This window comes from Alosa alosa, chromosome 20, assembly GCF_017589495.1.
Source record: "Alosa alosa isolate M-15738 ecotype Scorff River chromosome 20, AALO_Geno_1.1, whole genome shotgun sequence".
Lineage (NCBI taxonomy): Eukaryota > Metazoa > Chordata > Actinopteri > Clupeiformes > Clupeidae > Alosa > Alosa alosa.
This window is the reverse complement of record NC_063208.1, coordinates 13,239,768-13,311,856: the sequence shown is the minus strand read 5'-3', so window position 1 is coordinate 13,311,856 and position 72,089 is coordinate 13,239,768. Positions and strand designations below refer to the sequence as shown.

At 40.6% G+C, this 72,089-nt stretch overlaps 4 protein-coding genes across 5 annotated transcripts; 3 read left to right on the top strand and 1 right to left on the bottom strand.

The window, feature by feature from the left end:
• Positions 1-17,047: 17,047 nt before the first annotated feature.
• On the bottom strand, positions 17,048-19,063 carry LOC125285544. The gene is made up of 4 exons (XM_048230060.1): positions 18,597-19,063; positions 17,898-18,122; positions 17,645-17,812; positions 17,048-17,472 (listed from the first exon to the last, which is right to left on the bottom strand). The coding sequence occupies exons 1-4, from the start codon at positions 18,640-18,642 to the stop codon at positions 17,201-17,203; spliced, it is 711 nt and encodes a 236-aa protein (XP_048086017.1). The 5' UTR covers positions 18,643-19,063; the 3' UTR covers positions 17,048-17,200.
• An 11,443-nt stretch (positions 19,064-30,506) lies between these two features.
• Positions 30,507-39,152, top strand: LOC125285519 (CD209 antigen-like protein E). 2 transcript variants are annotated; one of them, XM_048230024.1, is made up of 6 exons: positions 30,507-30,637; positions 30,878-31,051; positions 35,063-35,137; positions 35,731-35,885; positions 37,726-37,841; positions 38,378-39,152. In XM_048230024.1, exons 1-6 carry the CDS (start codon positions 30,550-30,552, stop codon positions 38,541-38,543), a joined length of 774 nt encoding a protein of 257 aa, XP_048085981.1. In that variant the 5' UTR covers positions 30,507-30,549; the 3' UTR covers positions 38,544-39,152. The 2 variants fall into 2 exon arrangements, with proteins under 2 accessions (XP_048085981.1, XP_048085982.1); XM_048230025.1 differs by having other exon boundaries at positions 30,559-30,637; positions 30,864-31,051.
• A 17,445-nt stretch (positions 39,153-56,597) lies between these two features.
• On the top strand, positions 56,598-64,099 carry LOC125285393 (CD209 antigen-like protein C). The gene is made up of 8 exons (XM_048229817.1): positions 56,598-56,629; positions 56,783-56,831; positions 57,288-57,350; positions 57,826-57,978; positions 58,777-58,851; positions 62,823-62,977; positions 63,216-63,328; positions 63,822-64,099. The coding sequence occupies exons 2-8, from the start codon at positions 56,783-56,785 to the stop codon at positions 64,015-64,017; spliced, it is 804 nt and encodes a 267-aa protein (XP_048085774.1). The 5' UTR covers positions 56,598-56,629; the 3' UTR covers positions 64,018-64,099.
• A 2,848-nt stretch (positions 64,100-66,947) lies between these two features.
• On the top strand, positions 66,948-69,970 carry si:dkeyp-92c9.2 (uncharacterized protein LOC571482 homolog). Its single transcript, XM_048230080.1, has 2 exons — positions 66,948-67,604; positions 68,250-69,970. Exon 2 carries the CDS (start codon positions 68,430-68,432, stop codon positions 69,444-69,446), a length of 1,017 nt encoding a protein of 338 aa, XP_048086037.1. The 5' UTR covers positions 66,948-67,604; positions 68,250-68,429; the 3' UTR covers positions 69,447-69,970.
• Positions 69,971-72,089: the final 2,119 nt, after the last annotated feature.

The following is a 72,089-nucleotide window of genomic DNA, read 5'->3' as shown; positions in this document are numbered from 1 at the left end:
GGGTGGGGGGGGGGGTTCAGAGGCAGCTGTCAAGAAATGTTACAGCATGTTCTTTTCCACCCCAAAAACAACACAAACACCACAGAGCATAACACTGACAGACTCTGCCCCACACCACAGCCCCCACCTGCTCCTGATAGTGGGGCGAGTTAGGAACATATTAGGCTCTGATCTCTGACAAGGATCTGAATCAGGCCCAGGTCACTCAGAAGACAAACGCACCATGCTCTCCTCCACCACCCACCACCCACCACATCCACATCCAAAGCCAAAGCCAAAGCCGGAGTTTTTTTTTGTCCTTGGCTGTTCTTTCCATCCTGAATGGACTTAATCTCTCCACATGATGAGATCATTGACACTCAATTCAACACTTCAATCAGCAGCTGGGACAGAAACAGAGACTATCTGGGTCATTGGGTTTCGATTCTACCCTCTATTTGCACCCGAGGAACCCTGCACATGCCCGCAGACAAGTTCCCCACAAACATGTGTCATGCTCACTTCACACCTCACACTGTTTCACACTCTGTTGTATGTGATGAAACCATGAAACGCTCCACACTGTTGTGGTGATGATCTTCGGGCAGAGATTATATCTCATTGCCACTGTTATCACCTCACATTGCATTAGGAACCTTTCCACACGGCCTCGTCAGAGTTTGATTTTCAGTCATCTCATCCAAAGCAATGTTCTGAAGTAAAATATGAATTCATATCTCTGTGTCTTTTCCATGACTACCTTTTTTATTATTATTATTTATTCATTTTATTTGTTAGGGACCCATTTTGAACATAAATGTTGCAATTTGATGCGATGCCCCAGTGCTGTTGGCTACTATTTTTTTGAAGGGGCACTTATTTATCCAAATTCATATGTGAAACATAAGTAACTTTGCATCCACGTGCCATAGCATATATCTATAGACAATAGATTGATTAAGTAAGATAATGAAAAATTTATACATTTGTACTTGCACCTGTCACCTAAGGGCATGGATGGTCTTAAATGCATGGCCTGTGTCTTTAACAAGGTCAACCCTTGAATAGTTTTCATGAGATGTGCATTTGCATATGGAGGGAGATCGCTGTAGCGCTGACGTTAAGCCGATGGCAGACGTAAACTAGCCCGTCGCACGGAACACGGGCCTCTTGCGTAATCCCATCTCCGTGTGCAGGGTTGCCTTGCCTGCCGCGCCGCTGCAAGTGCAGGCAATCTAGAGCAGGTATGCAAGGTATGTGATCCAGCATTGCACCCACAGAGGTGAGCTGAATGACATTATCAGTGTCAGGGACGACGATGGATTTGTCTGGGATGTGATGGTGGTGGCGGTGGTGGGGGGGGTAAGGGTGGGGTGTCATGTCCTACCAGATTCATGAAAAGCCAAGAATGACAGCTGTGCAGGGATGACGCAAAAAGTCATTGCAGCGTTTCTCAGCATCCTAATTCAATAATAACAGCGTATTTCTGTCAAAACCTCAAAACATGGTGACTGAATACTTTCTCTGAGTGTTAAAAGGTGAGATGGCGAATCACAGATTGTGCAGCTGCATGAGCAAATATTTTTCAGCGCCTGGTTGCATAGGGGCACCTGGGGTTCAGTTGCGCACCACTCCGCGCTGCACCACTGCAGCTTCACACGCCACTGGGCAGGGGAAACATCCGGCATGGCACACGATACCGTTAGCGCGCGCTATAGCGCTTGCCGTTCGCCGTGACCAGATGCGGGAAGGGATTTTTACGAAAGTGTACAGTCACGAACAGCCCCCATGACTCAAGGGCACCTGATCGAGCTGTCAGTCGTTTGGGAAGTTGGTACAGAGCCCAGGAAGAAAATAGAGAGAGAAAACGGTGGAAGCTAACAAAAGTGCATTCCTTTAGCCTGATGAGCCAGACCCACATTAAAATGTAGGGTCTGGGGACTCACCGTTCACAGTGCTCAGTCCGAGGGGCGGGATAATCGGTTGTCTTTCAAATTCCCACTGCACGCAATAGGATAGCGCTACAACTCATCAGTCCCATGCGTTTAAACTTTTGCTAAGTTAAAAAAAGCTTAACTCATGTCACGCTGTTCGCCAACAGCAACATCCATCTTCTTTGTTTTCAAGTAGCTGGGAATTCACGCCGACGTTTCAACTCTGCCATCAATCATTATGTTAAGCCCGCCTAACGACCTATAAACGAGGTGATTGGCCCTATCGAAGTTTAATTTTTCCAGCTCGCAAGCCAACGGAGAGTTGCCAGACTAGCCTGGGCAGCAAATTTAATTTGCTGCCGCTAGAGTGCGTCTAGATTTCTAGGCTAGCATTCCTTAGAAGGTTACCTTGCAAAAACAAATCTTTATTTTCTGACTATGTTAGTGCTGTCAATTTCAGAGAGACTTGAAAAGACATACTTAGCAATAGCAGTACCAAAATAATTGTTTTGGATGGGTGGGTGCTAGTCTACGGAGCCCTCGAAGGGTTAGGGTGGGGATTTATTTAGGACAATACTTTTGCATTCCTTTGCAATACTTTTGCGTGTAGCACAGAAAAGGAAAACCTCATTTTTGGAGCAGATCCAACTCAAAGGGAACTTCTCAAAGGGAAGTATTTTCCGTATAGTAGGCTAGTCAACTCAATGTGCTTTATGTATTGTGAGGGAACACAAATATTTATTGTGAGGAAATGGAAAAGCATTGCAAGGGAACACAAAAGTATTGCAAGGGAATGCAAAAACATTGCAAGGGAACGCAAAAGTACTGCGAGGGAACGCAAAAACATTGCAAGAGAACGCAAAAGTATTGCTCTAAATAAATCCCCACCCTGACCCTTCCGTACTAGTCTGTTGGGAAGTTCAGAGCTGTCACAGGCAACATTGTAGGTCGGTGGGTGGGTGGGTTACCCTGGTTTTGCATTTTAGATAGTTAGCTTGAAATCAATGGTATAAAAGTAAACAGTCTCTGGGAATCTGCCATGCTTGGTAATGAAGCAATAATCATAAAACTCTAAATACTGTTTTCCAGTTCCAGGCCCAGGACATCAATGTCCTATTAATTCATTACATATAATGAACAAAATCATGTGGGGCAGCAGTATCAGACCCTTGCATTCTTATGTGTTGTTTTTACTCTTTTATAAATAAATGTTATTAACTTTATGTAGCACCCCTGTGGTTTTACTTACAGTGTTAAGATATCATATATACATTAGATACATTAAGAATAGATATTTAATATGTAATACTTTTACTTACAGTGATTTACTTCTATGTGCTGTGTAATACTTACCTTTTATATGCTGTCTATGATACATTAACATTGTCACAAATGATTCAATAGGGACTTTTATTTTGACGACTGATATCTTGTTGATGGGGTCACGAGCCTAGAGACATGGGGGAGACGTTAGAGCAGGGGTGGGCAAACTGCGGCCCGCCAAGCACTTTCATCCGGCCCGCCGAGCATTTCATTTAGTTATCAGGCTGCTCGCTATTTTTTTTCCTGCGATAGAGACGACGTTGGTTTAGGTTAGCTTCACTGCAAACTGCTTTTCACTCTCCTTAGATAACGTTTACAATGTCAATTTCAAAACATCATGTTAAATAGAGATAACATCATGTTAAACTAAGTTAACTCTTAGTTATCTCATTTGCAGCAGATCTAACGTGAACATTATGCAATCCATTTAATTGGGAACGCGTCTGCACTCACGAAAGGGAGAGAGAGCCGCAGGTTCCAGCTGGCTTGTGATTGTTGATAATTGATATCTCCTTCAGAAAGTTTTAAAAGGAAATCATGAAGGCAACAGTAGTTCCCACTACTGACCATTTAAAAACTGTGAGAGGGCCCAGCCGTAGGTACAGCACTAGCCATAGCGGAGCAGGCAGAAGATCATTGAGAAATAAACGTGAATTAAAGCGACTGTCTTAAAGCGACAGTGCACAATTTATACATTTGTTAAACAGCATAAAATTAGCAGTATTTTTAAGCAATTAATATTTTAAAACAAATACTTTTCATACTAAAAAGTGGGTTGTGCGGCCCGCCGGCCAATTTTCAAAACCCAATGTGGCCCTTGAGCCAAAAAGTTTGCCCACCCCTGAGTTAGAGCCTGCAGTTCTGAGGAGACGTGATTTAAGAAGGTGCTAATTAGTTTAGATATGTAGAAAGGATTTGGATAGTAGGCCTAATGAAAGTGTAAATATTGTATATATAGGTCTCCGTTTTTCTATAAAGTTCCTTTGAAGTGTTTTTGGACATATTCCTCTTTTTAAAGAGGATAGGGTTTTATTTTACTTGGGAGTTAAGTTTAGCAGTTCAGATTCGTTCAGATTCTCCGCTAGCTAACGTTTTACACTGCTACTACGTGGATCGCCCACCATCGCGAAGGAGGAACTTGAATGTGAACCCGACTTCAGTAAAGTAAACCGGATTGAAGGGAAGACGACGGGGAGGGACAGCGTTCAGACCGGTGCCTCTGTTGGAGGTGTTTGTGTTTGAGGAAGCATTGATTTGGGTAGGCTAGTCCTGGCTTACTGTATGGAAGCATATGGGTAGCTTTATTGAAATGAGAATGCAATCTGCAATATGCAATTCAAAAAGACATTACATTATGCAATTGACAATTCATTATGCAATTTAATATTGCAATTTGCAACAATATCCAACAAATTGTATTTTAATCTGCAAAGTGACAATGAAATCCTAAAATCAATTCCAATAATTTTGGTTAAAAAATAGAATAAACATGGATTGAATTGCATTCCATTTTGCCATGGTACTTCAGTCTCAAAATTCAAATGGCAATTCATTTTGCATTTCAATTTTCAATATTCAGTTTCATCATTTAACTGTCAATTTGTTTTGCAATTTAATATTTAAAGTGCAATGTAGGATTGCATTTTAAAAACATATTTGGCAAAACTGTCAATGCCAGCTTGAAAAGATTTTGGATTATTTTGGGCAAAACGTTTTGCCATCGTTTTGAGGCATTTTATTCAAATGGAAAAAATAAAAATTTCGTGATTGCATTGCACTTTAGTCACGCTCTTTGTGTTGCAAAATTCAAATGGCCATTCAATCTGCCAAACGCATTGCAATCTGTCAAGTCACTCGTCAAGGCGGGAACTAGTCTTCTTACCCAATTAGCGTTTGCAATGGAGGAGTTTGCCGTCTCTGGCCGACAGACCCGGCTGTAGAGTACAGTGACAGAGGGGACATTTGCGATTTTCAAGGGGGCACATTTTTTTTTATTGGGGGGGGTTGGCGGCACAAACATCATGTCACAGTTGATGAATAATGTTAACCGTGACCGCGAGTAGGCCTAGTGTCCGCGAGACCCAGCTGTGTTCTTACATTATTAAGGCTCTTATGTTGCTGCTGATAACTTTGCCAACCAGCGGCATCTTTAGTAGCACCCCCTCCCCCCAGCAATCAGTAGCCTACAAATAAGCATCGTATACAACAATTCAGCGAGATCGATTCGGCCAAACGTGGGCCCGGAGCGACCGCACCCCCCGGTCGCTTATGAGGCTAGCCAGACCATGGAGGGGAGTCTCCGTTGTGTGTGTGTGTGTGAGAGAGAGAGAGAGAGCAGGGCAAGGAAAGGCTGTGTGAGTTTTAGCCTAACTAACGACAATGGACGACAGAGTGGGCGATCTAGCCCTACTTGTCCTGTGAACGCCAAAGAGTTCCGCGAATAGAGGTAACCCTCTATTCCCTCCAGTGGAATCCACAGAAGGTCTCCCCACCGGCTAGCGCCCATTTGCTGTAAGGCCTCAGAAATCTTTGAACGGACCAGGTTGACATCAAATCGGACAAGTAGGGCTAGATAGCCCACTCTGTCGTCCATTTTCAGTAATCTGTCCGTTGAGTCAGACTCGTTGACACGGTGGTGTTCTACATAATCAGCCAGGGACCTTAGTGCGGCTGCAAACTCCTCCATTGCAAGCGCTAACTGGGTAAGACGTAAACACGTAAGTGACGTAGCCTAGTTCCCGTCTTGACGAGTGACTTGACAGATTGCAATGCGTTTGGCAGATTGAATGGCCATTTGAATTTTGCAACACAAAGAGCGTGACTAAAGTGCAATGCAATCACGGGGGGCGCTATTTCTTTTCCATTTGAATAAAATGCCTCAAAACGATTGCAAAACGTTTTGCCCAAAATAATCCAAAATCTTTTCAGGCTGGCATTGACAGTTTTGCCAAATATGTTTTTAAAATGCAATCCTACATTGCACTTTAAATATTAAATTGCAAAACGAATTGACAGTTAAATGATGAAACTGAATATTGAAAATTAAAATGCAAAATGAATTGCCATTTGAATTTTGAGACTGAAGTACCATGGCAAAATGGAATGCAATTCAATCCATGTTTATTCTATTTTTTAACCAAAATTATTGGAATTGATTTTAGGATTTCATTGTCACTTTGCAGATTAAAATACAATTTGTTGGATATTATTGCAAATTGCAATATTAAATTGCATAATGAATTGTCAATTGCTTAATGTAATGTCTTTTTGAATTGCATATTGCAGATTGCATTCTCATTTGAATAAAGCTACTCATATGCTTCCATATTACTGTCCGCACGCCAACAAATAGAGCATCACAGTCCCGCCCCTCCTCCGAGAGAGCTTAGTTTCCGGAAGTAAATTTCCCATTCATTTCTCCCATTGACGTTTTGGAAAAATCCATATCTGGGTCAATGACGGATAAGGTCAAATTTAAAATTCTAAAAATAAGAATTTCTGTTTCAATTGTTCAAACATTAAGAATGTTGGGTATATGAAAATCCATATTAAAATTTCAAGTAATGTGATTTTAGTGTTTTTCATGAGAATGAATTGGTTCTTGACCTTAAAAATGTCATGTGGTGCGACCATAGATTATCTTAAAATTAAATGTATTTCCTTAACATGCTTAAAAGTTTGTTTACAAGTTCTTAATAATATGAACTGTTTAGAAACAAAGTATTTACATTTCTTTACTTTTTGTGAATATTGGACTGATATTTTTGTTCTATACTGTCACCTTATAAAATATAATTAGAACCCTTATTTTTCCTGTAAGTTTTATAAAACTGATGGAAAAGTCTGAAAAATAGCATTGACTTAAACATACTATATGACTGATTAATAATTTAACCACAGAAATTTTATTTTTCATTTTGAATTTAACACAGTTATTTCTATTATTGGTTGCACCATATGATGAGTGGTCGCACCAAATGACCCAAGGATCTCATATTGTTAAAAATATAAGTAGAGAGATTAATAAACTGTTATATTTTCATTTCATGAGGGTAATATAGTGCTTGCAAAGCAAAAAAAAACAACAATTAAATAAAAAATAAAGGTTTTACACAAGTAAAAGATTTTTAAGTTGCTAATGATGTTGAACATGTCCATATATTGGTAAAGGTATAAAAAGATAAGCTTTGTGAGGGCATTTGAAATATAGAAGGTGATGAAAACAAACACACATAGAAAGAAACAAATAAGTGTAGACAGCTTAAGGGAGAAAAGGAGGTAAAGGTGTGTGAGTGATCGAGGGGATAAACAGAAGAAATTCAGGACGTAAAGTGAATGGGATTTAGCAGATGATTTTAAGAGATGGGGCAGGAGAAGATATTGAGATGGACAAAAGTGCATGGTTGGATGGAAAGGAAGAGATAATAAAAGATAAAGAAATTAAAAGATAGACAGACAGACAGACAGACTAACAATGGCAGAATGAAAGCTTTTTTGAGTAAAAGAGTGAGACATAGAAGTTAGGCTAACTACATGGGGAGGCTAGAAGACAGACAGATGATGGATAAAGAAAGATAGATAGTATTATAGATAGGTAGTGTGATAGATTGATAGTGTGATAGATAGCATGATTGTGTGATAGATAGTGATCTGTGATTGATAGTGTGTTAGTGGGATAGTTAAGCGTGATAGATATATTGTGATAGATACATGATGAAGAGAGTAATAGGCCTAGTGTTTAACAGATAGAGAGAGAGAGAGTGAGTGTGTGTCTGTGTGTGTGTGAGAGAGAGAGTTTTCACATACACACATACACAATGTGTGTGTGTGCGTGTGTGTGTGAGAGTGAGAGAGAGAGAGAAAGTGATACAGAAATGAAATGGGGAAGTTTTCCGAGCAAACAAACTTAAACAAAAAAAGATGATTAAACAAATTTGATGATGTTGCCCAATCATCACTAATAATATAACAAATAAAAACAATAAAATAATGTGAAACAAAACAAAAATAATGGTAATAAAATCCTAATATACAGTGTTAACGCCCCTCACCGCCACATACATAGTGATAGCCTATTTTTATGATGTTGATAATAAGTGAAATATATCTTTCTTGCTGAACAGAACACAGTGGGAGGGATAAATGATTAATAAATGTACATTTACCAAAGTAACCTTACATGTAAAATGATTTTTATTTACATTTTTGTCATTATAATGTACTAAGAGTAAATGTAAACGTTTTTTTTCTGAAATCTTTGAAAATGTACTCTGAATGTATAAAAATTGATTCCATATAACACTAAAATAAATTGCATAGGCATATAAATCCTAAATTAAATGTAAAACCACACAAAAAAAGCATTTTATAATAGTTAAGCACCACATGATGTTTGGTCGCACCACATGACATTTTCAACTTGAGATCAAATTTACAGGCACAAAATTTACCACCTACTCATAACAAACTTGATTCCTCTAAAAGGTCACTATTTCATTTCTAGTCAAAAAATAAATTTGAACAAATAAATTAATATTCATTGTATTGTTGAGGTCATACCACATGACGTCCAAATTTGGCAACTTCTTGCCAGCTGTTATTTAAGCTATGTTTTTCCAAATATAAGAGATAATTACAAACTTGTTTGCTGCCCCAATGGGTGCCTGGCACACTAGTTTATGAATGCAACTTAAGATCTTTGAATTCATTTTAAAATAAAAGTCTCAAAATGGCAGTTTCTTGATGGTTGCACCAGATGATATTTGATTAAGTTGACATCTTCGGACAAAGTTTGTTTGTATAATAGGATGGACATAAAAATAAAAAATGCTGTGTCATTTTCTACAGAGCTACAAAACACTTGCTAGATAGAGCAGAACGCACATTTGAATAGAATCAGTGTAATTTTAAAGAAGTTTCCCAAACAGCAGTCATGGTCAGACAGTCGCACCACATGATATTTTGATACTTCACATAAGAGAAAAAATAAAAATACCTAAAGATTTTTCAAAAGGTAAAGTGGTTGCAAATATGGGAGTGCTCCCACATATATATGGTGTCTGCAGGCATTCAAACCTTTTATAAACTTAAAAAATGCTGTTGGCCAGAAAATCTAGACATCACGTCATTGACCCATCTAAAGAGTTTTAGAGCATGTCTTAGGCTAATCCGCTACGGAGTAACTCATAAGCATACAACATATCATTTCGAGTGAAAAAAACAGAAGAGAAAGTCAAAAAGTCAAAGGTACAAGACTGTGTACATATTTTTCATTTCAGAGCGAAGGAACTACTCATCCCATAAACCACCGCCTCACTGAATAATATATAAGCAATGCACGAACCAGCCGAAATCATTTCCAACCCGGCGACAGCATCTTGAACCCTTTCCTCCAAACAGTGATTTTTATATAGTGAATGTGCAGTTAATAGCAGTTATTTCAGGAGTAATCGTGCAAATAATAGTGTTTTGGTATTGAATGTTATATTTACCATTGTGTATTTTATATCGTGTGTGTGTGTGTGTGAAAGCGGTTAATGTTAACGTTAGCAACATTGTGCAGTGCTTCGTATCTGACTGCCATCCTGATGCATGGACTGGTGCATGGTCTGCTCTTGGACCACCATATTCAGTTTGCTGTGAATTATTACACAAAATGTTCATTAAATGTACGAAGAAGTATTTCTAGGTTAATGATTAATGATATGACTCGTACAGTATGAAGGCTACAGTAGCCTAGCTAAAGTTAACTAGCATTACCAACCTCCCTGCAAAACTCACCACACAACTTTATAGGTCTTGTCCCTCATGCTGGCCCTTACAAAACCCAAAAGCTAACCCTCGGACACACAACAGTCAATAATGTGACTCGATTTAAAGTGGTTTTCGCCCCTTTGGACACTCTTGATTTCGTCCTTGAAACAGTGAAATATTTACGGGGGCATGGACGGTTTGCTAACCATTTTATTGCAGTGTCTAGCTGCTAGCCGGTGGTAGCATCCAGCTTGCATGTGCTATCAGCTAGCTAGCTAGTAGTGATGGCAGTCTGACACTGAAGCTTCGAAACGTGCTTCAAACCATTAACTACAATTCCATTTGAACCACTGCTCCGAAGGTTGCTTTGGTACGGAAAAATCACGTGACATATGATGTCCAAAGCAGAAACTGCTTCGTTCTCTGAATGAATCACCTGAGTGGTTCGCAGTGCCACCGCCTCGCGAACCAATCGTGCTGCCACTTTACTTTCACTAGTAAAGATCCTGTCCACTATCTAGCCGGGATAATTTAGATGCAGTCTTGGCTTTTCACCAGGAGAGGTCGCTGTTACTGAAGCTTCGAGTAATGAACCCATTTTCGAATCAACTGTTCAAAGTGGTTCAGTGCTTCATCAAAGCTTCATTTGCCCATCACTACTAGCTAGTTCAAAAGTTTAAGTACTTAAAGGAGAATTCCGGTGTGATATTGACCTAAAGTGTGTTGAAACATGATACCGAGTGTGAACGTATGTCTCATAGCCCATCTCGGCTTGTCCCCTGCACTCCAAAAATCTGGCTAGTTAGCCCGATGCTACCAATAGCTTTTTTCAATGGTGGTGCTTCGGCATCGGGCTAGCCATGCAAATAAATCATTGTTTTACACCATTTACGAGGCTCAATGTATCTCCACACTTCATTGGTAGACTTCCGAGGGCCCTGACATTTAAAAACGAGACATTGAGAACTTTGAAAAAGCACTGGTAGTTTACTTACAAGACGATTTATGCAGACAGTATCTTCACAAAGTTTAAGCGTTTGCAGCCATCTTGAATTTAGTCCGCGATAAATTCGGCGACGAGTAAGAATGAACAAGTATGATAAGAGATCAGATTCCAAAAATAATTCTGTGGAAATGCATGGATTCCAGTTGCTGCTACTGGAAGAAACTGTGATCCATGCATTTCCACTGAATTATTTTATCAAAGCTATTAAGGTGGTGTTTTTGTGTGAGACCAGGATATACATTTTTTACATACAGGTGTAATCTACAATTCAGTTAATAAGCTAATGGTAATTATTAAATGTTTGCACTTCAGTATTTAGAGATAATTCTTTGAGGTGTGACTCAAAGTTGGGGCTCATACTGTTAATATTTCTTATTGCAAGGGAGGTTTAATAATCCAACATTCCAAAGTAGCCATTTCCATAGGCTATCCCAGGCCTCTTTTGACACCCTTTGCGGGAGCGTAACCTTAGACATATCCTGCCTGGTACATCCCATTGCCTCCCTGTGGTTACGAATTGCTTGGGCCTGATAGTGGGCTACAATACATGGTTTTAATAGTCTGCTTAGTGGGAGTGTTACATTTAATTAAAATTAATTCACAGAATCTTGATGTTGCAACTGAACAAACTGAACCAATAGCCAAAAATAGCTCATAGCCAAAATTCTGATAGCATGATAGGTGTACAAAAGTTCAGTTCCATGTCAATACAAATCATATTTATTTTTTTAATGACAAAACCGTGTCCCACCAGCATCTCCAGGCTCTTTTGCAGAGGCCAAGACCTAATCTTTAAAGTTCACGGGGAGAGCCAGCGCAAGTCGAGCGCACATAATGAAACAAACACAGCGGTTTTGGCATCCTGGGGGAATGTGCTGGTGGTTGTTTGAGCAGCGCAGCCTGCATGTTTACTGCTGACGACCCATCAGCAGAAACTCTCCTCCTCTGCAGGCTGGCGGCAGTGACACGAGTGGTGTCGGTGTACTGTATGAAGGCATATTTACACTCACGGCGTGCATGCATGCGTGCGTGCTTCTGCAGGCCAAAGTTCAAACTCACCACTGCAGCTGGTCAGAACTAAAATGTTCCCTATGTAAGTAAGTCTTAGGCTTGTTCTAATTAGGCTATCATGGAATGATTATTAATGGACTGAGATATGAAAATGAAATGTGACACTGAAATATGTTAATAATTGGACCTCAGATAACTGAACCTGCCATGACTTTCAGTAGTATTTAATTGACTGAAGAGAAAAAAATGAATGTGAAAGTGAAAAAGTTAAAAGAAAACACACCTTGAATGTTTGCCTAAGTTCACCGAGTTTGAATGGAACGGCAATATCTGGTTCATGACACCACCTGTCCAGTGAATGCCAGGCTGCCATAGGTGGTCAGTCTGTGCTGTGGTTTGACTGTCTAATGGCTGGATTCCAGCTGTTTCATTTTCCTGTTTGACTTTCTACAAAGACGCGCCAGAACAGGAAGACAGATTGAATGTTTCCCTCAGGGACTGGTAGAGCTATGAATGTACACACACACACATACACACAAACACACACAAACACACACACTCACAAAGAGAGAGAGAAAACACAAAACAAATCTACACAAAAGCATATACAGTCACAGTCTCGCTGTCCCGCTTGCGCGCACACACACACACACACACACACACACACACACAGTCTCTCTCACACACACACACACACACACAGTCTCTCTCTCTCACACACACACACACACACACACAGAAACACTTTCTTCTTTCTCACTTCCCTATCTCTCTCAGTTCATGATATTAACAGAATATGCTTTGCAGGCATGACAGAACAGCTTTTTCCCCTGCTTTGCCAAAGTAGACATAAGTCAGAACATAAAATTGTTCTCTAGCTCTCTCTCTCTCTCTCTGCTCAGGGAAAGAGCGCTATGGCAGTCTTTGTCAAGAAAAAATGTGCCAAGTGGAAAGAAGGAATGTGGTTATGAAACAGGTAGCAGCGTGGCATCACTGGAGGACATTCAGAAACATATAGAGATATACAATGTATTCATGTATACGCACATGCATACAAACATGTACTCTCTGAATACACATGTGCACATACACTCAGAAATGTACACATACTCACTCATATCAATTAAACACTCCCATACACAAACACCTAAACACATACTAAATACATACTACCAACACATGCAAAACTATGAAGGTATATTGGGTGCAAAAGTGGCGAGCACATTTAATTGCAGATTTTGCATGTGCACACTAAAGTCATAAATGTGTAACAGTAAAGTTGAAGTTATACATTTCGCAGTTGGTGCGAAACACATTTGCACATCCGTGTTTCATAATCTGAGAACATGCACAACATTCATGCATGTTACTTACCTTATGAGCAGGCAATGGTAGTCTGAGCACGATTCAGGATCCAGATCCGGCCGCCTTGTTTTCTCGATCGATTCGCTCGACATGCAAAATCTGCAGTTAAATGTGCTCGCCACTTTTGCACCCAATATACCTTCATACAAAACACCCATATACAAACACACAAGCACACACACACTCTCTCACACACACACACAGACACACACAGCACATTCTCATCATCACTCAAAATCATCGACTCTTTAAAATAACATTTGTCTGGCAGCTTATTATTGCAACAGGCCTTCTTCATGGCTTATATTAACGCCAGTGAACAGCTATGACAACTTTATCTCTACCGCAACTTGCACATATGAGAGCCAAGATCAGACATAAATATCACACCCGCCGCGGTTTTGAAAAAAAAAAGATGCCACAAGAAGCTGTGTCTTATCAGAGGGGATGATCAGCTCTTTTCCTGGTAAACCGTGGCAGAGATCCAAAGCAAAACAGCTCACTGCTTCCACACTTCTCCAGTCGGGAGAAGGGAATTGTGGGATGGCATGGAGCCAGGTATTCGTGGCCTACCTGCCTATGTGCTACCTGTCTGGGGCTGTCAGTTAGTGTCACTGAAATCTGATACAGCTGCTTAAAGCCAAGGGGTTCCAAGACACAGGGAATAGTATCTATATCAAAGTTACTATAACAAGCAGTGTGTGTGTGTGTGTGTGTGTGTGTGTGTGTACACATGTCCATGTATGTGTGTGAGGAGGATCCCCTAGAGAGCTGTCAATCTGTCAACATTTACTCATATAACTTCTCATTATTTGGCCACAGCAACTATCCAGCTGCTGTCAAAGACCACACTCGTTTCTCTACCCAACTCTGCCATTTGTGTTCCAGGGCAGTAACATTCTTAAATGTTTTCAGAGGTCTTTAGTTTCCTGCTTACAAATACTGTAAGGGGTCATAATGTGTGTAACTTGATACAGAGATTCTACAGTTGTGATGTCTGTAATCTTCCTAAGTCAGCAACCTCTGCTGACTGTATTTGAAACTTACTCATGATATGAGGAGAACACATGACCTAAAGTCTTAAGGTTAACTAAAGATAATTACATATCTAGGCAAAATCAATTTGCTAATTCAACACCGTGGGTAAGTCCTTTCATGCATCATCAGCTTTCATATATTCTAGATTCATTAGATATAAATAGAATGAAACATTTCAAGCCATTTTTTTTGTTTTAATCTTGACGACTACGGCTTACAGCCCATGGAAACCAAAAATTAGTATCTCAAAATATTAAAATAAAGAGGTTATAATACAGAAATGTTGACCTTTTAAAAAGAAATAAAGTAATCTGACTAATCTGAAATAGTTCATTCATACACTCACTACTTGGTTGGGCTGCTTTTAGACAAATTACTACATTAATGTTGTGTGGTATGGAGGCAATCAGCTGTGGCATTGCTAAGGTGTTATCGAAGCCCAGGTCGCTTTGATAGCGGCCTTAAAGGCCCAAGCTGTTTTTTTACATGCGTTTTTTATTTATCTTTGCTATTTGGGCTTATTGGAACCTAATTAGAATAAAAACTAAGTTTCATCTTTTGATATGATGTACTTTTAGAGAAAAATGATGTCCACATATGTGGATTCATGGTCCGTTTCCATAAAACACAATGAAGTCACCTTTGTGTAATAGATTGAAAAACCCTTTATTTCAGCAGTTTTTTCCTGACTGTTTTTTAATGTATTAATAACACATACACACATATTTTTTGAACATGTTTTGAATATCAGAGAGTAAAAACAACATGGAAACATTGCATTTTTGCCCATTTTGAACAGTTACAAATACTGTTTGGATCATTTGTTATGCTGCAAAACAGTTGCAGGATGACATTGCATGTCTGTAACAAAATATAAAACATTCAAAGCATTTTACATTGTCACTCTTCCATTAGGCTACTAATGTGTTTTGAACATCATAGTGAAAAAAACGGAAAAAAAACATAGTCGGTGAGTTGCTCATGTGAAAAGTAACAATGTCACAAAATGTACACCAAGGAACATGTACACACCTTGAGAATCACTTCCATCACTTATGTGTGAAAGGCTGAGTAACAGTTGCGCTCAGTTTGCAAGCACAAGAACACTTTGCAGGTCATACAACTAGGGCTGTAGCTATCGATTCTTTTTGTAATCGATTAATCTAGCACTTTATCGATCGATTAATTGGATATTTTTTTTTTTGCATTTTTAAACAACCAAAACAAATAATGCATAACGAACATTACATGGCTGTAAAATGATCAAGCAATTGGCACAGAGGTATTAGTCTAACTCCAGCATTTGGCTCCAAAACTAAGCCCATTTATTGCAATTTACCCATTTAGTGTTAATAAGTGCCAATGCACATCTTGACTCCGCCATCGCGCCAGCTAAATTCAGAATGTAGGCCCCATCACGATTCACGCGCTAGTGGTGTGCTTCCTAAACAACGGTCCGTGTGGAACAATCAGATCCCTGCACGTAAGTGTGCGTCATAGGAATTTAACGAGGCTTCGAGCCAGGGTTTTTGCCTCGAGTAATTTTGTAATCGAGTTATTCGAGTAACTCGATGAATCGTTTCAGCCCTACATACAACACACTCGGGTTCTTCCAGTGCAGCCTAGTTGTCTGCAGCGCATTGCATTCTTCAGGCCGATCATCTCTGGGAGGTGGGCATTAGCCCTCCTGCGGACCGAGACGTGGGGCAATTCTGTCACATGACATTTCACTCCCTGGTTTGAATCTTCTTCTTCCTCTGACTGTGTCGAAAGGTCTGCATCTGCGCCGTGATGCTGGGCCAAGAGGGTCTTAGCCACTTCTGAAGGAACTGGATGGGTCTTGTCTTTGGTCCAGCACATATTGCATGGTCTTTGCGGTAGAGTAGCCAGCTGTTGGCTAAAGCCAGATCCGTGAAGTGCATTACCATCAGCATTGTCCACTTCTTAGTACGGGTGCTCATAAAATAGTAACTTATCATTCTATCAATCAAATCTACTCCACCCATCTTGATGTTGTACTCACGGACAATGCTGGGTTGCGAGACAGTGACATATTGTTTCACTTTCCTGTCCCAGAGCTGGCAGGTGTCTTCAGGCTGTCTACCATGAACAACAGACATCAGCAATACTGATTTGTTGTCGTACCACTTCACTACACACAACTTTCCATCTTCAGCGGAATCCTCTGATGAGGTACCTCTTCCTGCGTTTTCCATGGCTTTGTCACTGGGTAACTTGTGCGTCGCTCCGGCGAGTCGGTTCTTCATTATTGTACCAGTCATGTACAGCTCTTTCTCCATCATTTGTTGCGCACCTTTGATGGTGGTGAAGAACCAGTCACAATACACCTTTGTGCCACGATGCAGAGTTTGGCACAGACGATCGATGACTAAGCTTCCCAAACTCAGGCCCTCTGGTTCTTCGACCTTCTCAATCAGTGAACCTGAGCCTTGATAAAGCTCAAAGTCAAGCACAATGCCATCTGCTGTAGCACAAACAAAGTTCTTTATGCCAACTGGGTTTGGCTTCATTGGCAGATATTGTCCGCACGGGCAGACTCCTGTGAAAGGAATTATCTGCTCATCAATAGATGCGCAATGAGGTTGATTCAGAAAACAGCAGAATCCGATCGAGAAAAGGCCTCACCTTCCAGAATTTGTCCGACATTCTCAGGTCTTCTGGCACATCATGATCAACAACCACTTTTATTGCCCCCCTCAGTTTGAAGAATCTGGCACGTGTGAATTTGTCAGTGATGGCAGTGATTTTCAAGGCTTTGGACCAGTACATCCTAATGGTTGGGTATCGGATGCAGGACATCAAAATACAGGCACCAAAAAAAGTGGTAAACCTCATCTACCGTCATATTAAGTGGCTCCCCACTCTTAGACAGTGACATAATATTAGAGCATTCTGCAATAATCGTCATCAAATCTATATCTATGTACTGTTCAAAATAGTGTAGTGGGGTCCAGCCATGTCTGTCTAGATCAGTTTTGTCCTGATGCTGATACTCTGCCAGGTTTGGCGTCAATGGAGTAGCCTTCCAGCATATTCCACGTCCTGCACAACCAGAATCAGAATAAAAATAGTATTTATTGTAGGTAATTAAAAGTATTGTAGAAATTTTACCCATGTAAGCAATTGAGGTGTATTGGTGCATAAAATCTGTGTGGAAATGTATATGACATTTGAAGATTTACCCTCAAGGTGTGTCAAAAATAATAACAATTACCTTGTTCAGAGTCTCCCTTTTTCTTATTTTTTGTTTGGCTTGGTCTTGGTGTTGGCTCTTCCAAGTCATCTTCTGAGCTATCAGCCTCAATCTCTTGAGTTTGATGGGGACGTCTGAGAGTGCGGGATGAACCTGTGCCTGTACCTGTCTCTGTCCCTGTCCATGAACCTGTCAACAACAGTCCTACACATAGCCCTGAGGCCCTTACTGCATAAAATAAACAAATATCTACTCTGTCTTGGCTAACCATTACCTGCACCACGGAGACATTTGCGTCCTTTGCTGTGGTCAGTGGGCTCAGGAATGGGGTCCTCATCATCACTACTGTCACCCTCATTCTCACTGCTGCTTTCCTCCTGTGGTGATGGTTGGTAATTGCCATCCAGGATGGGATCATCGTTGTCAGACATGTCCAAATCTGAGTTGTCTCCATCAATTAACCCAAGTAGCTCCAATGCTCTTTCCACAGAAAAACGGTCTGGAAATAAAAACATGATAAAATCAAATACAAATTAATATAATTTATGTATGTAGGTTTGCATTATTTATTTGTTATTTATTCCAATAGGATAATATGCAAGCTAATTTACATGTGCACATTTTTACCAGCATGTTACATTTTTACTAACATGTTTAACATTTTTAACCCAACTAATATAAGTATGTATGTATGTAATTAGTGATTTAATTGTTATTTATTTCATTGGGACCATGTACAGCCTTTTAGCTGCATCAGAGTTAGCTTTTTCCTATTTTACATGTTTGCATGTTTACTAGCATATTAGCTGTTTCGAGGAGCATCAGTCCATATGTACGTGTTCTTCACGTTTAGCGACCTACAAAGTTGCTAGTTTTACACTTTTTTTTTTCAATTTGCATGTCATGACACATTTACAAGGCTTTTATAAATATCTAAATCAAAATAAGCCATGAAATATGATATAAATCTTACCTGGGATGGAGCTACCACTTGAATCTTCCCTTGTGCTTGCCGCCATTTTGAATTTTGACCGTAGTGTGTTAGAAACTTATGACACCACCAGATGACAGTGTAAGTACCCCCATACGTGTCCATAACATCCCCAATTCAACATAAGAGTTAAAAAGTGCTGTCCACGTATGTGACCGCTAAGCCCTAGGAGGTTGTCTGTATTATTGGGTCTGCTCTCTTTCATTTCCCTCTTGACAATACCCCATAGATTCATCATGGGGTTCAGGTCAGACAAGTTGTCTGGCCAATCAAGCACAGTAGTACCATGGTAAGCAAACCAGTTACTAGCAGTTTTGGCACTGTGGGGAGACGCCAAGTCTTGCTGGAAAAGGAAATCATCATCTCCATAAAGCTAGTCAGCAGATGTTAGCATGAAGTTCTCTGGAAGTTCTCTCTGAAGCCTTCTCTCTGAAGTACTTCCTGGTAGAAGACTGCATTGACAATGGACTTTGGACTCTGACTCTGGACAAAAACCGCATGATACTTAATGACAGAAGCGTTATGTCATAAACGTTTATGACTTGTTTATGACACGTTCATGACAGTGTCATGTCACTCTTATGTCAATACTGTCAAGTGTATCCCAAGCAGATTTTGGGACCTTGATTGGACCCATATATCCAATTTAAATGTAAAAAATTGTTCTTTATGTGAAAAGAGGAGTTTGGACCTCTCTCCTCAATCAGGAGTGGCTTGACACTACGCATGTCCCACTTGTAGCCCATTTACTGGAGACGTCTGTGCGTGGTGGCTCTTGGTGCAGACTCCAGCCACTCCTTGTGAAGTTCCTCCAAGTTCTTGAATCGACTTTGCTTGACAATTCTCTCAAGGCTGCTGTCGTCCTTTTCCCTTCTAGTCAACTTGAATGAATATGCCATTATGCTTCCATACAGAACTCTGTGAACACCCTGCCCACCAAAGATTCTAGAGCGGAGCTCTGTTCTAGAATCTTTGCTGCCCACATTCTGTGGCTTACCCTCCCTGTGGAGGGTGTTGGACAACATTGGGGCAGTCGTGGTCTACTGGTTAGCACTTCAGACTTGTAACCGGAGGGTTGCCGGTTCGAACCCCGACCAGTAGGCACGGCTGGAGTGCCCTTGAGCAAGGCACCTAACCCCTCACTGCTCCCCGAGTGCCGCTGTTTGTTGTTGCGCCGGGATTAGTGTGCGCTTCACCTCACTGTGTGTTCACTGTGTGCTGAGTGTGTTTCACTAATTCACGGATTGGGATAAATGCAGAGACCAAATTTCCCTCACGGGATCAAAAGAGTATATATACTTATACTTAGACTATCAACTCCGCAGTCTTTGCCATGATTGTGGTTGTGTTTACTGAACCAGACTAAGAGTTTAAAGGCTCAGGAAAGGAACATTTCTGTATTATAACATCTCTATTCTAATATTTTGAGATATAATTTTTGGTTTTTGTGAGCTGTAAACTATAATCATCCAGATTAAAACAAAAAATGGCTTGAAATAATTCACTTTATATTGAATGAATCTAGAATATATGAAAGATCCACTTCTTGAAATAAATGACGGGTGAGTTCATAACACATTCATAGCAGCTGTCATAAACTGCGCATAAAGCATTCATGACTGTTTCATGAGACATGACTCAACATTCATAACAAACCTTTCATGAATGTGGAAGACAGAAAGACAATTTTATGACAGCTGCCATGAATGTGTTATGAACTCACCCGTCAAGTACAGTGCTACCGAAAAAATGAACTTTTCCATGATATTCAAATTTTTTAGACCCACCTGTATAGCTCATGCATGACAACTTTGCAATCTTTGCAAATACTTTTAAATTAGGACCCCATATGTCATGATATGCTATTGTAATTCATTATGTTTAAAATGGCCAGAAATTGGAGAGTTGTCCTAGGGTTTGCAGAACTTCATCAAATCTTATATTTAATTATATTGTTCTATAGGATGATACTTGTTTTCATCCTGTGCCTAAACAATACTACATTATAATGATATACTAGTGTATAGAAGCCTCTTGATCATTGAATTTTACCTCCTGTTCAAACCACATCTGAACATTTTCAGCCGCCCATAGATCACATAAATAACATACACATTTTCTTCTAAAACTCTCAGAATGTCAGGAAAGCTGGCATCGAGTGTGATTTACTTCACTGGTTTGTACAGTGTCTGTATGTAAGCATCTGCTATATAAAAACAGGTCAGTAAATCACATTGGTCTTTTCTTCGTGGTGGTCTAACATGGCACAGGTAAGAGAATGTGTGATGGACAGAGAAAGAAAGAGAGAAAAAAAAAAGATGTAAGATATAAGGGTTCTCGCAAACGATGGGATGGGTACAGTAGAGATAGAGGGAGAGCTGGAATTGTATAAAAGAGGGAGAGAATGAGAGAGAAAGTAATTAACAGTTAAAAGAGTTAATTAACAAATGAACCATGTGCATGTAGTCTGACCAATCAAACAGACAGGCGCGTCTCGCCATGGCAACAGGCTAAGACTGGTTGCCGCTCAACACACAGGAAGTGCTGCAAGGACAACAGGAAGTGTCCAGGCTCGGCCGGCCAGGGCCGAAGAATTCCAGGAAGTTATTGTACTTTTGTGGAATGGGCTCTGGAATGGAATGTGTCTGCCTCTCTCTCTCTCTTTTTCTTTCTTTCTTTATTTCTCTCTCCATCTTTTTCTTTCTTTGTTCCTCTCTCACTCTTTCTCTCTCTCATAGAGTCTGGCAGTCATGCGGGCGGCCGATTAAGGCTTTTGAAGATAATGTAGCATTGCCGCCTTAATGCATCAGGGACACAGGAATGGAGGGGCAGCAAGCTACCTGCCCTCCTCATAACCTTCCACCGTTGCCACCATACACAACATGCACACACACACACACACACTCTCACCAACTCACATGGAGGCATACATTTTTTTTATTTTATGGGACAGAGCCACTGATTCTCCCTCACTCATTTTTTGATTTTTTCTTATCAATAAAAGCGCAGAAAAGCCCCCAAATATATTTAAACATATATAAAAAGAACACATAAACTGATGGGCCACTTGGTAGAGTTGGGTACAAAGTCATATGTGAACTGACCACTGTCACTGTCCACTCAATCAATAAAAGAAAAAAAGGAATGAAAGGAATAAAAAATGGCTTAATTGGGGAAAAAAAGGAAATGGCTGGTAGACCGCCTGCTGCAGTAAACTGTTACATCATGGGTTCAATTCTGACAGAGCACACAGAAGTTATTAAAAGGTGTATCTGCACTGTACTGTAAGTCACAGTAAGCATCTGCTAAATGATTAGCTTGAAGGGTGTAAACCCAGAATTATAAGTGAGGAAAACAGGCATGAATCTGACACAACTCCACTCCTCTCCAGGTAGCCTCATGGCTAATGATACCTGAGAAAGGCCTAATCTCCTTCTCGTGTCTTATGTGAAAGCTAAAGCTCCCTTTTGCACTTTTCCTCTGAGTGGATTGGGTTTCTTGTGGGCCTGCATTCTTGCGAGGCAGGAGCTTGTTTGATCTTCCATGACTGCCTGCCTAATTGGCCAGGGCCAGTGATCTCCCTCTCTCTCTCTCCATTAGCCAGCCAATCACTCGGATGTCCTGGATTGTTCATCCTGACAGTCGCTCTTCCTAACGCGTGGACAGAGCTCCCTCCAGACCTCTGGGGGTTGAGCGTGGGGGGTGGGGTGATGGTGGGGGTCGAGCGTAGAGGGGTGGGGTGATGGTGGGGGGCTGGGGTCAAGGGTCAGTACCACAGGCGGCTGCGGTCCAGTGGCAAACAAATTGTCCACAGATCGCTTCAGTTCTGTCACACTGCACCACACCACACACACACACACACACACACACACACACACACACACACCACCTGCCCTCGAAAGACCTCCAGTGAATTCCTCCAAAGCCCCTACACACCCAAAACAAACACAAACCTCACCTTTGGTGAGACTCATCACCCTTTGACAGCTTTTTTTTTCAAAGCCTGTGATCACTGATGTGAATGCAGCCATACGTAAGCCATACGTATTCTATCTCTCTACCTCTATATAAATAGTCTGACACAATATAAGGCACTCTTCCATGCACTATTTGTTGTAAAGAGGACAATATTTTGTCAAGTTGGATGTTCTTTGGAATCTGACGACTCCCCAGCCGCTGACAGACGCAGCATGTCTGTCGTCTGTGGTGTCTGTTTGTGTATTTTTTGTGTGGCAAATTGCATGTTGGCTGGCCCTGATGATGTGTTTGTCAATGGAGGGGTTAACAGCTCTGACCTCAGGGTCCTTTTATCGCTGTGACAACCAGGTATAGACAGGAGGGGGCAAAGAAAATTCTCTCAACTGGATATAAAAAAAAAACATTCCATGTAGTCTGGAGAAGGGATATGAGTCACAAAGAGCTCATTTTAATATATAATGTCACATCAGCCAGCGGCAGCGGCAAACATAGGACGCTAAAGACCATAATAAGTTTTATCTCGTTCCTAAGCAACACAAATGGTTTGTCAATTAGTTAATAAGTTAAATTAGTTAATAAGTTAATATAAACGCTCAGACCATAATACGTTTTATCTCGTTCCTAAGCAACACAAACGGTTTGTCAATTGCATACGCTCGCGTTACGCTTTGAAAGTTGAACCAAGTTCAACGCTCAGCTCGTTCAACGCTAGCGTTTTACCAGCGTTGCCACCGTTCCGCTGCCGGACCATAGAGAACAATTAGGAAACCTGCTGCTTGCCGCTGGCTAATGTGATCCCCGCCTAACAGTTTTTTGACCATAACATAACGTTTCCAAAATAATTTTGATGGCACATAACCTCATGACGAATGGTCTTCTCACCCTCTTTTTCTGCTGTCGGTGCATTCCCTCTATATTATATAGTTATGTTCATACTTTGTTACAAAAGACGCATATTTAGTTTGTTAATTCCAGCTGATCCACATCATTACATCAGGAGCTCTGAAGTGAGTATGAGCGTGTATGATTGGCTGTTCAGTTTAAACATCAATATCTTTGGGCCAGGATTGAGGACTGTACCTTTAAAGGTTAACCTTGAACAACCTCTGGGGTGATGAGCAGCCGCCATGAGACAAGAGGAAAGCGGCTGGGGCCAGATGCCAACTTAAGGTCGGCATGCCCGTCAAGCCCACGAAGTAGTGCCACATCCCAAGCCCCCGTAACCAGATCTCAAAAATAGCTCCGGTGCTGCTTGTTTATGCTGAAGACACATTTTAAATGAAAACAAACAAAGAGTATTATTTCTGAAATAAAAGAAAACAAATAGAGAGCAAATTGTTGGTTGGCTTATTTTACTGACAATCTTTTTTTGTGGTTGCATGGATAAACATTAGGCAATTCTGTGCTGTTGAAAAGTAATCACATGTAAATTATAGATTGCTTATATTTGGTCTGTCACCTAGAGGGAATCACAGAGTTAGTCATAACTTTGGCTTAATTCATAATAAATCAATTCACATTTTAATTCTGGAAAGTTGACTTCTTTAACCAGACACAACTGTGTAAGTTCTTACATTGCATTGTGCCATTCTGCATTGCATTCTGTCATTGTGAGTTTTGAGGAGATTGCTTTTTTGAAGGAGACTGTTTTGTCCCCCTAACGGTCTGTCGGTGTAATTCTCAGTCCAACCTGTTGGCTGATACCTAGAGAGTCTGCCAAGAAACAAATGTACAGTACTTATTTATAGGACCTCAAACATCATGATGAAACACAGGGCATGGTACCTCAATGACATTGCAATTTGTTGTTACAATTGAAATGAATGTTGAAAGTATATGCAATTATTTGGAAACACACAATGTACAGTTCATGACTTTGCACTTGAAGAAATTTTTGACCATTTCATGTAAAAATAAACTTTAAAGTGGAGAAGAAGACCAAGACAGGCCTTGAGTGGTTTTCTCTTGTGTGGTTTCATTTTCTGTAAGACATTGCATTCCACAATTCATTGCTGAGTTCAACAGTTCACAGTTCTCCTATGTTGTGATTAAAATAGGACCCTTGATGAAAGAAAGCCGATATTGAATGGTGGAACTTTAAGGTGTGGTTCACATGGAACAAAATAAGCGGTAGACTTTTCTCAGGGTGAAATGTGTGATTTCCACAAAAGAAGGTGCTTAATATGTAGTCGACTCACATATTGACTTTGAGCAGATTCTCAAATTGTATAAAATTACACATTTTCAAAAAAATGTTTATTGCTGCATTAGGCCTAGATCAGATAAATGCTGTTTTTGAGCTGCCTCTTGTAACACTGCACTTGCCCAGTATTTTGCCTGGGCTGCTAAGATATACATAGGACCCATGTTTGCAGAGCATGTGCCAACAGCTACATTAGAAGTTCTGCTTTAAGGCAGCTCTTTTCTCAAAATATCTCAGACTTGTTGATTTGCAATTTAAATTCAATCTCTTCAGATTCAGTTTTATATGTGATGCTGGTATGTAAAAGACATGTCTTTGCAATGGCATGAGGTGAACTCCAAATGGCATTTGTTTTCTCAATATGGATGCATGCTGCCATCTAGTGTTAGCTATAAATATTTTACAATTTTGGACCCTTTGGTAATGGGACATTTTGGTATTTTGGTATTTAAAATGAATAGCTTGTTTTCATATGACGAAGAAATTAACATGTACATAATGTAATTTTATTTATCTAAATTCCCACCAAATTCAAATAACATATGATATGGATGATGTCAGATCTGCTAATTCACATTTAACTGAAATGAGTCAGCAATTATGGAGCTGTGTAAACAGCAAAAATGGACCCTATATCCACATCATGCAGTCCTACTCAAAGTCACAGCTACCTAACAACTTCAGTAAATCATGATGAGGATAGCCAGTCTATTTCAAATCCAGAATACAGTGGCAGAACTACTGTAGTGCAAATTATGCACTTTTGCTGAGGAACTGAGCTCCTGAACTTACATGCAAACCCATTCTCATGCCTTGCCTCAATTAAGATACTCTGCACATATACTACTATTTTTTTATTGAAATGTACACACAGTTTCATGTCGTAGTGTACTCTTTATGGTCAAAATGTGTATTAGAAATGAGCGTACATTAAAGCATACAACAAAAAAGAAAAGAAATCATGGAATAGCTTTGTTTCGCTGCGGGATGTGGCAGCCGTTTTGGTTCAGGGTGTCACAGACCTAAAGAGCCCCAGACTATCACACTTCCTCTTCCATATTTAACAGTTGGTGTGACACACAGTGACAAATCATCCTTCCACCTGCTTGATGGCGTACAAAAGGCCAGCGAGATGAACCAAAAGTTTCACATTTTAATTAATCGGTCCAAAAGACCTTCTTCCAGTCTTTAGTCCACTAGCAGTGTTTCATGGTTCACACAAGCCTCTTTCTCTTATTTTGACATCTTATCAATGGCTCTCTTACTCCCCTCAACCTGTCAAACCTCCAGCTTGAAGTCGTCTCTTCACACTTGATACTGAGACTTGCTCACTTCGACCAGTGTTAAGCTGTGCTCAGGGGCGCTGCTAGATAATTTGGGCCCTATATGACAGACAATAATTCTGGCTAATAGCATTATTGGGGGGTGGGATCATCTAACCTTCTTTCCCCTATTTTCAATTCTTCTTTATATAAACAGTTTGGTTATTAATAACTATAATTTAGTATTGAATCTAAGACTTTAATATGTATTTTACATGTTATGGTTAATGTGCTACCTCTCTCTGAATGAAAAGTAAGTTTGAGAGGGATGTGTAGGTAGCCGGCTTGGAGGTATCAAGAGAGAGAGAGAACAGTTCAGACCAGTCACTTTTAATTCCACAATTCCTTTCTTTATTGAAGTAACATGCATGATTGTGTGTGTGTGTAGAGATGTACAGTATGTGTGTGGTTAAGTGTGTGGATAGGAACAGGAATGTGTGTGTGGTTTCTAAGAGGGAAAATGATATGGGATACATGGGATAGCTCTATAATGCCACACTACAAGGCCACAATTAATTTGAATGACAATCATTTACACAAGAACTTAGAATGCAGGAAATAAGCTAGGTAGCCCACAAAGTCAGTTCATAATTTTCTCTGCCCCGTAATTAATAAACTAACAATGAACTAGCATATGTACGACGGAGTATTAGGGCCACACATGAAGAAAAAAAATATTTTTTGCCATGGCGAGATTAAACTCGACATGTCGACTTTAAAGTCGCCATGTCGACATTAAACTCGACATTTTGAGAATAAAGTTGAAATATCATGTCAACTTTAATCTCGACGTGTCGACATTAAACTCAACATTTTGAGAATAAAGTTAGTTTGGAGAGAGAACGACCGGGACGATTGAAAGGGAGGACGAATGAAACATTGCAGTTTTTCTTGAGTGCAAATAATGATTAGACATAGGCCTAGGCCTACATCATGTGGATAAAACATAGAACATAATATCCGTTGCTCAGCCAAATGCTTTCCTGTTATCACGGAGTTACAGGCGATAAATGCGATGGTCAAAAGTAAACGTCATTAGCGGTTTATTTATTTATTGTAGGCCTATTGTTAAATAGTGTTTTTCATCTAAGGTTCAACTTCATGCTTATGCACTAGACTAGGTATACTAAGTGCTCCCCAATTCCAGACTTTCACATTGCATGTTTGTTTGTAATGGATGCAAACTGCTAAAAGTCTATGGAGGGACGAATGAAGCGGTCATCCCGACCAGGCAACCCCATGTATTCTAAGTAAATGAACACATATTCCCTCACGAGATCAAAAGAGTATAGGCCTATATACTTATACATATCTGTGTTTATAGCCTCCTAAATGTATCGCAGGTGAGACATGGAAAAGCAGTTTTAGAAAAAATAGTTTTGCCATGTTAACCTATGGAGAGTGACGGCCTTTGGGTCATGAGGGCAGTTATTTGGATGTGCGGTGGCCTTACCCACGTAAAACAGAGTGAAATAACATTTTGTAGCCTACTATAGAAACATTAGATCATTGGAAACATGTATTATTCTAGCTATATAATAGTGCATGGTATAACCGCGAGATACAGCGCTTCACGATGATGGCAATGAGAAGACGCAATCTGGGGATCAATAAAGTATCTATCTATCTATCTATCTATCTATCTATCTGAATATCTGCAGTCTAGCAATCTGACTATCTGAAATAAACCTACAATAACATGTAGGCTACATAGCTTAAACTGTAGGCTATGTTTAAACTTTATTTCGAGTTTAATGTCAGCATGTCGACTTTAAAGTTGACACGTCGAGATTAAAGTAGATAAGATATTTCAACTTTATTCTTGAAATGTTGAGTTTAATGTTGACATGGCGACTTTAAAGTCGATACTTTGAGATTAAAGTCGACATTACATTTCAACTTTATTCTCGAAATGTCGAGTTTAATGTCGACATGGTGAGTTTAATCTCGTCATGGCAAAAATATTTTTTCCTTCATGTGTGGCCCTAATACTCCGTACTCCGTATACTAAGTGCTCTCCCCAATCCTAGACTTTCACATTGCTTGTTTGTTTGTAATGGATGCAAAACAGCCTATTGCTGGAGGGACGAATGAAGCTGTCCTCCCGACCAGGCAACCATGTATTCTACATGCGCACGCACACATAGTGCATAAATAAAGTACATGCACACATAATTCCCTCACGGGATCAAAAGAGTATATATACTTAGGCCTATACATATCTGTGTTAGCCTATATTTATTGCAGGTGATACATGGAAAAGCAGTTTTAGAAAAATTAACCTATGGAGAGTGACAGCCTGTGGGTCATAAAGGGCAGTTATTTGGATGTGCGGTGGCCTTACGTAAAACAGACTGAAATAACATTTTGTATAGAAACATTATATCATTGGATACATGTATTATTCTAGCTATATAAATGGCATAGTGCATAGTATTCTATAACAGCGAGGTACAGCGCTTCACGATGACGGCTATGAGTAGCCTACCTAGTTAACAGACAAGACGCAATCTATCTGAAATAACACCTATTTGAAGCCTATTAGGCCTATTCATGTCACATATTGTGTGTTAGTGTAGGCTACATAGCTTAAACTGTAGGCTACTGTATTTCGAGTTTAATGTCGGCATGTCGACTTTAAAGTCGACACGTCGAGATTAAAGTTGACATGACATTTCAACTTTATTCTCGAAATGTCGAGTTTAATGTTGACATGTCGACTTTAAATTCAACATGTCGAGTTTAATCTCGCCATGGCAAAAATATTTTTTTTCCTTATGTGTGGCCCTAATACTCACCTGCAATACATATAGGAGGCTATAAACACAGATATGTATAAGTATATAGGCCTATACTCTTTTGATCCCGTGAGGGAATATGTGTGCATTTACTTAGAATACATGGGGTTGCCTGGTCGGGATGACAGCTTCATTCGTCCCTCCATAGACATTTAGCAGTTTCCATCCATTACAAACAAACATGCAATGTGAAAGTCTGGGATTGGGGAGCACTTAGTATACCTAGTCTAGTGCATAAGCATGAAGTTGAACCTTAGATGAAAAACACTATTTAATAATAGGCCTACAATAAAAAATAAACCGCTAATGACGTTTACTTTTGACCATCGCATTTATCGCCTGTAACTCTGTGATAACAGGAAAGCATTTGGCTGAGCAACGGATATTATGTTCTATGTTTTGTCCACATGATGTAGGCCTAGGCCTATGTCTAATCATTGTTGCACTCGAAGAAAACTGCAATGTTTCATTCGTCCTCCCTTTCAATCGTCCCGAGATTCGTTCTCTCTCCAAACTAACTTTATTCTCAAAATGTTGAGTTTAATGTCGACACGTCGAGATTAAAGTCGACATGATATTTCAACTTTATTCTCGAAATGTCGAGTTTAATGTCGACATGGCGACTTTATTTTTTTCTTCATGTGTGGCCCTAATACTCCGTCGTACTTAGTATGCCTAGTCTAGTGCAAGCATGAAGTTGAACCTTTAGATACAATAAATAAACCGCTAATTAAGTTTACTTTTGACCATCGCATTTATCGCCTGTAACTCCGTGATAAGGACCTAACAGGAAAGTATTTGGCTGAGCAATGGAGGTTAATATGTTCTATGTTTTGTCCACATGATATAGGCCTATGTCTAATCATTGTTGCACTTGAAGAAAACTGGAATGTTTCATTCGTCCTCCCTTTCAATCGTCCGGAGCGGTCGTTCTCTCTAACTTTATTCTCAAAACGTCGAGACATGATATTTCAACTTTATTCTCGAAATGTCGAGTTTAATGTCGACATGGCGACTTTAAAGTCGACACGTCGAGATTAAAGTCGACATTACATTTCAACTTTATTCTCGAAATGTTGAGTTTAATCTCGTCATGGCAAAAATATTTTTTTCTTCATGTGTGGCACTAATACTCCGTCGTAGGAAAGGGCCTGTGGGCACAGGTGTTGGCTAATAAAATCTGTGGCTGATTAGGGCTAATACTGCCTTCATGCCAGGCTGTAAACTCTGAGGATCTGACTTTAAAAATTCCCACCTCCAAAAAAAGTGTAAATAAGTGATTTGAATTGCTTACTATGGTTGAGTAAGAAGGAAAATGTCTCGGGCGAGTGTTTCTATATACCAGTAGTGTTAATTTAGTGATAAATGACCTAGTAGCCAAATGTGAGATTTGCCTTGTGTTGCTGCAAGAGAAGCCGCTATGATTGGAGACTATGATAGTGACTGTGCCCCACCCTGGCCACCCCAAACAAAATATTTTTAGCATAGTCACTGTCACAGGGTGATGTGTGAAGACTGTGTGAAAGACTTTAGTTTCGGTCTGAACTTCCTCATGATACTAAAAGTCTGCAGAGGCCATTTCTTACTCAGATCGCCTTAAATGACTGTCTATTTGTGAACGTTTTAACCGTGCCATGGATCAAATCTATGGGAATGTTGATGTCCCTGCAGTTGGGAATTACTCAGGGGAAGATCCATCTGATTATTATTCTAATATCCCTGGTAAGTCATGTCAGATTTGACCCTTACAACTATAGAGACATATTTCCTGTATTTGGTTATGGTTACTTAGCAGACAATTCTATCCAAAGCAACCTACATGATCATAACAGTACATGATAACAGTACATTTGTTATTTTCAGCATTTCATCTGGATTATATAATATATTCATTATAATATTCATTAGAGTAGAGTAGACTGATTGATTGAGTAATTGATTGATTTAGTTTATTTCCCTAAGAGTCTGGCTCCAGTTTGTCTAAGGCCACAGATCGTCCGTGCCCAGTGCCTCAACCCCATGGCAGTGGTGCTGAAGAGAAAGTGTCCACGTCCAGAGTGGTGCCGATGCTTCCACTGGCTCTTGGCCTCGGCCTGCTCCTCACCCTGCCTGCCCTTATTGCAGTGGCGCACCTCTGTGAGTTTCAAAGTTAAAAAGTGTCTTATTGATTATTATCATTATTAGAGTGCATGAAAATGCAATCTAGTGTTATCCGATTTCTTCTTATTATTCTTCTTCTAACGCTTTTTCCGCGTTTAATGCGGCTTCAACCGTTTAACTTAGAAACTTCATTCAAACTGCGTTACGTAGGTCTTACTTAGGACAGGTGTGGAATGTATTTTTCATATTTGTAACTTTTATACTTTTTGAACTATTAATTAAAAACTATTAAAATCTTCCCCATAGATTTAACATTGGCGATTATGGCATCACAATAGGAAACTTGGAATCCTATGCCAAGTGTTCCAGCCAGAGCCATATGGTTCCGGCCACCTCCAGCAACTGTCTGTCTCAGGCTTTAAGCATACAATCTGGCTCTCTTAAGACTACAAATCCTGTTCAACTGTTTCCTCTGCCCACAACTGTATTAAAATAAAAGTCTCCACTACAATAATTCCATATTAAATAATTTAACCATTTAAACTATCCAACTATTTAACTGTTCAACTATTCCAACTGTCAGTTATCATCATCTATGCCTCTAGCCTACTGTATTAAACCACCACCTACCTAGCAACCAATTTAGCAACCATTGAAATTAAGCATCTATGTCAGTTTCCATAGCAACCAAGATGATTATACTAGCAAACCACTGTAGTAACTCCTTTATTTCTGATAGTAGCCACCATGGACACCCTAGCAACAACCTAGCAACCACATTCACAGTTAAAACCTAGCAACCAACATCATTAACCTAGCAACCAGCATAGCAACCACCATAACTACTCTAGCAACAGTCAGTTGTCATTAACTTTGACTCCCGTCAACTGTTTCCTCTACCCACAACTGTTTCGAAATAAAACTCCTCACTACAATAATTCCTTTTTAAATCATTTAACCATTTTAACTATCCAACTATTTAACTGTTCAGCCATTCCAACTGTCCATCGTCATCAACTATGACTCCCGCCAACTGTTTTGTCTGCCCACAACTGTTTCAAAATAAAAGTACTCACTACAATAATTCGCTATAAAATAATTTAACTATTTAAACTACTCAATTATTTAACTGTTGGGCCATTCCAACTGTCAGTTGTCATCAACTATGACTCCCCGCCAGCTTTTTTCTCTATCTGACCTCCATCTTTTTACCTAGATTATATTTTAGACAATATTCAACAATATTTCATTCAGCAGCCATTTTTATATTTTTATGCACTCGTAATTCTCTGGAATTACATTCTCTAGTTATTATTATTATTTTATTTTTTTTGGATCTGTGGGGTGTACTACGAATCTCGATTAGTGGGTTAGCGAGGTATGTTGCGCTCAAAGCCAGGCTATGCTGTGACACGAAAGTGGATCTGTTTTAGTGTCGCTATATCACCATGGTATCTTATGCTGTCAACCAAACCTGGTCGGGAGGAGGTTATGTGCTAAATTATAGCTCAAATCGTGTAATCTACCGCACACTGACCAATCAATTGTCTTAAAAACGAAGTTGTCTCACGTGTAGGATTCTGTCATATATTTTACAGGTGGAGCTCCGCCTCTACTAACATTTTGGATCTCGAATGTGCTTTAATAGTGCTGTGCGTGCAAATATCCACCTATGGACGTGCATACCATACAACAACTGATGACAATTGATTTATTTGATGTTATAGGTTAGACACAAAAAATTACCGCAGTGTAGATTAAGCTATCGCTCATGAATGCGGAAGTAATTGTTTTTGAATAGAGGCGGTCTTGTGCGTCTCCACGTTTCAGGATTGGCCAACGTCATCCCAACACCGAGAACGCGCACAGATCTGAGCTGAAAGCCTAGTTTGACAAATATATCACATAACTGCAATCGTAGTATCACTTAACGTATACCCCTGAGTCAAGGCTTTGTCAAGCCTCGATATGTCTGCATAGCCTAGATATGTCTAACGTGCTTCGTAGTATACCCCACTGGTCTGTCTGTCTGTGTGTTTGTCGGTTGTTGTGTGAGGCGCAAAAATGTGTGTGTGTGTGTGTGTGTGTGTGTCAGTGGCAGCTGGTGGTTATGAAAAAAATATGATTGGTGTTGGTGGCAAATGTGAGGTTGTGATGGTGTTGGTTGCATATGTGAACAATAGAGTATGTAGGCCGCCTACCCAGACACATTTAAAGCAGCAGTATGTAGCATTTCAACTAGCAATGTTGTGCTATAAAAGCTGTTCTGACATTCTCAGGGTCTGATCTAAGGAGCTAGGCTAGCATGCAGTAGCCAGAAAAGTTATGGGGTTTAATTCTTGGCTTCCACCGTTGTGCACTTGAGCAAGGCACTTAAATACTGAATTGCTGAAGGGACAATGGACTTTGTAGTTAAGATTTGGATAATATTAATAAATGTAAATGTAAATAAATGTAAATTTAGGTCTGGGAGGTCAGGAAAGATATGTAGGCCTAATTATGAAATACGTTTTCCAGATGTGCAAATTTATGGAATGTCTGGAGGTTTTGCTCAATGTAATACATATATGCAGAAAAGTCTATAATACTAAAAATAGACACTTGTTTTATAAAACTAAAGTAGCCTAATGATTGATGAGTTTAAAAAAAGCAGTGGGATTTATTTTTTTGGACCATGTAACTGTACCATTTTGAAAAAGACCTTTATGTGGTTATTTGTAACATGCTATTGTTTTAAAGCCAAATCGCTATAAAGACAGGTTGTAATGGCTATCCAAGTGGAAATTTATACTCGAAAGGCAAATGTCACTCAAGATGTCATGCATCATGGAAGGAATGCATCATGGTCTGAAACAGTGTTCAAATTATACGGGGGTAAGCTACAGTTATTTTGACTGGTATCGTCACTCTCCATTTTATATAGGCTTACACATGATTTCACACTTGTGGTTCACAGTCAATTTTTCTTCGAAATATTTAACAAGTTAAAGACAAGTTAAAAGAAACTACTGTTAAAAGAAACTACTGTAATCATACTAGCAAGCACAATATACCTTGCACGTTATGGGAAGGGTTAAATTTGGGTAAACACTGTTTCAAGGTGTGCCCTGTGCGTAAAATTGCGCGCCACAGTCAAAATATTTTTTGGCATAGCAGTGCAATGCCAACATGGACATGCATAGACCAAAAGCACGGAAATGGCCAACATACTACTTAAATTTAAGACCCAGAATTGTTTACAGATGGGCCGCAGAAAGTCTCCCGTTTAATAGCCAAGTTCACCTAGCCTAATACAAGGCCTGCCTTTGGTTCATTTAATTCTTTTTTCTTGGATAGCTAAGCCTACCAAACATCAAGCAAATAAAAAAATGACTTGTTCACGGTTGGAAAAAAAATATCTTCACGTTGTTTTGGCTTGGCATTTCATGTAATGTAGCCTAGTGGATTGTGCACCTGGTGTTCTATCACAAACCGTTTGTGCAGCAATACGCTTTTAAGAAAGGCTGATCTCTAATAATGGCAATGAGGAAAGACATTTCAGGTCCAATTGATTATTATATGTTCACTTAGCGTTTCAAACAAAAGGTTGAGAACCATCTACATGCAAAATTGACAGGTAGGCCTATGTTAGTGACAGTGGGTGACTCTAGGGCTCTTTGCTGTTGTTACGGCCTGTATTGCTGTTGTTAAAACAGCCTGCAGCCTATTGCACAACATAGGCCTACCATCACGTTACATTTTGTACAAATAATTTAAAAGCCTACAGCGATAATGCCGGCGCTGTCGCGCTTGTCAATTGACAGCTGCATTAAATAGACCAACCTAGTGTATGCATTTTCTATATCAACAAAATGGCCACTGCGAACGTTATTACCTGATTATTACGTAGATCAAATATGTCTATGTGATCCAGTTGACATGACTGATATGTAAATCTAATGCTCTATGAATACTTATTCAGACACAAAATGTCTAAATATTATCAGAGTGTTTGTGATATTTAAAGTGCATGGATTTCTAACCTCCAACACGATTGATCTCTGACAGATGTCACTGGACAGGCTAAACTTAATCTGATAGAAAACCTGCACAGGAATTTGTCTGCAACTTTGAATATCACTGGTGAGTTTGACTGGATCCTATTACCTTTTTGTTGATATAGACTTCTATAGCTAAGTTTGAGCTGAAATGAAAATATTGTCCACCTCGGCAATATTGTTTTGACCAACTGCTGTTGTGTTTTTTTATAGATTTAATTGCAGGTGTAGAGGAACTGCTTGTCAAGAATGAAGCTTTGCTTACCCGTCAAATCTCTTTTGATGGAAAGCTTGAAATAGCAGTTGTGCATTTAAAATGTGAAACTTGATTAAGAAATTAAACCTGTAAACCCTCAACTGCCCCCCCGTAATTGTTCTTTTACTGACAACTGCTGTCAGATTGTACTTCCATTAAAATGCAAAGAACATGATGTTTTGCAAATTTGTAACAGTACTCAAAATGCTGAATCTGCCAGTAGTCTGCTAAAATATGCAATAGACTCTTTGATGAGAACCTATGAGTTACAATTGGTCAGTAGTTTTCAAAGAACTTTCAGTTAGTTACAAAAGATTGAAACCAACAGCACTATACATATGCACCTATTTACACCACAAAAGTATCAACAACGTGCTGTAGGCCTGTACAATACCCACAGGTCTGTGTCCTTGTGTGTGTAGCCTCCTCTGGTTGTAGGGTTTGTCCAGATGCATGGGCTCACCACAATGGAAAATGCTACTTCTTCTCTTCATCTGGAAAAAACTGGAAACAGAGTCAAGATCACTGCGTTACATTAGGGGGCCACCTGGTTATTGTGAACAATCAAGAGGAACAGGTAGAGTAACACCAACTCTTTTTAAAATGTTATACATTTATATGAAAACCATGGCTGTAATCATAATACACTTTGAGGGGGACATGCCCCCAAGTTGGTGACATTTCACCAGAGAGGGTTGAAACAGAGCAGTAATCAAGGATTTGTGATTTCACCATGTGATGGGTTTTCCCCAGATTCTATCACAAACGTTATGCTACAGTGGTATCACTCAATATAGTATGCTAAATAGTTACATAACTGACAGAGACAGTGCAGAGGTGAGATGAGACTTATCTTGCACAATAATCACCATCAGCCATCACTTCCTGTATGTGGAAGCTGTAGATTTGTTGGCTATGGCCTTGTGTAAAAAACTATAAAATTATACCTAAAAAGCAACTGTATGCCACAATTTGTCACTATTTGAGTTGTGCTTTAGAGACAACTGGTTTAGGTCTCATCTTCACGTTAATTTATATATCGTGTGGTCAAGAGAAGAACACATAAACACACTCGCCATTCTCACTAGGATGGCCAGGCCAAGTACGCCAAGTATTCACAACATGACAATACAAACCCCAAAAAGAGCAAGTGCCTGCTGTGCAGTTGTTGGTGTTTGCTACCCTGGAAATCCAGAGTTCTCGCGAGAGCACAATGGAATTGTCTCTGCGAGACACTCTGGCAAAGAGCAATGATGCACGTTACTTTTTCCCCTTGCATTCCGGGGAACCAGCTAAACTGATGAAGACAGCGCTGGAATGTTGGAGGACGGTACACATTGGTCGTAGTGTTATCAGATTGCGTCGAAGTCCGAAATCATTCAGAGTAAACATGGTCTAGTGTTATCCAATTGTGTGCAGTGAGATTTTTAAATGCATGCTTGTTGCCGCCCCTCGAGTTGGGCCTTTGCTTGCAATGCTTTGCATTGCTCTTTGCCAGACCCTTAATCTTTCTAGATTATCGGGGTCTGGATTTTCCAGGCTAGGTGATTGCAACATTTCTGCATAATATACATTTTGCATATCACGCTCACTGGTTTCACATTAATTCACTGCTTTTATTTAGCATACATTTATTGTGTAGCCTCTCTCACATTTTACAGTCTCTTGCTGCAATGGAAGAGGTTGGTGTTTCACATGACATTAGAGAGGTGTTAAAGAAAGAAACCACAGCGAGCTCTGCAGACAGAGTGTACAAGTAAAGAATGTTGTGTTCTTTACGTGGTTATGGGGCAGCCATGGCCTACTGGTTAGCGCTTCGGACTTGTAACCGGAGGGTTGCGGGTTCGAACTTTGGGCAGTAGGAACGGCTGAAGTGCCCTTGAGCAAGGCACCTAACCCCTCACTGCTCCCCGAGGGCCACTGTTGTAGCAGGCAGCTCACTGCGCTGGAATTAGTGTGTGCTTCACCTCACTGTGTGTTCATGCTGACTAATTCACGGATTGGGATAAATGCAGAGACCAAATTTCCCTCACGGGATCAAAAGAGTATATTTACTTATACTTAAAGACAACCAAATGTGCATGGTCAGCTCAGCTCTGCCTTTCCATTGTTTCCCAATGATGTTTATGTTTTAATTTAAATTTGCTTATTGCACAGGGGCGTAAAAGCACAAGATCCTGGGCCCTATGCATAGACAGTCCTGATGGGCCCCCATGTCCCCCCTTCATGCATATATTTTCCAGACTTTTCAAGGGCCCTTTCCCCCTTTGGGGCCCTGGTAATCAGTCCCACTTTTACCCCCAGTTCGATTGCCATGAATTGCCAAAGTCACAGCTGACCCTATTTATGTAATTTTCCTGTCAGCCATAGATACAGTACATGGTCAGTATTAGCCCATGACATCTCTCCCCTCTCAGACATTCCTGAGCAAAAAGGCTAAAGGAGAGTTCCACTGGATTGGACTGAGTGACCTGGAGACTGAGGGACAGTGGATATGGGTGGACAACACACCTCTCGATAAGACTGGACCTGTGTAAGACATACCTCATACGTTTTCAGTACCAATACATTATAGTGAACTGGTAGCATGTACTTGCAAATGTACATTTATCAAACACTCAAAAGAAAACTCCTCTGCATTTTAAGCAACACAATGTCGCTCTTTAACTTTAAAATAATTACTCCATAGTTACATTTTAATACAACGCCAAACACATTATATTGCACTATGTAACAGTGTAGGAACATGACCCTTTTAGTCATTTATAGATGCACTGGGTACCAACTTAGCACGAAATGGCATTGAAAATTGATGCCAAAAGGTATAAATACAGATTATTCCTTCTTATTACTTTTATTTGGCACATTCGGTACACACCTGTACCTAAAGGGTTCGGTACGAATATGTTTACCTTTACACCCCTAATACATACAGTATTTAGCAACAGATAACAATTTGTTTGTGCTACTGTACCTGGGCTTTAGATGTTGTTGGTGTGGTTTTGAGTTGTTAACTTGCCAGTGTTAAACCAAAACTCATTGCAGTTGCTTTGCATGATCTGTTTGCAGATTCTGGATGAAAAGGCCTGAAGGACAGGATGAGCCAGACAACTGGAAGGTGGAGGATCCTGCAGGGGAACACTGTGCTTGCCTTTCTGATGTACGAGGAGAATGGCACGATAACTCCTGTAGGAAAACCCACAAATTTGTGTGTGAGACCCTTGCCCCTAAATAAGACCCAGCAAGTGGTTTCAGGAAATGACACAGTACACAATGCAAAGACATGGTTGTGTGCTCATGCATGGATTTTATTGCATTGCATTTTGATCAGAAGCCGTTAGTATCATGCAGTGATCTTTAGGAGTGTTTTGCATTTCCCCTTTTTTATGTTGAAAGTCTTCATTTTTAAAAAATAGCTGATAGCTCTTAACAAACCCAAAGTCACAGCCTTAGTATAGGGAGCATGTATGACAATATGTTTATTTGTAAGCTCCATTGGATGAAGGCATCTGTCAAAGAAAGAAAGAAATATATATATATATAAAATGGCCCTTGAGCCGAAAACTTTGTGTTCACCCCTGGTCTAGCTTCTCTAGTGACAAACTTTTTGCTGTAAACAAAATCAACCAAAGTGTGCTCAGGTCACGTGAATGAACAAGCACCTTTGATCATCTGTTGACTGGATGATTTGATTGGCTAGCTGATTCCTTATATGGATGCTTAATTGTCAAATCCTCAAATTTTGTGGGCGGGATTAAATTGCTGCTGATGGCAGCCTCTCCTAACCTGACTCTCGCCAGATGACTTTTGTTCCGCCTAGCTCCACTCACATCCATCTGGGATCGCTTCCATTGAGAGTCATTTTGGCACCAGATTGTATGGTAGAGCCAATCAGGACGCAGGGCGGGATTTTCATAGATGTGACGTAGCGTTGAAGCGACTGAGACTGTTCTCAGCATCACGGGTTGGCTTCGATGTGAGTGGTTGAAGTAGCACGTCAATAGCTGACGGACAAGTGGCTTATCCAATCATATGCAAGGATTTTTGATAAGGCCCAGCCTTCTGAAACACCATTCCAATGGATCGATCCCAGATGAGTGGAGCAAGGCTGAACGAAATTCTTCTGGCGAGAGTCAAGTTAAGCCTCTCCAGCAATCGTACAACATCACCTAGCGGCCAAACTCAACCATCTTAAAGGAGAATTCTGGTGTGATATTGACCTAAAGTGTGTTGAAACATGATACCGAGTGTGAACGTATGTCTCATAACTCACCTCGGCTTGTCCCCTGCACTCAGAAATCTGGCGCTAGTTAGCCAATGCTACCAACAGTGTTTCGTTGCAGTGCCTCGAGCATCGGCCTAGCCATGCAAATAAATCACTGTTTTACACCATTTACGAGGCTCAAAGTAGCTCCATACTTCATTGGTAGACTTCCGAGGGCCTTGACATTTAAAACAAGACATGGAGAACTTTGAAAAAGCACTGGTAGTTTATTTACAAGACGATTTATACAGACAGTACCTTAAGGAATTTTACCGGTCGACGCCATCTTGAATTTAGTCACGATAAGTCGAGTGACGAGTACAAACGAACAGGTACTATTTTTATTCATTCCTCACTCTTTATGCATACATCCGCCAAACCCATATACAATCTTGTGAAATATTGAAATTACTGCATTCATGCGTGTCAAAATAGGAAGAATGTCTGCATACTGGCTCCAACCATAAGAATCTGTATTTTCTCTCTTTTTCATTATTTTTAAAAAGGAAACAATCATTCTCTATTATTGAGTTGTACATTATGCAAACCTTCCTTTTATGAGCTAGAATGCCTAATATAGGACATGCTGTGGGCATGGCTAAAACACTCCTGGCTTATTATTACTTTAATTGTATTTTTATCATTATTATTTTCAGTATTACATGTTTAAATATATCTAGATACTCAAAAGGCTCTGGCTACATGTCATAGTTTCTGTCATGAGATTTTGTCATGTGATCTTGTAATGTCATGACTTTTCTTAATAAAAAGTTGATCACAAAAAAAAACTGGCGAAAGGTCAAATTAATCACTGTGATGATGTGTGTGTATTCTTTATTTAATGCAGGTCAATTTCCTTTTAAAAAAAAAAAAAAAAACAAGGAAACAGATTTTGTTTATCGTTGTTTATCGTGCATTGCACAGCAAAACAGAAATGTAACATATATAATTTGTAAGAGCCATTTATAATCTTTAAACTGAAAGAATTGGTACTTTTCATTAGCTTTTTAGTTATTCTTGGTTATTTGAAATGTTTCTCAAATTGCTCTTTTCTCTTAGCCTGGCGGGCAATCCTATATCATTGAAATGTATAGTCTGGAATCGAACCATTTACCTCGCTTAATCCAAGGGGCGGGCAGATAATTGTCTTTCAAACTGCCTAGGCATGCAATAGGCCAGCTTTCGACCATATCCGTTATCCGGGTCGGCAAAGCGGCAAATACATCCTTCTTCGAAAGGAATTACTTGAGTGCATTGTGTTGCTCAACTTTCAAAGAAAAGCACAAGTCCAACTTCTCCAAAGTTGAAGCCAACGCCGATTTAAACAACCGCTCTTCGTTAGCCATAGCCACCTTCTGGACTGTCGTTATCCTGTTAAGCCCGCCTTAAGACTCTCTAACAAAATAGAGCGCTGTGATTGGATGAAGTCCACGGCGTCAGCCAATAGAAATTCCTATGGTTTGATACTAGACGTACAGGCTGAGCAAATTAATTTACCGCCGCTAGGGTGCGTCTAGATTTCTAGGCTACTTTTCTCTTGGAAATTCCAGGAATCTGGAGCATTGTTGTAATTCTACTGGGGTATAAAGGGTTACTAGAGTACCGAAGTGTGACGTCCCGTTTCCTGTACTGCAGTGTCACTGGACCTAAACAAACATTCAAAGTGGCATAGACAGCATTGCATTTAGACATGTGGCATCATTTCTACCTCCTAAATTGTTTTTTGTATACTATAGCCATTTAAACGTGTTTTACCTGCTAGGCAGGCTTGGCCACATAACATTGTGATGTCATCAATGTGAGCCTTCTGCTTCTCCCGTTGCCATTTTGAAATTTCCCTCCAGAAACAACCAGTGGATCACCAACTTGTATCTCAATACAGGTAGGTCCTTGCATATTTGTGTGTACAATAGTTAGTAAAATAATTCTGAGTGGAACATATGCACCTTAGATTTTTTATTTTTTTTTCCTTGTTTTAGCTGACTTGTTTAGCTGACTTGTCCATGTTTCTCTAATGTTAGCTGCCAGGCTAGGGACCATACATTTACTGTAATACATTAGCTTCCTAATAGGTAACTCAGTGGCTATGCATCTTTTAAATAACTTATTTCGAAGGGATACAGTAGTTGAAGTAGCTTTGAAGCTCATTTAGCAATCTTGGTGCTGCTGTTATTCTTGCAAATGTTAGGCTAGGCTAGGGAACGTACACTTGTGCTACCAAATTCGCTTGCTAATAAGTAGGCGCAGCATGCAACTATGTGAAGTGCCAAGCCGGTGTAATGTTAGTTCACTGGCTAAGGAGCACACTTTTGGACTACTAATGTAGCTTAATAGGCCAAAGCAGTCGTTTTTGTTTGTACATGGTCCTGGAGCAATGTTGCCATGTTGGTCCAAGACCGCCATTAGAGTGTTGTTCCAGGACCGCCTTTAGAATGTTGGTCCAGGACAGTCATTACAATGTTGGTCCAGGAGCCACATTGCCATGTTTGTCCAGGACCATCATTACAATGTTGGTCCAGGACCGTCATTACAATGTTGGTACAGGACCGCCTTTACAATCTTAATCCTGGACCAACATCGCCATGTTGATCCTGGACCAACATTGTAAAGACGGTCCTGGACCAACATGGTGATGTCACTCCTGGAAAATGTACAACAAACAAAAGTAACTGCTTTAGCCTATTACCAAGAAGGGACCCAATAGATGAAATAGCTTTGAAGCTCATTTAGCAATCTTGTTGCCATGGTAATTTGTGCAAATGTTAGCTGCTAGGCTAGGTAAAATACAACAAAATAGCTTGCTAATAGGCAATACAAATCTGTCAGTTGTAGTTAGACTGTTTTTTTTCCCTTGCTACAATTCTGAGAACTTGCCATGTTTAAACCTTTATACAATTAGCTGCAAAATGTTTTTATTCCAGAAGTTTTTCCAGGTCCATCATAAGGAAGTTGGTTCAGGTCCATCACAGTGAAGCTAGTTCAGGTCCATCATAAGAAAGGTAGTCCAGGTCCATCACAGTGAAGCTGGTCCAGGTCCATCACAGTGAAGCTGGTCCAGGTCCATCACAGTGAAGCTGGTCCAGGTCTATCGCAGGGAAGTTGGTCCAGGCTCATCATAAGAAAGTTGGTCCAGGTCCATCACAGGGAAGCCTGCCCAGGTCCATCACAGTGAAGCTGTTCCAGGTCTATCGCAGGGAAGTTGGTCCAGGCTCATCATAAGAAAGTTGGTCCAGGTCCATCACAGGGAAGCTGGCCCAGGTCCATCATAAGAAATAGCACTCTGCAGTCTGCACACACTGCTCTGGTCTGGACCCAAATGAATGGTCCACAGCCTTGTGCAATGGCAGGAACGTCTGCTACACAAGCGACCATCACTGTTTCAATTAAATTTTCTCCTCATTAATCTGTTTATACTATAATTTAAGGGGGTGGGACATGGAAAAGCAGTGTACGAAAGATGTTTAGTAGGGGATTGACTTTTGCCATGTTAAATGTTGGAAAAATATATTGAATTATTTTTTAAGTGTCAAAAATATATATTTTTGTAATATTTATCAATATATAATTTCTCAATATATATGTATTTTTTTTCTTGTATATATTGTATTTTCTATTATATTTTCTATTCAATTTTTTTTATTATCTACAAGAAGCCATGCAACATCACTATGAAAACAGACTGGCCATCTGCACCAACACCGCAACATTTCCAGAGGGAAATTATCCATGTGGACACTGTGCACAGGACAATTTCACACACAAATGTCACTCCTTCAATCACCCTATAACAGAAAAAAAAACTAAGGGTTAGCAGCACTACTAATTAGGTATATTTGATCAAATATCCCTGTAGGAAAAAGCATATGTAAAAAAACACGCAGGGCTCTTAAGACAATGATGTGAACACAGAAGCAACATCAGAAACAATGATAATAAGAGTCCCCTGGCTGTTCATTTTAACAAATTTGGACACCCACTCTCAACTCTGAGGTTCATAGGGACAGAACAACAACAACCACCGAAGAGGAGGGGACATAGACAGTCAGCTTTTAAAAAGAGAGGCTTTTTAGATCTACCACCTGGGAACTTTGACCCTAAGAGGGCTTAATGAAGATTTCATAATCAGACCTTTTCTGTAATATGAACTTGTAATATAGACTGTGAACAGAAAGTCTAATGAATGATTAAACTCTATTTTTTTTTCAAATCTGTACTATACACGAGTGATCTGTTTTGGTCTTATATGAAGTTCTACTAATGTTTCTTATAATGTTCTTATGCATTTGTTTGGCATTAGTCACGCCACAAGCTTGCCTGCCATACCTGTAAGGGTTAATGAGTCACTGAGCTGGCTCCCCCCATAGGTGATTTAGACCATTGGTTCCCAAAGACTGGGTTTTATTTGGGTCGCCAGCACAATTTATGTTGTGTAATAGGCCTACCATTTAGCCAGGAAAGCAGTTTTCTATTAGGATCTAGTTTGTTAACTACAGTCACGGCCCTACAGTATGTGCAATTTTGCATTTAGAATAGCTCTGAAACTGGGGGGGGCGAACACGTTGCGGAGGGGACAGCGTGGACATCTCACTCACAAAATGAAACATTTCTGTGGGGCGCATGCCATGGACCTCGCAGTTGCAAAATGCAAGGGACATGAATCAGCCTTTTTGAACAAACATTAACGGACACCATCTCTTTAGCTTGACCGATTAAAATCTAGTTACCCAATAAAAAAAAATAAAAAGGTTAGCTTCAATGTTACTGTTATTTCCCAGTAATGTCCCTGAGGTCAATACACAGGGACAGTTTTTTTTTTTTTTTTTAAACTTGCATAAAACACCGTCCTGCGGTTTATACACAGTACAGCTAATACACAGGAAATTACTGTCTATGTACTTTTCATAAAACAAATAAAAAAACATAGGGGATCATACGTCCCCGTCTGGTCCTACGGTCATTAGGTTGCAGAATTATATTTGAATTATATTTATTAGCAGCTTTTGTAGTTCCTTTTTGGTCTTTTTGTTTTTAGTTTCATCAATGTCCTCATCAGTGTTTACGCCGTAAAGTTATATTCTCCATTCTAGAGGTTGAATTTGGTTAAGATAATGTTCAGTAATAATTCATTCTGTAATAATTTAGCAATAATGTTTGCATACTGAACTTGAATCTTAACAGATAATATGTACATTTTATAAAACAAATAAAAGTATAGAGGGATCATACGTTCCCATCTGGTCCTACAAGTCATTAGGTAGCAGAATTATATTTGAGAAATGAATAGAGGAGAAACAGTGAAGATCACCAAAAGTCTGGCTTCTGGTTTTATTGACTGTTGGTGATGGTCCTTGTCCTTGTCAGACGTCTGCTGCTGTGTCCTACCACACAAAACCTCCTCCCAGGGATGGAGCCATTGTGAATTTGTAGGGCACTCCAGAAACAGGCCTCCCGTTCCTCCTCCTCTTTCCTGTCTCCAGCGTCTGGCCTCCATGCTCTCGGTTTCTCTTCTTTTTCATTTGTCCTTCCGAAATTAAACAAATTGGAGGAGCATTTTATTAAAATGAACTGCTGAACCATTTTTATGTTTTATATAGGGCTGTCAAAATAACTGATTAATTTCGATGAAATAATTTGAGAAAAAATAACTGATTAAAAAAATTAGTGCAGATTAATCGATTCCGTATGACCTTTGACCCCGAGCCGTTCTAGTCAGTAAAAAGTAGACTGTAAAATAAAGGCGAGAGAAGGAAATGTGCTGCCTGGATCATTGATTGGAACATTTACTTTTAAAAAAATGGCCTGATGGTGTTGATAAAAATAAAGTGTTGAAAAAAAGTCATCTGCAATGTCTGCAGCAAGGAATTTGCATATCACCGGAGTTCATCAACTCTATAGTCGCACATCAATGCAAAGAAATAAGTGTTGACATTGAGGGGAGTGTTAATTTATTTTCATTGTGTCCCCTAGGTTATATCTGTGCCCTGAAATGCCTTGTATGTGAAAAAAAAAAAAAACCGAAGCACTGTTGAATTTATTTCCTCAGCATATTAGGTCATATCATAGATTATTATGGCCATTATTTAAACAGTGAAAATAATAATGAGTTTTTGAACTTTAATGTCACTAATGCTGATTATTTAATGATTCTTTTGAATTTAAATATTTAAAATACTTTCACAGCAAAAATTATATATGCGATTAATTTAGATCAATTAATCACAGAGTATGTAATTAATTAGATAATTTTTTTTAATCGATTGACAGCCCTAGTTTTATATGTTAGCTCACTTTTTACATAGCCCACTTATTGCTCAAGTTGGGTTTTGGTGATGCAAGGCTACTTCTTACACCCAATGTGAGCAGATATATTCTACTTACCCAGAGTCGAGTCCACTTTAAACAGGAGACTGTCGAGCACGGCATCTTCTCGTTCATATCTCTGAGACTTCCAACTGTTTATCCAAGAATGTGTCCAGATCATCTAGGACATCTTCTGGGATATCCATGGGCATAGTGATTAGTGATTTCTCTTCGTAAACTTGGTTGTCCAGGTCAATTTTGCCGTGCTCAATATCCTTCAGCTCATTTATTAGGAACCTTTGTAGTTCAATTTTTCTCTTCATTTTGTTTTTCCTTTGTAGTTTCATCCATGTCCTCATTACTGTAAATTCTCAAAGCCTCCAGTTCATTCAGAGCAGATAGGACATGTTCGGGGATATCCATGGGCATAGTGAACCCGTTTTCGTAAGCCCTGTTGTCCAGTCTTTTTTTGTCATGCTCAATCTTCTTCAGCTCCTTTATGAGGAGCTTTTGTAATTCCTTTTTGATCTTTTTGTTTTTCTTTTTAGTCTCATCCACATGCCCATCAATGTTCACTCCCAAAGCTTCCAGTTCTCTTTTTAGCTCCACCAGTCCGTATTTTTTGACGCATTTCTTAATTTTTTTGCCTTCATCCTGCCGTGCTGCCAGGCAGCAGGCTAAGAACCAGCAGAACCGCATTTAAATAAGATTGCCAGAAATCACAGTTTGAACATCAAATTATCCACAAATCTGAAACCAGCCAACTACACACTCAACTCAAGCAAAAGTAAACACAAATTCCAGTTTGGCCTATGCTATGTTCTATGGCATCATTTTGTTGCCTAGCCACCTTTGTGATCCCATACGGAATGGTTTGATGCAAGATTATTGTCACCAGTTAAATGCATCATTCAATGGAATCTTTATAATCATTGTCTCTGTTGACTCTTTTCATTATGTAGTTAGACTGGAGCAGTGTAAGACATACCTCATACGTTTTCAGTACCAACACATTATAGTGAACTGGTAGCATGCTCTCGCAAATGTACTTTATCAAACACTCAAAAGAACACTCCTCTGCATTTATTTACATTAAAGCCACACAATGTCCTTTTACTTTAATAATAACTCCAGGCTTCATTTTAATGCTACACTGACTTATAAAATGGAGAATGGCATCTCTGTCAATGGCAAATGCACTTAATATTGCACTATGTAACAACATTGTTCCGTGTTGGAACATGACCCTTTTAGTAATTTATAGATGCACTGGGTACCACCTTCGCACTAAATGGCAAAGGGTATAAAGACCATTCATCCATCTTGGTATTTTTCACAGCGGAAATCACCCAAGCTATGCTCTAGTTCTCTAGTCCTGGACAGAGCAGCCCATTTAATGGGAAAAAAGCTTTTATATTACAACATAGCCAATTATACCTCTTAGGGGTGTAACACAAAAATCAGTTCAATCTGTAGGCTACCTCGGTTTTGAATCATGGTTCATTTACTTTTCTGTAAAAATGTTCTACCAGTCTGTTGTTGCCAGCGTCCTCTTCTATGCAGTGGTATGCTGGGGAGGAAGCACAAAGATGAAGGATACTGGGCGACTTGACAGGCTGGTAAGGAAAGCTGGCTCTGTAGTGGGAGCTGAACTGGAGTGCATCACTTCACTATCTGACAAAAGGACCCTGAACAAACTGATCAACATCTTTGACAATGAGTGTCACCCACTCCACAGCACTATTGTTAAGCAGAAGAGCCTGATCAGCTGGAGACTTCGCTCACTGCCTTGCACAACTGACAGACTGAGAAAGTCATTTGTCCCCAGGGCCATTGAACTGTTCAATGCCTCACTTAAGGGAAGAGGAGAGATAGACTTCTCTGCATAGTCTGTCTGCCTCTTCACCCCCTCCATATTTGGTACTGTCTGTCTACTAGCCACTTTTACCACTGTCTTTATGCCTCACCATTAGACAGACAGACAGACAGACAGACAGACACATAGACACATAGACACATAGACTTTACTTTCTTTCTGCATTGTTGCACTGTTGGACTTACTCATTTGCACCATCACCATTGCACTACCACCATGACACTCATTCACACAGAGCACCTTACTATGCACAGAGAATCACAGGCTCAGTCCCTGCCTCAGTCATTACAAGTGCCTCTGATTGATTATCACCTCTATGTGGATACTGTTTTTAGAATTGATTTAGATTAAGTGTTAGTATAATTTGTATTTTAGTATATTTAGCATATTCTTCATCTTCTACTGTCCTTATTGCTTAGTTGTGTTTTTATATTATATACTTTAATTACTCTTTCTGCTGTTAAAGAATGTGTTTGTGTTGTATGTATGCTGCTGAGACCTTGAATTTCCCCTGGGTGGGTATCTATCTATCTATCTATCTGGTAAGCTTTAGGCTTTCAGGTCACTGACAACATTGCTGATGCGTAACAGGGATAGTTGAAATAATGAAAAGGTGTGTCTAATGTTATTTGATGTTATTTGACTAAACTGGTCTACCACTTAATGTGTGGGAACTCAAATTCAAAACAAGGTCTACACACTTAAAAGCCTAATGCCGTTTACTGTAAAGACTGCATTCGGTACACATCTGTATTGAACCTAACATCCCGTACCTAAAGGATTCGGTATACGAATATATGTACCTTTACACCCCTAATATAATACCTATCCAACGACAGATACCAATTTGTTTGTGCCACCTGGGCTTTAGGTGGTGTTAGTGAGGGTTCATTACAGTTGTTTTACATGATCTGTTTACAGATTCTGGCTAAAAAGGTCTGAAGGAAAGGATGAGCCAGACAACTGGAAGGTGGAGGATGCTGCAGGGGAACACTGTGCTTGCCTTTCTGATGTACGAGGAGAATGGAATGATAACTCCTGTAGGAAAACCCACAAATTTGTGTGCGAGACCCTTGCCCCTAAATAAGGCCCAGCAAGTAGTTTCAGGAAATGACACAGTACACAATGCAAAGACATGGATGTGTGCTCATGCATGGATTTTATTGCATTGCATTCTGATCAAAAGCCATTGATCAAAAGTGTCCTGCAGCGCTGCAGGGACCTTCAGCAGTGTTTCGCAAGTCTTAAGAGTCTTGGTTGTAGATTATATGAGCAACATAATTACTATCTGAATTATTTGGATACTTATGGGCAATGTTGAGATCATCCAATCAGAGTGCTAGCAATGAATCACATGACCATCTGTGAGCTTCTGAAATTTTCAACAAAGATGGCAGCGTCACAATAGTGAAACGAGGGAAAAGGCTCTACAGGATTAGCCTGGGTTTTTCCATGCTGCCTTACGCATGCGATTTTATTCACGCTGCTAGGCAGCCTTGATTCTTCGTTTTCACCTCAACGAAGGAACCAATCACAGAACAGAGTGGGGACAGCAAGACGATGACGACACACCGAAGCAGTTATGAGCTATACATTCGTGACCCACGTTTCAAATACGAGAAAATGTACATGTAGTTCCCAGACCCCATCTCAATGAGATGAGGTTTGGTGTTAGCCAGGCTACTACAGGATGGGAAAAATATTAAAAAAAAATCAAAGTTAAAACCCCCTTGATTTTTATATAACTAATAGAAGAAATATTAGAATGGTCATCATTAAATTATTTAATGCAATTCTGACAGATAACTTCCCTGACACCTGGAACCAAGGCCTAATTACCCCAATATATACAAATCGAAATAAATTTGATCCCAACAAATATAGAAGCATGTGTTAATCGCAGTCTTGGGAAATTATTTTGCTCAATCCTAAACAAAAGTATCCAAAACTTTATAAAACTACACAACACCTTATAAAACAGCCAAATTGGATTTATACCAAAATTTATTTATACCAAGATCAAATTTATTTCCATCACTCTACAAACAATTGTCCAGCAACACGCAAAAAAATGTCGTCATGTACATAGTCAATACATATTTTAAGCAGCAACTGGAATCCATGCATTTCCACGGAATTCTTTTTGGAATCTGATCCCTCATCATACCTGTTCATTCTTACTCGTCGCTCGACTTAACGTGACTAAATTCAAGATGGCGGCGAACAGTAAACTTCCTGAAGGTACTGTCTGTATAAATCGTCTTGTAAATAAACTACCAGTGCTTTTTCAAAGTTCTCAATGTCTCCAGAGCCCGTCTACGGAGAGCCTCCCCACTCTCTGTTAATCCAATACATACCGAATTTGGCTGCAGTTCACCAGAGTTCACCTAGATGGCGATCGCGGGAGAGTCCAAAATACATGGGGTCCTATGGAGCTATGTACATGGCTAAATGTATTGTTTACCTATTTAATGACTGAAACCCTCAGATTTTTTTTTTTTTTTCGTAAAATAGATATGGATTATCAATCAAAAATGAAATAATCCAGGAGTCATGTCCTTTCGTTTTCTTACAGGTTGGGTCGTTGTTGCCCATAACACGCTAGCATTGTGCTAATGAATGACGTCATTGACACATTTGAAAGGCTTTTTAGAACAATTAAGTGACTTTAAAAAATATAATCCTCAACCAAGTGTATTTTCTTTGCCTCCCCTTTCGAATACAATATTCAAATTACTTGAAAAAAATTAAATCCCGAGAAAAGTGGCTTTTAAGGGGTACAGCTCCATAGACCTCCATTCATTCTGGACTCGCCTGCGAGCGCCCTCATGTGGAACCACAGAAGGAACTGCAACCAGTTCAGAAACTGGAAATTTTCCGAGAGTGGAAGTTCTCTCCTTATTAGACATTCTCTGATGTCTCGTTTTAAATGTCAGGGCCCTCGGAAGTCTACCAATGAAGTGTGGAGCTACTTTGAGCCTCGTAAATGGTGTAAAACAGTGATTTATTTGCAAGTTCACACTCGGTATCATGTTTCAACACACTTCAGGTCAATCACACACCGAACTTCTCCTTTATAATTTACCATATTCCATGTCTATTGTTAGTATTACTATTGATTGCTAATTATTTTATTTTGATGCAAGTTTCTCCATTAGCCTACTGCTTTGGCAACATTGTAAAACTTACAATCATGCCAATAAAACTCATTGAATTGAAATTTAATTGAATTGAAAAGAGAGCCTTCTTATATCTTTTTACTCCGCTAAGTATTTAGAACATCTATTTTTATGTGCTGAGGTTGTTAAGACATAATTTTTTTCCCCCAGTAAACTAAGCCACCACTGCTCTATTGAGATTGAATGGTATTTAGCTAACTAGCGGTGGTTTTCCTAACAGTTACATATTTTCACATAGCAAAACTATTCAGAGAACATTTATAAGAAAAAGGACATGTAACATGTCGATACATGGAATCAGTCAACCAGAAAACATCAAAACTCTGAGGCCGTCAGCATATATCTCCACAGAACAGTCACATGCTGATGTGTGAAGATTGTGTGAAAGATTTCCTTTTTTCTTTTAACTTCCTCATGATGCTAAATGTCTGCAGAGTCATTTCTTACTCAGAGTTTGATCGCATTAGATGACTGTCCATTGGTGAACATTTTAACAGCGCAATTATGGATCATATCTATGGGAATGTTGATGTCCCTGTAGTTGGGAATGACTCGGGGAAAATCCATCTGATTATTATTCTAATATGCCTGGTAAGTTATGTCAAATGACCCTATTTGAGAGAAATATTTGCTGTATTGTAGTTATGGTTATGGTTACTTAGCAGACATTTCTATCCAAAGCAACCTACATAAGTACAGTAAACAGTAACGGTACATTTGTCATTTTCAGCATTTCATTTGGATTAAACAAATCTTTATTAGAGTAGAGGCATGTTTACTACTTACAATGGGTGACTGACTGACTGATTATCTACAGCCTATGACGCAAATTGAATCGACATGTCCGCTTGTCTGCTTTAGTTGACTAGATTTTAATCAGTCAAGTTGAAGAGCTGGTGTCCATTAATGTTCGTGCAAATAGCCGGATTCATGTCCCTTACATTATGCAACTGCGAGGTCCTTGGCAGGCGCCCCACAGTTTCTCAGGCTTTAAGCATACAATCTCATTGTCTTAAGACTACAGATCCTGTTCCACTGCTTCCTCCGCCACAACTATTTCAAAATAAAAGTCCTCACCACAATAATATCCACCCATTTAACTGTTCAGCCATTCCAACTATATTAAACCACCACCTACCTAGCAAACATAGCAACCACCTCAAGTACCCTAACAACAGCCTAGGAACCATGTCAAATACCCTAGCAACCACTTCCACAGGTACAACCTAGCAACCAATGAGTTTAAACTAGCAACCAGCATAGCAACCACCACAACTAACCTAGCAACAGCCTAGCAACCACCTTAAGTACCCTAGCAACAGCCTAGCAACCACTTCCACAGTTACAACCTAGCAACCAATAAAGCAACCAATGAGTTTAACCTAGCAACCAGCATAGCAACCACCACAACTAACATAGCAACAGCCTAGCAACCACCTCAAGTACCATAGCAACAGCATAGCAAACACAATAACTACCCTAGCAACAGCCTAGCAACCACCTTAAGTACCCTAGCAACCACTTCCACAGTTACAACCTAGCAATCAATAAAGCAACCAATGAGTTTAACCTAGCAACCAGCATAGCAACCACCACAACTAACCTAGCAACCACCTTAAGTACCCAAGCAACAGCCTAGCAACCACTTCCACAGTTATAACCTAGCAACCAATAAAGCAACCAATGAGTTTAACCTAGCAACCAGCATAGCAACCACCACAACTAACATAGCAACAGCCTAGCAACCACCTCAAGTACCATAGCAACAGCATAGCAAACACAATAACTACCCTAGCAACAGCCTAGCAACCACCTTAAGTACCCTAGCAACAGCCTAGCAACCACTTCCACAGTTACAACCTAGCAATCAATAAAGCAACCAATGAGTTTAACCTAGCAACCAGCATAGCAACCACCACAACTAACATAGCAACAGCCTAGCAACCACCTCAAGTACCATAGCAACAGCATAGCAAACACAATAACTACCCTAGCAACAGCCTAGCAACCACCTCAAGTACCATAGCAACAGCCTAGCAACCATGTCAAATACCCTAGCAACAGCCTAGCAACCAACACAATGTCAACCACCATAGCAACCAACAGGATTACCCAAGCAACCAGCATAGCAACCACTTAATTTGGCATTACAACCAACATATGTAGCCTAGCAACACTATTGCAACTATATCTGCATTATTTGTTTTTACTCTGTATGATATTTTACATCATATTTTTTGCATTTTCATGCACTGCATTTCCTTCAGGAAATGCTTTTCTAGTTAATAATAATAATAATAATAATATTATTATTAGCTATTCGCCACGCAGCGAAGCAGTGGTCATAGGTTTAGTCAGAGGTTTTTTTCAAGTTTAGTCGAATTCCGTTCATGGGGGGCCATACAATAAATTCATTTATGTGTAAATTTAGTGACTTACACTACGCATACACACACACACACACACACACACACACACCTCATGAACACACGTAATCACACACATAAAATCACACACAGCACTTTGACCAGTTCACCTGCAACCCAAGCCGATTAAGATGGTCGAGTATGGCTGCTAGGTGATGTTGTAAGATTGCTGGAGAAATAAAAGAGGAGTAGTTCATTGCCACATGCCCTTACCTAGACCAGGGCCCTGTGGATATGGCCATCATGTGGATGTGTATGTGAACTTGACTGAAAGAGAACACTATACCTACATACTTACACCAACAAAGTATCAACAACGTGCTGTACACCTGTACAATACCCACAGGTCTGTGTCCTTGTGTGTGTAGCCTCCTCTGGTTGTAGGGTTTGTCCAGATGCATGGGCTCACCACAGTGGAAAATTCTACTTCTCTTCATCTGGAAAAAACTGGAAACAGAGTCAAGATTACGGTCTTACATTAGGGGGCCACCTGGTTATTGTGAACAATCAAGAGGAACAGGTAAAGTAAACACAAACCTAATTGAATTGCATGCTTTACTGTAGTGAAGAGAAGTTTCTGTCTCAATGTGCCAGATGCAATACCACACAGTCACAAGGTTTATTTTAGTCAATTTGATTTATAAGATTCCAAAACTCCAAAGATGCTGGGTAGGCAATATTTTTATTTAGGAAAAGAACAAATGTGGCTGAAAAACAGCTTGTGGAGGTAGTTTGTTAGTTAAACTGAATTTGCAGTGGGCAGTTCATAGAACTGTGTTCGAGATGTAGCAGTTGAGTCACAAAAATAGAATTTTGGCCCACTGGCATAAAGAACAGCATTCTGGTCAGTAACCTGACAGCATTAACAGTCCAATATCTGCGGATATTTTTTGATGTTTGTTGTTGCCCGCATCAAGGGCTTGGGTATGTCTGTGCTTATTATAAATGGCCACAGCAATGAAGAGGAATGACCAAAGAATTTTGTAGACAAATCAATGAGTATTGAGGGGGATAGGTCTGGGACACTAGACCCCACTGTTGAGCCTTCTGGAGGTGTCGTAGGTCAGAGTCAATGAAACAGGGATGAAGGAAGGTGCCTGCTTGATAACCTTCAGTGAACCCCCGCCCCAGAACCCCATCTTGGTTGATGAAGTTGTTTATTTACCACAAAGGTTGTTTTGTTGATCGTTTTGTTTTTGTTGTTAAATGGGCTTGATTGTTGATTGGTCACTATGGAAAATCCATTATATAGCACAAGGAATTTAACACCTCTCCTGTGAATATCTGACATTTGAAGTTGGTGCATGTTTTTTCCCCCTAAAAATCATTGTTGTCAAACCCTTTTCATGTATTATGTCTTCCATTACAATTTTCTGTCTCAAAGTGCCATTGAGGATTACTACTGGATTGGACTGAGTGACCTGGAGACAGAGGGGCAGTGGATTTGGGTGGACGGCACACCTCTAAATAAGACTGGAGCAGTGTAAGGCTCCCCTCACATCAACTCAAACATCAATGTCAGGGCCGGTGAGGCCAGGTAAGGGACTGTGGAACCAAAAGCAGACTCAGAAGCTGATTAAAGGTTAATTAGGTTTTAATGTTGAAGAACACAAAAATAGGCAGCCAGGCAAAACCACTTGGTAGGCAGAGTCAACTTAGTAGGCGAAAAAAGCACAGGCAGCAGTACAGGCAGGGCTCAAGCAGATCTCCAGAGTGGCAAAAACAGGCAGAGTTCGGTACACAGGTAGGCCGCAGGCAGTTAAGCAAAGGGGCTAGGCAAGACTCACGTGTCAGAACAGGCAGAGGTCGGTAACAAGGAGCAAGCAAAGTCCAGGCAAAGGTTTCCAAAAAGGTTCAGGCAAAATCACAAAGTCCAAAAACAATCCTTGGTCAAAAAACAGTAAATCCAGCAAGAACATGAGAAACCGCAAGAATCCACACTGAAAGACGTGACTATCTGTCAAAGAGTGTTCCACATGGCATGGCTTAAAAGCCATGGCTGACGAGGAGAGTGGCAGCAGGTGTAGCAGAGCAAACACAGGTGATTGGACGCCTCCCTTGTCAGTCAACCAAAAGCCAAGGCAGAAGGAAAACTCGAACCGGAGCAGCAAAGGCATCTCAAGTCACAGGCTTGGAAATGAGGCTTCTGGATCGGGTTGTGACAGCCAAATCCTTTCACTGCAGCCTTGTAGATTATGATTCAGTTCTGTTTTTGTATTCCCCTTGTCTCCCACATTCATTTTTTCCTTACGCATCGGTTACTCACACATGAACTTGTAGAGAAGGACTCTGATTAAGACACAGTTGTGTCAAAACATAAGTAAATTGCTGTGCACCAGAATAAAAGAAATTTAAGCCATCTCTGTGTGCTCCGGTAAACCTTCTCCTTCTCCACATGACTGGTCCTCTCCCATAAAGCATCAGATGTGATTTCAGAAGCACGGTGGAACAACTTATTTGTTGACAGATTCTGGCTCAAAAGACCCAATGGGAAGGATGAACCAGACAACTGGAAGGGGGATGAGCACTGTGGCCTTTTATACAAAGGAGGAGATTGGCGTGACGTCTCCTGCAAGAATCCTCGGAGATTTGTCTGTGAGGCGATAGCCACTAACTGGGTTGGACTGTATTGAATATTAAGCAATTTAGCAGCTAAATGTAAATGATTATGAAGGAGGTTGTTTCACACTTCAAACTTTTACTTCAAATATGAGCTGCACATCCACAAGTGAATACTACTGTATATTACACTGTCTGAGTACACCTGCCATACAGTATCCGCACAAGCACATTTTAAGTACCTGTATGAAATGAAAATACTTTATTTCATAATTTTGCTTTATTTGCACAGGTGTTGCTATGATTTACTACATGATTACCACAACTAAACTTTTTTAAATTAAATTAAACTATATTAAATTAAATTAAACTATATGTGCCTGCTTAAAATAATGTGTCAAACTGGAAGTGTGATCTTGAATACAGTAAAATCTCTGTAAGCTATAATAAAACTGCAAATGTTTCCACCAAGTGTCCCTTTTTTTTGTTTTTATCTTTTGTTTAGTTTTGTCCGATGTTGTTTTTAGCATTTGTTACACCATTGATGTAAATAAATACACAAAGTAGATGTACATGGGATCTATCAAATTGCCTTATCCTTGTGAGGATATGACCACAGGAAGTTGCTGGGTGTATCTGCCATTTAACACACATCCTAACGGGAGTGAGCCAGAGAGACTCGGAAGCTGGCTTGGACAACTCCTACTGTTTGCACAGGCAAGAAAAAACTGACACTTGAGATTATGTTTCGTTCTTATGCAGCTCAAACATCAGTTATTTGTCCCATTAGAAGACTGAGTTGAACTGAGGCTAAGAACAGTTTGCAAAATGGAGAACATCTATGATAATGATGATCTCTTTCTTCCTCAGATGAGTTTGTCTGGAACGAAACCAGAGGAGAAACGGCGTCCATCAATAGGTAAGCTTTCTTCAAGAAAAATTCTAATAACAAATCTCTCATAACACCACGTAAGTTGTTTGACAAAAATAGTTGTAAGTGTACTAAGCACTATAGAGAAGAAATGGTACAAAGAAGAAATTGAACAAAATGTGTTTCTTTTACACATCTCTTCCACTCCAGTTGTTTACTTTATTTAATTGTTACTGGTCTGTATCCACTCATTTGAAACCAGTCTACATGGAACTGAAGTTGAAGTTGATGCATATTTGGCCCATGGCTCATCATGAACTTGATCCCAACATTTTCCTTAACTTAACTGGTCGTCTTGTGGGTTAGGCGAGCGAATGTAACCGCTGGGCCTATAACCCCTGGGAATCTACTTTAGGCACACCACCCCTCTTTGTTTGTTTGTGTGTGTGTGTGTGTGTGTGTGTGTGTGTGTGTGTGTGTGTCTGTATGCTTCTTTCCCTCCAGATGAATCCATTTACCTGACTCCTGATTTTTCAAAGACAAACAAGCCCTTAAGCATCCCTGCAGGTTTGACATCTTTTGAGATATCCTCGTGTTCACTTCCCCATTGTAATGATTCCATGAGTCCTAAGTTACTCCATACACTGGACAGTTTAAAACCACATTTGGACTAGACCAGACCCAGAAGGCCAAGATTAGGTCAGATCAGGGTCAAAGCTAGACCCAATCACTCCCAGTGAGCTGACATCAGGGTTGTTTATTTTTCCTGTTTGTTTGTTTGTTTGTTTGCGTCTGTCTCTCTGTAAGTTGGATTACATAAAAAACAGGGACCCATTTCTCAATGGATGCCAGCTCAATGGATTTAGTTTCACTTTCATTATAGCATTCTGAGATAAAACATTTGGCCTTGGCAGAGATCTGTCCTGCTAATTAATGATATTGTCATTATTGTATTGTATTAATTACTGTATACTCTAATTATATTATCACTGATTTAATGCATAGCGCTAACAATCATTTTTGGGTTGTCCTTCTCTCCTAGGTCACCCTACGGCTCTGGGTTCCTCATATCTTGGTTCTCTGGACAAGGCAGTTAGAACGTATCAGAACCCTATGGCATTAAAGGTTCTTCTTGGCATAACTGCCTTGTGCTTGGGTTTAACCCTGGCTGGTCTTGGTACTTTGGGACATTACTGTGAGTGCTTCTCTTTCTGTTACGAACAGTGTCCTATCCTCACTCCTTAAACTGAGATGTAGGCCTAAATGTAGACACAGACGGAGAGACTCGGACACATAGCTACATACACATGCCTATGCAATGTATACATACACATAGGATGAACATAGATATCAAAACCAACACTTTAACTCGACAAAAGACAAATATAGACATAATCAGCTAAACTATAGGCTTAGGCCTAGTTTATGTTTCCTTTGCAGACATGTACTTATCATTAAAAATTACTTTTAAACAGTTTTAATGCTAATGTAAAGTCAGATAGCCTAAAAAATACTGATATTAGTAGTAGACTAAATACAAAAAAATAACAAAATAGTAACAATAACCATTAACCACAACATTGTACAGATTAATTTTGATTAGTTAAATACTTTTGAAGATCCCAAAATCTATCACTAGAATGAAGAGCAGTAAGGATATTACTCCATCAATGAGGGATCACAGACGATTACAGTCTTGATTGTGACCACAACAGATACACCAGCCTACACCAGTTTAGAAAAGGGCTATACATGGCACTTTATATCTTTTTGCATGTAAGCAAAACTGTTTTTGCAAAAAAATGCAATATTTATGTTTTATCAGGAAGTGAATGATTTGTGATGCCCATCAAAGATACCAACATTTTAAATTGGTCCATGTACATGTAAAACACAACTTTGTTTATTTGCATCAAATTCATTATATTAATCATATTAATATAATGTAAATCCGCAATGATAGCATAATTCAGTCTATGGCTTCCCTTACCAGACTTGGAGAAACAGAGCCAGTTTGACCTGCTGAAGGCACAGCATGCAAACATCTCAAAGCAACTTGACGTCATAAGTAAGTCACACCCCAGCACTTACTCATAGACCACAAATGACAATTATAGTATGTGTGTGTGTGTGTGTGTGTGTGTGTGTGTGTGTGTGTGTGTGTGCATGCGTGTGTGTGTGTGTGTGTGTGTGTGTGTGTGTGTGTGTGTGTGTGTGTGTGTGTGTGTGTGTGTGGAGGGCATGGGGGGTCATTATCATTTGCCAAGATATCCAGACCACCAGAATGCAACAATTTGGCACTTTTTGAAGTATATGTTTATAGATTAGTTAATGTACTCTTTTTGAAGTATGTGTTTATAGATTAGTTAATGTACTCTTTTTGTTTGTTTATTTGTTTGTTTGTTTGTTTGTTTGCTTATTTGAAGGACAGATAAACACACCTGCCGCTCCCTCTAGCTGCCCATAGCTATACACAGTGTATGTCTGCAGTTGGCAAGATTTTTTTGATCATATTCACTGAAACCGACACTATGCTCCGACAGAACAACATAAATCAGCCGGTTTTAGAAATAAAAACACACTTCTACTGTATCTCCACCTAGCCTGTTATTTGTTTTGCAAAAATCCACAGCTCCCGGTTCTTCTGGTCCAATCAGAGCAGGGCTGTGTGAGATCTGACTGTCAATCACAGTCTAGTGTGCACTGACGAGTACGAACTCGATGAGAGGGTGTTCAGTGGTAGGGCGCGGGGGCATTGCAATCTGTCAGACTTGCCAACTGCAGCTAGGGTCAGTTGTGCTGTTGTTGGGGGTGCCAAAGTTTTGCATGCTATTTAATGTGGTTTGTTGGCTAGTTTTGGACCAAAGCTTTAAATATCTTAACCTGTACTGAAAGGGTCTTAGTGGCATATTCACTAACTAGCTATGTACTGTATTATAGGGTAGTTCAGATACAGTGAAGAGGAACTTGCGGTCTGAGATTTTAGGGTATAGCTTTTAAAAGAACACTGTTTCTGAGAAACAGAAGATATCACAATGTCTTTTTTTGTTTCCTGTTTCTTGTTTAACTGATAAGAAGAGAGACTAATACTAGTTTCAGATACCGCAATCAGAAATAATGTATTCAATTCCAATCTAAACTAAAAAAATAAACAGTGAAAACATTACTGTTATAATTTAGTTTTAGTGAATCATCAAAGACATTCTACTTATTGTATTATTTCCTTCCATGTGTGAACATGGAGGAGGTGCAATGACTATTTTGACTACCAACATTACCCAACATTGTAGAATTGCAGTAGCCTGGAAAATCCAGACCCTGATAATCTAGAAAGATTAAGGGTCTGGCAAAGAACAATGTACTGTAATGGCCCAACTCGAGGGGCGGCAACAAGCATGCATTTAAAAATCTCACTGCACGCAATTGGATAACACTAGACCATGTTTACTCTGAATGATTTCGGACTTCGACGCAGTCGGATAATACTACGTCCATTGGGTACTGTCCTCCAACGTTGCAGCGCTGTCTTCATCAGTTTAGCTGGTTCCCCGGAATGTTGGGGTAAAAGTAACGTGCATCATTGCTCTTTGCCAGAGTGTCTCGCAGAGACAATTCCATTGTGCTCTCGCGAGAACTCTGGATTTCCAGGGTAGAATTGCAGCCTAGACGCAACAAGATCAAATCCAAGTTGATGAACATACTCCACTGTAATTAAAGTGACTGTGGGATTAAATGGATTTAAAGTGATTGATGTAATTGTACCACAGTGGGCTCTACAGGGTTAGAATTGCATAATGGAAGCAAGAAATTAGGAACAGTTGTTTTCCATTTAGATTCTTAAACATAAACCATACATTTCATGGAAAGATTTGGCTGCATTAAGGAATCAACAACTACATTTTGTAATGAAATTCATTATGGTCCACAGTTGTGAAAGGGGAAATTACTACACCATCTGTTTCTAGAATCCACCCTGGTTATTTATAGGCATACAATGTAGATTTATTTTTATTTTTAGAACAAAATCTAAATGTAAAAGCAGCTTCTACTTGCCTTCGTGAACCTAGACAAATCTGTGATTTCTCTGCAGATCAGTCTGCCAATTCTTCATTTCACAGCGATTTCCAAAATCACCATAAACCCAGGAACAACTCACATATCACTTATCTGGCATCGGGCAGACTTTATACAATGGCAGCAGGGAGTATAGTTAAGAGTGCTGTTGGCTGATGGCGTCAATATTAAAGATGACATAGTTTGGTGCAAGGCCACAAAGCTAACATGAACTGGTTGTTTCCTCCTTCATGTGCAAATCTCATGAATGATCACTAAAAAACTACCTGGCAAATCTTAACAAATACAGACTGTGACACAAACCAGCCAATCAGCGTAAAGCTCACTTAATTATTCGCTGGATAAGCACAAGGGGGCGCTGGGTATCTGGAAATGGATCCTTTTATTCCCCAGCCTAATCGAAGTTGTCTATGTTTTATGACCAGGGAACAAGGTAAAATGCTCCATTCAGCCCTTCTATCTCATCTTTAAAGGACACAGACTTGTATTTTCTTTGGAATTGAGTTAACAACTGCATTAGAAATCAAGAAAGAGCTTAATGAAGAAAGAGTTTAATGAAATTCAAGTTTCACATCTTGGAGATCAGAAGTAAACGAAGCATTCCCAAACCAATTTTTTTTTTTAGAATCGGTCTGGTGATAGCCAGGCTAAGCTTTTACAGCAATATGTTGACAAATACACCAACAAAAATGTATTACTAAGCTAATTAGTTTCCATTAGTGGTATTGCATGTCGTTTGGCTGTTAGCTTAATAGCATATTTGAAGACAAAAAAACGTCATAATGCCCCTTTGAAGTTCTTAAAAGAGTTTTGGAGGTGTTTATTAATATGAATTGTATAACAATTTCCCCCTTGTTACACTGTGCTTAACATAGTAAAGGCTACTTGTGCTTCATTCATCAACACATCCAGCTCCTAACGTTTTGACAAGCATTTCTACCAATTTCTACCTTGTTCCTGCCCATCTCTAGCTTTGCTGTCTCCATCCTTTCTGTTTTTGTTGTTTGCAAAAAAATATATAGTATTTATTGGTAACCAGCAACAAGTGCAATTTGTTAATGCTGTCATTCTCCTGCGCAAACAAAAATGTGTTACGTTCCAAGTAGCAGTGCATAATGCTTCATAAAGTTGAAAAAATACATTTGGTTATTTCATATCCAGTTTATGGTCTACAGCAGGGGTCCCCAACCTTTTATGTACCATGGACCGGTTTGATTCCCATTTTTTTTTCACGGACACCGGGGGTCGGGGGTTCCATGTTCCATATGTGTTGTGCATGCATTACTTGAAAAGAACTAGCTCCAGTTAACAGTGAAGGTAACGAACTCTTAAAAATGTGAAAAACGTGAACTTGAAGAAGTGAAAATTGAACAATGTGAACTATGAAAATTGAACAACTTGAAGCTACATCTATCAAGTGTGAACATGCTTAACAAAATATGGGAACAAATGGACCTAAACGTGCATTACGAATATAATCAGTGGGAGCCCTGTGCTTGTTTCCCTGCAACAAGAAGGTTCCATCAGGGGGTGATAAGACAGTGACACCTAGCCTGGCGAGCCAGACCTAAGTGACACCCTCAGTGTGTTTGAAATGTCCAGTCGATTGCGCAATTTGGTCTTAGTTGCAGTCATTGCAGAAAACCCGACCTCGCATAGATACGTGGTGGGAAATGGTAGCAACGTTTTCAGCGCTTTTACGGCTATCTCGGGATAGCCTATTCTGCTTTGGTTTTGATCCAAAAACCCGCCAGAGAGGTTTCCTCATACACACTCTTAAGACCACCGTCATTTGCAATTTCGATCAACTGCTATTCCTCCTGCGCTGACAAGTTATGACTATTCGGGATATTGACAAATGGGTTGCGGACCCACTCATGCGAACCCACAAAGTTCATTAAAGAGTTTTGAAGGTGTTTATTAATATGAATTGTATAACAATTGTCCCCATGTTACACTGAGCAGAAAGTCGGGGTTGCACTCCATGTGCAGATGGCTGGAGGAGCCACAGTGACAAGTGTTATTTCTTCTCCTTTGACCTGATGAACTGGACACAGAGCCGAGATGAGTGTGTCTCACATGGCGGCCATCTTGTGATCATTAACGATCAAGAAGAGCAGGTGAGAGTAGTAATGGCAAAGACTAATTTAACATAAGACTTATGTTACACTCTTTGTATGTATCAGATATGAAAGAAGAAATGTGTCCAAACATGTTTATTTAGTGTGTGCCTCTCAGTGGAGTGCAATGCATATAGACATTAGCATATCATACATAAATAGTTAATATACTGAATATCATGCAAGTATTGTCATGAGTTAAAAATCATATTTCTCTTGTGTTTCTTGTTTTTGTCAGATCTTCCTCTCCTCTGAAACCAAGGAGCCCCATTGGATCGGCCTGAATGACCTGGAAAATGAGGGACAGTGGATGTGGATGGACAACACCCAGCTCACCAGAGCATCTCCACAGTAAGACTATAGTATAGACTATAGTTGAATTAAGCTGGAATGAATGTACCATATGTAGTCTTTAACAGTAATGAATGTACAAAATGTAGTTTGGTAATCAACAGTAGACTTTGTTTGCTTGCAGACCATTTCTAATTCGAGTTCTCACACAAATATTTTAAGTAGTGGACCATATTTCAGTTTAGTCAATTAACATCAAATAACATTTGACACCCTATTCAAAAATACTATTCCCATTGTGCATCAAAAATATTGTCAGTGAATTTTATGTTAGCTAAATGTACCGAACCATGACTTCAAAAACGAGGTACAAATCGAATTGTGATTTTTGCTTGACCGTAGTCAGTGTCTTTATTTTCTCCTTTTCACTTCTTTCTTTGTTTATTTTTTTATTTACAATTGTGTTGTGTTGTGTGTCTTTGGTGATCATTGAGAAATCAAAGTGATAAAGTGTTCTCTTTAGTCATATTTCCCTCCTTCTCTCTTTGAAAAGGTACTGGTATGAAAGGTCTTATGGAAAAGATGAACCAGATAATTGGATTATGGAGGATTTGCTTGGACAGGACTGTGCTTGTCTCGGAGACGGAGATATCCCAACTAATGTTTGGTTTGATGAAAACTGCAAGAAACTGAAAAGATACGTGTGTGAAACTATTGCTGTCTCACAAGATAGATATAATGTTTGCTAATGATGTATTTAAAGGTGCCATGTGTAATGTCCACCAAAAAATCAATTCATACTCCACATTCCATAAAAGATGGGGGCAGTATACCTCCAAAAGGTGAGTTGGTCTACCCTAGAGTAAAAACCGAGAAACGTGCATTGCAGTTTGGCTGGCGGTTATGTTGCCTGCATACCGCCTCCCATGGCCGAAACTGGTATTATGACACCTGTCGGGCTGTGGCTAGTAATTTAGCATGCTAATTCAGGTTGATATCTCTGCAGCACTATACCTTGTCATTTTTTTAATGACATCATCGCCCTTATTTCTTCTCATTCTTTTGATGCGTGTAGCTCATTTTTTTTTTATATTTTTACCTCAATTCTTACACATGGCACCTTTAAATAAATTATCATTCTACTGAATAAAACAATATATATATATATATATATATATATATATATATTTCAGAACAAGAGATTAATTAAGATGAAATTAATTGAAATGTCATGTCATGTCAATGTCCCCTTAAACCCAGATTAAAAGTACAGTCTACTTTTCTAGTATTGTGCAACCATGTCATTCATGCAACTATACACTAGGTGGCGTCAGAGTACACTGTTTATGCTGAGGCATGTGAAGTTTTTGGACAAATCACTTAGATGTGTGTTTAATTGAAATCACTTAAAACACTGGAAGACCGCACATACAATGAAATTGAATACTCCTTTCAAGTGTTCACTACATTTGCAATCATTTACACATAAATGGCTCACAGTCCTCAATACAGGTATACTGTATAACGACAGGAAAAATGATAGGCTACTTGATGTAGTCTTATATTGATGAAGATTTAGATGAAGATTATCTATCTGATTATCTATAAGATATATCTATCTATTTCTGCCACCCCTTTCTCTCCCCCACTCCCTCTCTTTCTCTCTGTCCATCACTGGCTGTCAGGGTCAGGGAAGCACAAGCAGTCCTTTCATAGCAGCACTACCCAGGCAAGGCCAGCTGTGCGGGAGACAAGGAGCTCAGTAGCTTTTCCTGCCTGCCGGAGTTGGCGTGTGTGTGTGTGTGTGTGTGTGCACGCGTATAAGAGAGAGACAGAGCGGGAGAGAGGAAGAATGGGTGAGTTTGGCCAGAAATGCCAGGAAAAAGCAACCAGCTCACCCTGTGCAGTTGTAACCAATCCCAAGACAGCGTTCTGTGGAGAGACAAGGCAAAAAGGCAGAACCTACTAGAACAGCTGCGCGCTGTGTAGGTTTTGAGGAATGTAATCTTGTTTCACCGACTCTCTAGGTCAGTCGCAGAAAACTGATGAATTCCCCTGGATTATGCATGATGAGATGAGCTTATTTGCCCCACTTTCTCACAGACCTGTTAATGTTGGGGGAGGCAGGCTGGTCAACATGAAAGGGAATTTGGATTCATATTCTGCAGGGAGAGAGTCAATAATACATAATACCTAATAAACAAGGTCTTTGAAGAAGATCTCTCACAGTAAACATCGAAGAAGTGAAGTGCTGCTTGCTACAAAGTGCTGCTTTTAAGGAACCATAAACAAACTGTTCTGTTTCTCTTGGTGCCATCTTATTTCACCTCTACATTTCAGCACATGGAGTCGTTCTTCTGGTGTTGACAACAAATCACTCCTTGTGTTAAAACTATGCTGGTAAATTGCTGTATTGATTCCCTTATTACAAAGACCACATTTATCTGATCTACATGAAACTGATGAATTGCTTCTTTCTCTCGCTGTCTCGGTTTTTATCTGTTGGAGAGCAATACTTGGAAGCAGGGGTGTAGCACAAGATCCTGGGCCCCTGCATAGGCAGTCCTGATAGGCCCCCATGTTCCTCAACCCAGGTAAAATAAAAAATATTCCAGACTTTTCAAGGGCCCTCCCTCCCCTTGAGCCCCTATAATCAGTAGTGGTTTTACCCCCAGTCCGACGCCCCTGCTTGGAAGTAGGAGGGTAGCAACACAAACAGATAAAAATGGCCTTCAAGAGCAATATCAGTGACTCACACACACCAGGCGTGCATTTGTGTACACGCGCACACACACACATGGTGGAGGGGGTGGGTTACTCATAATCAACAGTTGCTTAGCCCGATGAAGTGCAAACGCCAGCCTATGATGACATGGATGCAGAGACAGAGAAAGAGCTTCCCTCCTGATCGCTCACTCTTTCCCTCTTCTCTCTCAATTGCTTGTTTTCATACCAAAGACTCATCTTGCCATCCTAGTGGCCACCAGTTCAAGCCCATGAAGAGGTATTTATGACTTCTCTCGTCAACCACATTGTGAGATAACAAGTCTCTTGTTCCTTAAGGAACATTTACACTCTCTCTCTCTCTCTCACACACACACACACACACACACACACACACACACACATTCACAATGTATTACTTCACTACATGTATTACTTCTAGCACCAACAAGCACCCATTGTCTATTTATCCTACCCTGCAGTGCTCAGCTACTTAAAATACCCTGTGCGAACGTACCCCATGATACATAGCACTGAAGGGTGCACTTGCACATTACTTAACACATTGGCCTGATGGTACATATCAAATGATCAACATTATTAGGGTAGTTGGAGAATATAGAGCACTTGAGTCAACAACAAATTAAGCAAATGTAAACAAATGTATACATGGACAGTGGACTTACAGCCAATGGAACAAAGTGCCTGACTTGCATGGGCAACCATGAAAGCTGTCTAAATATATCTGGACAAGTTGTTTATTTACTAAAACAGAAACTCACCGTGCAATGAAATGTTTGGTTGATTAACATAATACAATTTCCATTAAATGCACCAATCACCGGGGACGCATAGTCTGGTCGCTTGTAATACCGCTGGGCTGCACCACAGCGCAAGAGGCTGCTCTACTTCAGCAGTGGAACACTGTGAACCGTCAGCGCGAGGACGCCCCACAGTGACTGCGCTCTTGAGCTTAGACGAGGAGGAGTCAGCTCCGAGAAAGCAGTCGGACGTGGCGAGGCGCGCGCAGGGAACAGACGCTCTGACAGCACACAGAGGAACGGACCTCCCGTCACCCGCTTCTCCGCATCGGACAGAACAGACAGTCCGCTGACATACTCACAGACTGACAAACAGTCGCAAGATTGAAAGAACGTTTTCTTTCAACTTTCGTGTCGTTTTGATGTTGAGCTCTTGTATGGAGTGCGTAACGTTACTCTCCCCTGCAGCATAGACGATGGAATACGAAGCGCATTTTCAGAATTAACTAAGTGCTTTGCAAAGTTTCAATACTCTGTTTTTCTAATACGTGATGAGGACTCATCTAAATGCTTTGAGACCTGTGGGACATGGACGATGATTTAGGAGTCACTGGAAGACACACTAGAAGACGGAACAGTTTTTGAAACCTAGCGCCTCCACCAAAATAACGTTGTTAGGAGGATGAAACGTTTAACATTTATTTGTGTTGTGGGCTCTGGTGTGGTGCCGTGAAGAACAGCACATGGCATCAGTGCAATGCATATGCAGGTTTATTTACTGCGCTAAAGGAGACGGACTTCAGACTATACGCGGGCTCAAACCCCAACAAACAATTGGCTTTCTACGCATGGTAAGCAGGTAATACTCCGAACACAAACAATGTGTTTGGTCTGAGTCTGTTGCGATATTTCTGTCTAAGGCCAACAGGTCTACTCTGCACGCCGTGCACGCATTTATTCTACTTATGTGTGGTAGATCGGTTTCTTGTAAATTCTTTCTTTTTGTAATGCCATGTCTACCTCATGCAGAATTTAATTTTTAAATCGCGTGTTGAAGGTGAGGGTATTTGGGTCAGTAGCCTACTGTGGTTGTATTGCAAGGCATAACTACGCAGCAGTCACACTGTGAGCGCCTTCACCTAAATGCATATTTTAACATCAAATGTGAGCTCATACTAATCAGAAGCTTTTTAAATGGCCACAGCAGCGTTTTATGTGCGGATTTTAGTCGGTTCATACTGCATGCTATGTAATCTCTCTCAATTAAGAAATAAAAAAAAATGAATTTGTATATTCAAAGTTATTTCAGTCTTTTAGTTCACCAAAAACAATATTAGACTATAAATAGTTTGCCTGCTTGTACTGTAGTTATTTGTATTGTATTTGAATTTGCACTGATGGATTTGTCATCAATTGGATTGTGAATGACATTCTTTCACAGATGAAAGTATCCCATGCTCAAGAATTGTAGTGTTAAAACTATATTTCTTTTACAGGCTTCATCCATGACAGTCTTCTGTCTGTCTTTCATTGCCATCTCTACAGTACGTTCAGTGCTGGAGAGTGTTGCTCTGCAGCAGCCCTGCTCTCTGTGAAACCCTCAGAGCCTCAGGCTTGACTTACTGCTCCTCCGCTCCTCTCAGCTCCCCCTTCAGCACCCTCATCAGCAACTCGCCATGGGCACCGTGCTGTCCCTTTCCCCCGGGCCGCGTAAGCCCAGTTACTACGATGACCGGCCAGGCTCGCTGAGCCACTACCCAAGCCTGAGCAGCCGCTCGCTGAACACGCAGAAGGACCGCAGTGGCAGCGGTGGACTCAAGCGCGGCCACTCCATCTTCCTGCCGGCGCTCACGTGGAAGCGGCTGGTGGCGTCCACCAAGAAGCGCGGTGGCGGGACGAAGAAAGGAGGATGCCCCGGTGGGCCTGGGGGCTTGGTGGCGGGTGGCGGCCCGCTGACGCTTAACAACAACAACAACCTCTACCACCAGAAGGACCCGGTGCTGCACATGAACCGGGAGAACGTGAAGAAGTCGCTCTCGTGCGCCAATCTGTCCAGCTACGACGGCCCTGCCGGACTCGGCCTGGGCATGGGGGGCATGGGGGGCATGGGCCTTAGCCTGGGCTACGGCAAGACGCAGCTGTCCTCCGTCAAGAAGGTGTCTCCGGGCGTGGTGATGTCCTCGCCCAAGCGCGTCATCGTGCAGGCGTCCACCAGTGAGCTTCTCCGCTGCCTCGGCGAGTTTCTGTGCGGTCGCTGCTACCGACTCAAGCACCTGTCGCCGGCCGACCCGGTGCTCTGGCTGCGCGCCGTTGACCGGTCGCTCCTCCTCCAGGGCTGGCAGGACCAGGCCTTCGTCACGCCGGCCAACGTGGTCTTCGTCTACATGCTGTGCCGCGACGTGGTGGATGGCGACCTGGTGGCATCCGAGCACGAGCTCCAAGCCATCTTGCTCACCTGTCTCTACCTGTCCTACTCGTACATGGGCAACGAGATCTCGTACCCGCTCAAACCCTTCCTGGTAGAGGCGGGCAAGGAGGCCTTCTGGGACCGTTGCCTGGCCATCATCGACGCCACCAGTGCCAAGATGCTGCGCATCAACGCCGACCCGCACTTCTTCACACAGGTGTTTTCCGAGCTCAAGAGCGAAGGCGGCTGCGGCCCACAGGACTACAACCGCGTGCTTGACCGGTGAAATGAGGGACAGGACAGGAAATGGAAACCTTATCCACTCGTATTGTATGATATATCGTATCACTCTCCTCCTCCTCCTCCTCGCCCTCTCTCACGTTAGGCCACCTTCAGCACTCTCCCCATCTCCAAGAGTCTCCACCGAGTCTCCATTGCTGAAAGGCCCAGAGAAAAGCTCCCATTGAGAAGCCCCATTTGACCACCACCACTCTGAGTTCCTCCATACCTCAGCCTCACCCTGGGTCCACGGGTTCATGTAGTTCTTCACCACTCTTCCTCACTGACCCTCCTTGTCAGCTTGCCCACACAACGGCAGAGGGCGAATCGCACTGTAACTAGGCCAACAGCAGAGCATGCAGGGCTGTTAAAGGAGAGATCTGACTCGCAGGGAGTACTGCACTACTTAGGATGGCTTTAAAAAAAGCACACTCACTCACACACACACACACACACACACACACACACACACACACACACACACACACACACCCTGAAGCAGTCAGGATGGCACTCACTTTGATTGGTGCCAGGGGCAAGGTGGGGGTGGGGGTGGGGGGGGTTGGTTGTGAGGAAGGTTGATTCAAAGAACCCTGCACTGACACAAACCTCACATAGCAGCAACCAACATTATTATTATTATTATTATGGTGGGGAGGGAGGGGGCAATAATATATTCCTTCATAGAGCCCAATGTTTCTAGCAGCAACCCTCATTGGTACAGAGTAAAGTCCCATCTTCAGGGTCTCGTACGTCTCTCTCCGAGGCTCATCTGGTAGGGCTGACCCCATATGAGCACAGCACTCCTCTAGGGGTAGCCATGGCAGAAGGATGATGGATTAGTTGGGTTTGCACGGCTTATTAAGTGTGTGATGAGGCATTGGCCTTTACCTGGTCATGTAGGAATTCTCAGCTCAGATGGGTGGAGAGAGAAACCAGAGAGAGAGAGAGAGAGGAGAGAGAGAGAGAAGTTCTCCCCTCAAGAACAGCCATGCTTAAACATTAGAAACTCTGTTTCTTGAGAGGTAACAGTGGCTCCCTAGCAAACTGACAACAAATGTGATGAGGTCTCATTGGCACACAACAAATATAGATAAGGAAGCGCAGTGATAGTGTCACACAGGGAGGGATTTGTGTCCTGTCTGTCAGCAGCAGATCTCTTTAATGTGATGCTAGCAGACCTTGAAGGAAAATCTTTTTCTGGGATCATGTCTGTTGCAGTGATTTTTGGATTGCTACCCTGTCTCCTGTCTGACGTCTGAAGGCTGTCCTTATTTATGTGTGTGTGTGTGTGTGTGTGTGTGTGTGTGTGTGTGTGTATGTGTGTGTGTGTGTGTGTGTGTGCGAAGAGTGGGCGAAGGTCATCAGCTGTTTACACCAGTCCTTCATCCCCCATCCTTTTGTTTCACGCGCCTGTTGTTCGGGTGCCGGCTGCAGTGGCATTAACAAGATTAACAGATTACCTCTCCATGTGCGCGCACACAAACACACACACACACACACACACACACTTACCACCCCCTCTCTCCTCCTGCAATGCCTAATCCAGGCAACATGCTTTTGTATATATTCTTAAATACCGTGTCTCGTGCAAGCGAGCCCCCTCCCCAGCCTCTGTCATGCATTGCGCTAGGGTGTGGAGAGCTTTGAGAGGCTGTGTGTGTTTGTGTGTTTGTGTGCGTGTGCGTGTGTGCGTGCGTGCGTGCGTGCGTGTGTGTCTGTCCCTGTCCTGGCTGGCAGGGCGTGATGAGATGACTGTTGTCATATCCACAGGCTAAGGGCAGTGATGTGTGTGTGTGTGTGTGTGTGTGTGTGTGTGTGTGTGTGTGTGTGTGTGTGTGTGTGTGTGTGTGTGTGTGTTTTGGATTTTTGTCTGTCCTAGCTGTGTCCCCAACTGCTCCCAAATTCAGATTCTAGGGATGCAGTTTAAAAAAAGAAAAACATCACTTCATGCGTCCCTCTCTTTAATATTTATTTTGTGCATATGTGTGTGTGTGTGTGTGTGTGTGTGTGTGTGTGCGCATGTGTGAGACAGAAAGAGGTCATAGATGAGGCACTGGGCTCTAGGTTTGTTCCTGGAGATGTTTGTGTTTTTGAGTTTGCTCCCCGGGGACCTGTTAGCAAGCTGCTCACATATGGTGATGCTCACATGTATAGGGGTTGCCAAGACAACCTGGACCTACGCTAGAATGAGGACACCATCAGAGCTCCATCATAGAGAGAGAAAAAAAAGAGTGTTGCTTTAGTCAAACAAACAGCTGCCCCAGAAACAGGATGTGACTCCTGTCACTCAGAGGAGACATGGGGCCGAAATAGTGAAGCAAGAAGCTCTTTAGTTTTTGGAGTATAAAGTAAATTGTACATATACATGTAGTATATGCTTTTTTAAAAAGCAAATTACGGTATTGTACTGTATAGATATACAATTTTATTACCTGTCGGTGGGCTCCCAGGGTGTGGAACCCAAGACATTGGGTTTTGCTAGCAACAGGCTGTTACAGCGACATCAGCTGACTTCTTCTTGACTCTCTGACCACATGAAAATATGTTATGTGAAATATAAGTTTCACAGCTCTTTGTGTTTTTCTTCTTGATTGGCTGTTGCAGATTGCAAGTCTCTCTGGATGAAATTATGTGCAAAGCAACTAAA

Bases quoted from the DNA above. Each gene is read 5' to 3' on its own strand.
- si:dkeyp-92c9.2 (XM_048230080.1), top strand. From the start codon at position 68,430: ATGGGCACCGTGCTGTCCCTTTCCCCCGGGCCGCGTAAGCCCAGTTAC.
- LOC125285519 (XM_048230024.1), top strand. From the start codon at position 30,550: ATGGATCAAATCTATGGGAATGTTGATGTCCCTGCAGTTGGGAATTAC. The intron at 31,052-35,062 runs GTGAGTTTCAAA...GATCTCTGACAG, and splicing joins TATTGCAGTGGCGCACCTCT to ATGTCACTGGACAGGCTAAA. The intron at 37,842-38,377 runs GTAAGACATACC...ATCTGTTTGCAG, and splicing joins CTCGATAAGACTGGACCTGT to ATTCTGGATGAAAAGGCCTG.
- LOC125285393 (XM_048229817.1), top strand. From the start codon at position 56,783: ATGAGTTTGTCTGGAACGAAACCAGAGGAGAAACGGCGTCCATCAATA. The intron at 57,351-57,825 runs GTTTGACATCTT...CTTCTCTCCTAG, and splicing joins GCCCTTAAGCATCCCTGCAG to GTCACCCTACGGCTCTGGGT. The intron at 57,979-58,776 runs GTGAGTGCTTCT...TTCCCTTACCAG, and splicing joins TGGTACTTTGGGACATTACT to ACTTGGAGAAACAGAGCCAG.
- LOC125285544 (XM_048230060.1), bottom strand. From the start codon at position 18,642: ATGGCGGCAAGCACAAGGGAAGATTCAAGTGGTAGCTCCATCCCAG. The intron at 17,813-17,897 runs GTAATGGTTAGC...TGTTGTTGACAG, and splicing joins CAAATGTCTCCGTGGTGCAG to GTTCATGGACAGGGACAGAG. The intron at 17,473-17,644 runs GTAATTGTTATT...CTGGTTGTGCAG, and splicing joins AAAGGGAGACTCTGAACAAG to GACGTGGAATATGCTGGAAG.